The 72,089-nt window shown below is 46.1% G+C and overlaps 3 protein-coding genes and 1 long non-coding RNA gene across 5 annotated transcripts; 3 read left to right on the top strand and 1 right to left on the bottom strand.

Moving 5' to 3' along the window:
- Nucleotides 1-21,497: 21,497 nt before the first annotated feature.
- LOC117736704 (beta-1,3-galactosyl-O-glycosyl-glycoprotein beta-1,6-N-acetylglucosaminyltransferase 4-like) lies at nt 21,498-23,835 on the bottom strand. The gene is made up of 2 exons (XM_034542212.1): nt 23,745-23,835; nt 21,498-23,407 (listed from the first exon to the last, which is right to left on the bottom strand). Exon 2 carries the CDS (start codon nt 23,404-23,406, stop codon nt 22,111-22,113), a length of 1,296 nt encoding a protein of 431 aa, XP_034398103.1. The 5' UTR covers nt 23,407; nt 23,745-23,835; the 3' UTR covers nt 21,498-22,110.
- Nucleotides 23,836-38,456: 14,621 nt separating this feature from the next.
- LOC117736344 (3-hydroxy-3-methylglutaryl-coenzyme A reductase-like) lies at nt 38,457-51,045 on the top strand. The gene is made up of 20 exons (XM_034541627.1): nt 38,457-38,628; nt 39,588-39,767; nt 40,691-40,802; nt 40,922-41,009; nt 41,105-41,189; nt 41,273-41,378; nt 42,058-42,164; nt 42,252-42,371; nt 42,453-42,613; nt 43,286-43,539; nt 43,620-43,786; nt 44,806-45,000; nt 45,681-45,839; nt 46,893-47,050; nt 47,155-47,260; nt 47,351-47,521; nt 48,652-48,792; nt 48,880-49,038; nt 49,202-49,356; nt 49,660-51,045. The coding sequence occupies exons 2-20, from the start codon at nt 39,603-39,605 to the stop codon at nt 49,712-49,714; spliced, it is 2,664 nt and encodes an 887-aa protein (XP_034397518.1). The 5' UTR covers nt 38,457-38,628; nt 39,588-39,602; the 3' UTR covers nt 49,715-51,045.
- A 1,909-nt stretch (nt 51,046-52,954) lies between these two features.
- fxn (frataxin) lies at nt 52,955-56,843 on the top strand. The gene is made up of 6 exons (XM_034542712.1): nt 52,955-53,160; nt 53,286-53,351; nt 53,602-53,693; nt 53,782-53,902; nt 55,749-55,846; nt 56,532-56,843. Exons 1-6 carry the CDS (start codon nt 53,050-53,052, stop codon nt 56,668-56,670), a joined length of 627 nt encoding a protein of 208 aa, XP_034398603.1. The 5' UTR covers nt 52,955-53,049; the 3' UTR covers nt 56,671-56,843.
- An 819-nt stretch (nt 56,844-57,662) lies between these two features.
- LOC117737012 lies at nt 57,663-62,506 on the top strand. 2 transcript variants are annotated; one of them, XR_004610009.1, is made up of 3 exons: nt 57,663-57,773; nt 58,980-59,150; nt 62,255-62,506. It is a non-coding gene; the product is annotated as an uncharacterized LOC117737012 (long non-coding RNA). The 2 variants fall into 2 exon arrangements; XR_004610008.1 differs by having other exon boundaries at nt 62,248-62,506.
- The last annotated feature ends 9,583 nt before the right edge of the window (nt 62,507-72,089 follow it).

Raw genomic sequence — 72,089 nt, 5'->3', positions numbered from 1 at the left:
GTGTGGAACAGACACGAAGTGTGGAACCGAGTGTGGAACAGACACACGAAGTGTGGAACAGACACACGAAGTGTGGAACAGACACACGAAGTGTGGAACAGACACACGAAGTGTGGAACAGAGACACGAAGTGTGGAACAGACACGAAGTGTGGAACAGACACGAAGTGTGGAACAGACACGAAGTGTGGAACCGAGACACGAAGTGTGGAACCGAGACACGAAGTGTGGAACAGACACAAAGTGTGGAACAGACACGAAGTGTGGAACCGAGTGTGGAACAGACACACGAAGTGTGGAACAGACACGAAGTGTGGAACAGACACGAAGTGTGGAACAGACACGAAGTGTGGAACCGAGACACGAAGTGTGGAACACAGACACGAAGTGTGGAACAGACACGAAGTGTGGAACAGAGACACGAAGTGTGGAACCGAGACACGAAGTGTGGAACCGAGACACGAAGTGTGGAACAGAGACACGAAGTGTGGAACAGAGACACACTTTGTGTCTCTGTTCCACACTTTGTGTCTCTGTTCCACACTTCGTGTCTCTGTTCCACACTCCACGAAGTGTGGAACCGACACGAAGTGTGGAACAGACACGAAGTGTGGAACCGAGACACGAAGTGTGGAACAGAGACACGAAGTGTGGAAGAGACACAAAGTGTGGAACCGAGACACAAAGTGTGGAACCGAGACACGAAGTGTGGAACCGAGACACGAAGTGTGGAACAGACACAAAGTGTGGAACCGAGACACGAAGTGTGGAACCGAGACACGAAGTGTGGAACCGAGACACGAAGTGTGGAACAGACACACGAAGTGTGGAACCGAGACACGAAGTGTGGAACCGAAACACGAAGTGTGGAACCGAGACGAAGTGTGGAACAGACACACGAAGTGTCGAACAGACACGAAGTGTGGAACCGACACGAAGTGTGGAACAGAGACACGAAGTGTGGAACAGAGACACGAAGTGTGGAACAGACACGAAGTGTGGAACCGAGACACGAAGTGTGGAACCGAGACACGAAGTCTGGAACAGACACACGAAGTCTGGAACAGACACGAAGTGTGGAACAGACACGAAGTGTGGAACAGACACAAAGTGTGGAACCGAGTGTGGAACAGACACACGAAGTGTGGAACAGACACACGAAGTGTGGAACAGAGACACGAAGTGTGGAACAGACACGAAGTGTGGAACAGACCCGAAGTGTGGAACCGAGACACGAAGTGTGGAACAGACACACGAAGTGTGGAACAGACACACGAAGTGTGGAACAGACACACGAAGTGTGGAACAGACACGAAGTGTGGAACAGAGACACGAAGTGTGGAACCGAGACACGAAGTGTGGAACAGACACACGAAGTGTGGAACAGACACACGAAGTGTGGAACCGAGACATGAAGTGTGGAACCGAGACATGAAGTGTGGAACCGAGACATGAAGTGTGGAACCGAGACACTAAGTGTGGAACAGACACGAAGTGTGGAACAGAGACACGAAGTGTGGAACCGAGACACGAAGTGTGGAACAGACACGAAGTGTGGAACAGACACGAAGTGTGGAACCGAAACACGAAGTGTGGAACCGAAACACGAAGTGTGGAACCGAGACACGAAGTGTGGAACCGAGACACGAAGTGTGGAACAGACACGAAGTGTGGAACAGACACGAAGTGTGGAACAGAGACACGAAGTGTGGAACCGAGACACTAAGTGTGGAACCGAGACACTAAGTGTAGAACAGAGACACTAAGTGTGGAACAGACACGAAGTGTGGAACAGAGACACGAAGTGTGGAACAGAGACACGAAGTGTGGAACCGAGACACGAAGTGTGGAACAGTCACGAAGTGTGGAACAGAGACACGAAGTGTGGAACCGAGACACGAAGTGTGGAACCGAGACACGAAGTGTGGAACAGACACGAAGTGTGGAACAGACACGAAGTGTGGAACCGAGACACGAAGTGTGGAACAGACACGAAGTGTGGAACCGAAACACGAAGTGTGGAACCGAAACACGAAGTGTGGAACCGAGACACGAAGTGTGGAACCGAGACACGAAGTGTGGAACAGACACGAAGTGTGGAACAGACACGAAGTGTGGAACAGAGACACGAAGTGTGGAACCGAGACACGAAGTGTGGAACCGAGACACGAAGTGTGGAACAGTCACGAAGTGTGGAACAGAGACACGAAGTGTGGAACCGAGACACGAAGTGTGGAACCGAGACACGAAGTGTGGAACAGACACGAAGTGTGGAACAGACACGAAGTGTGGAACCGAGTGTGGAACAGACACACGAAGTGTGGAACAGACACACGAAGTGTGGAACAGAGACACGAAGTGTGGAACAGAGACACGAAGTGTGGAACCGAGACACGAAGTGTGGAACACAGACACGAAGTGTGGAACAGACACGAAGTGTGGAACACAGACACGAAGTGTGGAACAGAGACACGAAGTGTGGAACCGAGACACGAAGTGTGGAACCGAGACACGAAGTGTGGAACCGAGACACGAAGTGTGGAACCGAGACACGAAGTGTGGAACAGAGACACGAAGTGTGGAACAGACACTAAGTGTGGAACAGACACGAAGTGTGGAACAGACACACGAAGTGTGGAACAGACACACGAAGTGTGGAACCGAGACACGAAGTGTGGAACAGACACGAAGTGTGGAACAGACACGAAGTGTGGAACCGAAACACGAAGTGTGGAACCGAAACACGAAGTGTGGAACCGAGACACGAAGTGTGGAACCGAGACACGAAGTGTGGAACAGACACGAAGTGTGGAACAGAGACACGAAGTGTGGAACCGAGACACGAAGTGTGGAACAGTCACGAAGTGTGGAACAGAGACACGAAGTGTGGAACCGAGACACGAAGTGTGGAACCGAGACACGAAGTGTGGAACAGACACGAAGTGTGGAACAGACACACGAAGTGTGGAACCGAGTGTGGAACAGACACACGAAGTGTGGAACAGACACACGAAGTGTGGAACAGACACACGAAGTGTGGAACAGAGACACGAAGTGTGGAACAGACACGAAGTGTGGAACAGACACGAAGTGTGGAACAGACACGAAGTGTGGAACCGAGACACGAAGTGTGGAACCGAGACACGAAGTGTGGAACAGACACAAAGTGTGGAACAGACACGAAGTGTGGAACCGAGTGTGGAACAGAGACACGAAGTGTGGAACAGACACGAAGTGTGGAACAGACACGAAGTGTGGAACCGAGACACGAAGTGTGGAACACAGACACGAAGTGTGGAACAGACACGAAGTGTGGAACACAGACACGAAGTGTGGAACAGAGACACGAAGTGTGGAACCGAGACACGAAGTGTGGAACCGAGACACGAAGTGTGGAACAGAGACACGAAGTGTGGAACAGAGACACACTTTGTGTCTCTGTTCCACACTTCGTGTCTCTGTTCCACACTCCACGAAGTGTGGAACCGACACGAAGTGTGGAACAGACACGAAGTGTGGAACCGAGACACGAAGTGTGGAACAGAGACACGAAGTGTGGAAGAGACACAAAGTGTGGAACCGAGACACAAAGTGTGGAACCGAGACACGAAGTGTGGAACCGAGACACGAAGTGTGGAACAGACACAAAGTGTGGAACCGAGACACGAAGTGTGGAACCGAGACACGAAGTGTGGAACCGAGACACGAAGTGTGGAACAGACACACGAAGTGTGGAACCGAGACACGAAGTGTGGAACCGAAACACGAAGTGTGGAACCGAGACGAAGTGTGGAACAGACACACGAAGTGTCGAACAGACACGAAGTGTGGAACCGACACGAAGTGTGGAACAGAGACACGAAGTGTGGAACAGAGACACGAAGTGTGGAACAGACACGAAGTGTGGAACCGAGACACGAAGTGTGGAACCGAGACACGAAGTCTGGAACAGACACACGAAGTCTGGAACAGACACGAAGTGTGGAACAGACACGAAGTGTGGAACAGACACAAAGTGTGGAACAGACACGAAGTGTGGAACCGAGTGTGGAACAGACACACGAAGTGTGGAACAGACACACGAAGTGTCGAACAGACACGAAGTGTGGAACCGACACGAAGTGTGGAACAGAGACACGAAGTGTGGAACAGAGACACGAAGTGTGGAACAGAGACACGAAGTGTGGAACAGACACGAAGTGTGGAACCGAGACACGAAGTGTGGAACCGAGACACGAAGTGTGGAACCGAGACACGAAGTCTGGAACAGACACACGAAGTCTGGAACAGACACGAAGTGTGGAACAGACACAAAGTGTGGAACAGACACGAAGTGTGGAACCGAGTGTGGAACAGACACACGAAGTGTGGAACAGACACACGAAGTGTGGAACAGAGACACGAAGTGTGGAACAGACACGAAGTGTGGAACAGACCCGAAGTGTGGAACCGAGACACGAAGTGTGGAACAGACACACGAAGTGTGGAACAGACACACGAAGTGTGGAACAGACACGAAGTGTGGAACAGAGACACGAAGTGTGGAACCGAGACACGAAGTGTGGAACAGACACACGAAGTGTGGAACAGACACACGAAGTGTGGAACCGAGACAAGAAGTGTGGAACCGAGACATGAAGTGTGGAACCGAGACATGAAGTGTGGAACCGAGACACTAAGTGTGGAACAGACACGAAGTGTGGAACAGAGACACGAAGTGTGGAACCGAGACACGAAGTGTGGAACAGACACGAAGTGTGGAACAGACACGAAGTGTGGAACCGAAACACGAAGTGTGGAACCGAAACACGAAGTGTGGAACCGAGACACGAAGTGTGGAACCGAGACACGAAGTGTGGAACAGACACGAAGTGTGGAACCGAGACACGAAGTGTGGAACCGAGACACGAAGTGTGGAACCGAGACACGAAGTCTGGAACAGACACACGAAGTCTGGAACAGACACACGAAGTCTGGAACAGACACGAAGTGTGGAACAGACACAAAGTGTGGAACAGACACGAAGTGTGGAACCGAGTGTGGAACAGACACACGAAGTGTGGAACAGACACACGAAGTGTGGAACAGAGACACGAAGTGTGGAACAGACACGAAGTGTGGAACAGACCCGAAGTGTGGAACCGAGACACGAAGTGTGGAACAGACACACGAAGTGTGGAACAGACACACGAAGTGTGGAACAGACACACGAAGTGTGGAACAGACACGAAGTGTGGAACAGAGACACGAAGTGTGGAACCGAGACACGAAGTGTGGAACAGACACACGAAGTGTGGAACAGACACACGAAGTGTGGAACCGAGACATGAAGTGTGGAACCGAGACATGAAGTGTGGAACCGAGACATGAAGTGTGGAACCGAGACACTAAGTGTGGAACAGACACGAAGTGTGGAACAGAGACACGAAGTGTGGAACCGAGACACGAAGTGTGGAACAGACACTAAGTGTGGAACCGACACGAAGTGTGGAACAGAGACACGAAGTGTGGAACAGAGACACGAAGTGTGGAACAGAGACACGAAGTGTGGAACAGACACGAAGTGTGGAACCGAGACACGAAGTGTGGAACCGAGACACGAAGTGTGGAACCGAGACACGAAGTCTGGAACAGACACACGAAGTCTGGAACAGACACGAAGTGTGGAACAGACACAAAGTGTGGAACAGACACGAAGTGTGGAACCGAGTGTGGAACAGACACACGAAGTGTGGAACAGACACACGAAGTGTGGAACAGAGACACGAAGTGTGGAACAGACACGAAGTGTGGAACAGACCCGAAGTGTGGAACCGAGACACGAAGTGTGGAACAGACACACGAAGTGTGGAACAGACACACGAAGTGTGGAACCGAGACATGAAGTGTGGAACCGAGACATGAAGTGTGGAACCGAGACATGAAGTGTGGAACCGAGACACTAAGTGTGGAACAGACACGAAGTGTGGAACAGAGACACGAAGTGTGGAACCGAGACACGAAGTGTGGAACAGACACGAAGTGTGGAACAGACACGAAGTGTGGAACCGAAACACGAAGTGTGGAACCGAAACACGAAGTGTGGAACCGAGACACGAAGTGTGGAACCGAGACACGAAGTGTGGAACAGACACGAAGTGTGGAACCGAGACACGAAGTGTGGAACCGAGACACGAAGTGTGGAACCGAGACACGAAGTCTGGAACAGACACACGAAGTCTGGAACAGACACGAAGTGTGGAACAGACACAAAGTGTGGAACAGACACGAAGTGTGGAACCGAGTGTGGAACAGACACACGAAGTGTGGAACAGACACACGAAGTGTGGAACAGAGACACGAAGTGTGGAACAGACACGAAGTGTGGAACAGACCCGAAGTGTGGAACCGAGACACGAAGTGTGGAACAGACACACGAAGTGTGGAACAGACACACGAAGTGTGGAACAGACACACGAAGTGTGGAACAGACACGAAGTGTGGAACAGAGACACGAAGTGTGGAACCGAGACACGAAGTGTGGAACAGACACACGAAGTGTGGAACAGACACACGAAGTGTGGAACCGAGACATGAAGTGTGGAACCGAGACATGAAGTGTGGAACCGAGACATGAAGTGTGGAACCGAGACACTAAGTGTGGAACAGACACGAAGTGTGGAACAGAGACACGAAGTGTGGAACCGAGACACGAAGTGTGGAACAGACACGAAGTGTGGAACAGACACGAAGTGTGGAACCGAAACACGAAGTGTGGAACCGAAACACGAAGTGTGGAACCGAGACACGAAGTGTGGAACCGAGACACGAAGTGTGGAACAGACACGAAGTGTGGAACAGACACGAAGTGTGGAACAGAGACACGAAGTGTGGAACCGAGACACTAAGTGTGGAACCGAGACACTAAGTGTAGAACCGAGACACTAAGTGTGGAACAGACACGAAGTGTGGAACAGAGACACGAAGTGTGGAACAGAGACACGAAGTGTGGAACCGAGACACGAAGTGTGGAACAGTCACGAAGTGTGGAACAGAGACACGAAGTGTGGAACAGAGACACGAAGTGTGGAACCGAGACACGAAGTGTGGAACAGACACGAAGTGTGGAACAGACACGAAGTGTGGAACCGAGACACGAAGTGTGGAACAGACACGAAGTGTGGAACCGAAACACGAAGTGTGGAACCGAAACACGAAGTGTGGAACCGAGACACGAAGTGTGGAACCGAGACACGAAGTGTGGAACAGACACGAAGTGTGGAACAGACACGAAGTGTGGAACAGAGACACGAAGTGTGGAACCGAGACACGAAGTGTGGAACAGTCACGAAGTGTGGAACAGAGACACGAAGTGTGGAACCGAGACACGAAGTGTGGAACCGAGACACGAAGTGTGGAACAGACACGAAGTGTGGAACAGACACGAAGTGTGGAACCGAGTGTGGAACAGACACACGAAGTGTGGAACAGACACACGAAGTGTGGAACAGAGACACGAAGTGTGGAACAGAGACACGAAGTGTGGAACCGAGACACGAAGTGTGGAACACAGACACGAAGTGTGGAACAGACACGAAGTGTGGAACACAGACACGAAGTGTGGAACCGAGACACGAAGTGTGGAACCGAGACACGAAGTGTGGAACCGAGACACGAAGTGTGGAACCGAGACACGAAGTGTGGAACAGAGACACGAAGTGTGGAACAGACACGAAGTGTGGAACAGACACGAAGTGTGGAACAGACACACGAAGTGTGGAACAGACACACGAAGTGTGGAACAGACACACGAAGTGTGGAACCGAGACACGAAGTGTGGAACAGACACGAAGTGTGGAACAGACACGAAGTGTGGAACCGAAACACGAAGTGTGGAACCGAAACACGAAGTGTGGAACCGAGACACGAAGTGTGGAACCGAGACACGAAGTGTGGAACAGACACGAAGTGTGGAACAGAGACACGAAGTGTGGAACCGAGACACGAAGTGTGGAACAGTCACGAAGTGTGGAACAGAGACACGAAGTGTGGAACCGAGACACGAAGTGTGGAACCGAGACACGAAGTGTGGAACAGACACGAAGTGTGGAACAGACACGAAGTGTGGAACCGAGTGTGGAACAGACACACGAAGTGTGGAACAGACACACGAAGTGTGGAACAGAGACACGAAGTGTGGAACAGACACACGAAGTGTGGAACAGACACACGAAGTGTGGAACAGAGACACGAAGTGTGGAACAGACACGAAGTGTGGAACAGACACGAAGTGTGGAACCGAGACACGAAGTGTGGAACCGAGACACGAAGTGTGGAACAGACACAAAGTGTGGAACAGACACGAAGTGTGGAACCGAGTGTGGAACAGACACGAAGTGTGGAACAGAGACACGAAGTGTGGAACCGAGACACGAAGTGTGGAACAGACACGAAGTGTGGAACAGACACGAAGTGTGGAACAGAGACACGAAGTGTGGAACCGAGACACGAAGTGTGGAACAGACACAAAGTGTGGAACAGACACGAAGTGTGGAACCGAGTGTGGAACAGACACACGAAGTGTGGAACAGACACGAAGTGTGGAACAGACACGAAGTGTGGAACAGACACGAAGTGTGGAACCGAGACACGAAGTGTGGAACCGAGACACGAAGTGTGGAACCGAGACACGAAGTGTGGAACAGACACAAAGTGTGGAACAGACACGAAGTGTGGAACCGAGTGTGGAACAGAGACACGAAGTGTGGAACAGACACGAAGTGTGGAACAGACACGAAGTGTGGAACCGAGACACGAAGTGTGGAACACAGACACGAAGTGTGGAACAGACACGAAGTGTGGAACACAGACACGAAGTGTGGAACAGAGACACGAAGTGTGGAACCGAGACACGAAGTGTGGAACCGAGACACGAAGTGTGGAACAGAGACACGAAGTGTGGAACAGACACGAAGTGTGGAACAGAGACACGAAGTGTGGAACAGACACGAAGTGTGGAACAGAGACACGAAGTGTGGAACAGACACGAAGTGTGGAACAGAGACACGAAGTGTGGAACAGAGACACGAAGTGTGGAACAGAGACACGAAGTGTGGAACAGACACGAAGTGTGGAACAGACACGAAGTGTGGAACAGACACACGAAGTGTGGAACAGAGACACGAAGTGTGGAACAGACACGAAGTGTGGAACAGACACGAAGTGTGGAACAGAGACACGAAGTGTGGAACAGACACGAAGTGTGGAACAGACACGAAGTGTGGAACAGACACGAAGTGTGGAACAGACACAAAGTGTGGAACAGACACGAAGTGTGGAACCGAGTGTGGAACAGACACACGAAGTGTGGAACAGACACGAAGTGTGGAACAGACACGAAGTGTGGAACAGACACGAAGTGTGGAACCGAGACACGAAGTGTGGAACCGAGACACGAAGTGTGGAACCGAGACACGAAGTGTGGAACAGACACAAAGTGTGGAACAGACACGAAGTGTGGAACCGAGTGTGGAACAGAGACACGAAGTGTGGAACAGACACGAAGTGTGGAACAGACACGAAGTGTGGAACCGAGACACGAAGTGTGGAACACAGACACGAAGTGTGGAACAGACACGAAGTGTGGAACACAGACACGAAGTGTGGAACCGAGACACGAAGTGTGGAACCGAGACACGAAGTGTGGAACCGAGACACGAAGTGTGGAACAGAGACACGAAGTGTGGAACAGACACGAAGTGTGGAACAGAGACACGAAGTGTGGAACAGACACGAAGTGTGGAACAGAGACACGAAGTGTGGAACAGACACGAAGTGTGGAACAGAGACACGAAGTGTGGAACAGAGACACGAAGTGTGGAACAGAGACACGAAGTGTGGAACAGACACGAAGTGTGGAACAGACACGAAGTGTGGAACAGACACACGAAGTGTGGAACAGAGACACGAAGTGTGGAACAGACCCGAAGTGTGGAACCGAGACACGAAGTGTGGAACAGACACACGAAGTGTGGAACAGACACACGAAGTGTGGAACAGACACGAAGTGTGGAACCGAGTGTGGAACAGACACACGAAGTGTGGAACAGAGACACGAAGTGTGGAACAGACCCGAAGTGTGGAACAGAGACACGAAGTGTGGAACCGAGACACGAAGTGTGGAACCGAGACACGAAGTGTGGAACAGACACGAAGTGTGGAACAGACACGAAGTGTGGAACCGAGTGTGGAACAGACACACGAAGTGTGGAACAGAGACACGAAGTGTGGAACAGACACGAAGTGTGGAACAGACACGAAGTGTGGAACCGAGACACGAAGTGTGGAACACAGACACGAAGTGTGGAACAGACACGAAGTGTGGAACACAGACACGAAGTGTGGAACAGAGACACGAAGTGTGGAACAGACACGAAGTGTGGAACAGAGACACGAAGTGTGGAACAGACACGAAGTGTGGAACAGAGACACGAAGTGTGGAACCGAGACACGAAGTGTGGAACAGACACGAAGTGTGGAACAGACACGAAGTGTGGAACAGAGACACGAAGTGTGGAACCGAGACACGAAGTGTGGAACAGTCACGAAGTGTGGAACAGAGACACGAAGTGTGGAACCGAGACACGAAGTGTGGAACCGAGACACGAAGTGTGGAACAGACACGAAGTGTGGAACAGACACGAAGTGTGGAACCGAGTGTGGAACAGACACACGAAGTGTGGAACAGAGACACGAAGTGTGGAACAGACACGAAGTGTGGAACAGACACGAAGTGTGGAACCGAGACACGAAGTGTGGAACACAGACACGAAGTGTGGAACAGACACGAAGTGTGGAACACAGACACGAAGTGTGGAACAGAGACACGAAGTGTGGAACCGAGACACGAAGTGTGGAACCGAGACACGAAGTGTGGAACCGAGACACGAAGTGTGGAACAGAGACACGAAGTGTGGAACAGACACGAAGTGTGGAACCGAAACACGAAGTGTGGAACCGAGACACGAAGTGTGGAACCGAGACACGAAGTGTGGAACAGACACGAAGTGTGGAACAGACACGAAGTGTGGAACAGAGACACGAAGTGTGGAACCGAGACACGAAGTGTGGAACAGTCACGAAGTGTGGAACAGAGACACGAAGTGTGGAACCGAGACACGAAGTGTGGAACCGAGACACGAAGTGTGGAACAGACACGAAGTGTGGAACAGACACGAAGTGTGGAACCGAGTGTGGAACAGACACACGAAGTGTGGAACAGACACACGAAGTGTGGAACAGAGACACGAAGTGTGGAACAGACACGAAGTGTGGAACAGACACGAAGTGTGGAACCGAGACACGAAGTGTGGAACCGAGACACGAAGTGTGGAACAGACACAAAGTGTGGAACAGACACGAAGTGTGGAACCGAGTGTGGAACAGACACACGAAGTGTGGAACAGACACGAAGTGTGGAACAGAGACACGAAGTGTGGAACCGAGACACGAAGTGTGGAACAGACACGAAGTGTGGAACAGACACGAAGTGTGGAACAGACACGAAGTGTGGAACAGACACAAAGTGTGGAACAGACACGAAGTGTGGAACCGAGTGTGGAACAGACACACGAAGTGTGGAACAGACACGAAGTGTGGAACAGACACGAAGTGTGGAACAGACACGAAGTGTGGAACCGAGACACGAAGTGTGGAACACAGACACGAAGTGTGGAACAGACACGAAGTGTGGAACAGAGACACGAAGTGTGGAACCGAGACACGAAGTGTGGAACCGAGACACGAAGTGTGGAACAGAGACACGAAGTGTGGAACAGACACGAAGTGTGGAACAGAGACACGAAGTGTGGAACAGAGACACGAAGTGTGGAACAGAGACACGAAGTGTGGAACAGACACGAAGTGTGGAACAGAGACACGAAGTGTGGAACAGACACGAAGTGTGGAACAGACACGAAGTGTGGAACAGAGACACGAAGTGTGGAACAGACACGAAGTGTGGAACAGACACACGAAGTGTGGAACAGACACACGAAGTGTGGAACAGAGACACGAAGTGTGGAACAGACACGAAGTGTGGAACAGACACGAAGTGTGGAACAGACACGAAGTGTGGAACAGAGACACGAAGTGTGGAACAGACACGAAGTGTGGAACAGAGACACGAAGTGTGGAACAGACACGAAGTGTGGAACCGACAGAGGAGGCGGCCCGCGTGAGGGCTGCGGGATGTCCTGAACATTGTGTCCCCGCTCCAAAGAAACTACACGACTGCGCGCTCGTGCGTCGTCTCCGGCTAGCTCGCGACGTCCGGCGTTTGGTCTCCGTTTATTCCTGCAGATGCCGTGGTCGGCCCCTGTTTTCTCCTGTCAACCAGTTTCAAAGTGTTCAGAAAACAAACTGGGCGCGCACAGAACCGAGCCGCGGGGTCCACGCGAACTCACCTTTGCTCTCCCACGGGAAGCGTTGCCGTTTGCTGTAAAACTCCTGCTCACCGTAAACAAGGCTCCTCTCTCGTGTTGTCACGGCACGGTCTCAATGCGCATGCTCGGCCCGGGCCGCCAATCCCGTGCATCTGCTTTATATAACGACCCGATAATCCAGTATAACCCCATAATCCCCACCCGACACTCCCTTTACACCATCTGCAGGTTGTGCAAAGCTTTTAGGGCTATATTGTGAGTTCATGTAAACAGAATGAATAAAGTTGCCAAATATGACTTAACATATATGAATACTTTTTTAATGTGTATAAAATTATGCTTGCAGCCATCAATAGACGTGGAGTAATTAATTTCGTGTAGGGATTAATTAAGTAAAATTAAGCAAATAAAGCGAATACCTAATACAAAGGAGGTCAAATACATTTATGTGCATTTACATTATAATTTGATTTCTGTGGATTTTCAAACAAGTTCTCTTTTACCAAACAAGTACAAAGACATCTTTAGAACGTGATATCTGAAGTTAAGTACTGATGATGAGGCAGATGTTCTCCTGTGTACCGTGCAAACGTGTGGGAATAATATTGGTGAAAGTAGAGCAAACTTGTGCCCTTTGACATCAATCTGTCACGAAGCGTCCTATTTCGTAAGCTTGTGACATGCTTTGTACATGAAATCTAAACGTGCGAAAGGGGAATTAAAAACAGTACGATGCTGTGATGTCGTTTACTTCTCTTTTTGTTATCCCTGTTCAACAACATTGTGCCTTACACCACAATGTAAAACCACTATTACTAGTGTCCTGCATTGATTATTTGACTCAAGTCTTACTACACAAGTATTACTATACTATATATATATATATATATATATATATATATATATATGTATATATACATATATATATATACAACTTTATTGAAGAAATTGTTAATGCACTTATTGTAAGTCAGCTAAATCACATGTCATGTAATGTGCAAATTGAGGGGCATCTTATAAATATGTGATAATTTGCAAACATTTCCAGAACAGAAATCTGAATGTTGCATGAAGCCAGGTTCCAAATGCATGTTTCTTCTAGTTGACGTATCATAGTCAACGGGTTTTTTCAGAGGGAATTATGGATATTTCTCTTTTGTGTGTCACACCAGAAAATACGGTCAACGTACATTTGGCAGAGTTTTCCGTAATAAAAAGTTGCATAAATCAGTGATTCCCTGTGTGCAACTGATATGCTTCTTTGGTCCCAGCAGGTGGCGCTGTCCACTCAAACTTTCCCACTGCTTGTGGTTCCACAACCCACAGGCAGCAGAACACCACCCGCTGGCCCACTGTGCCAGTTTTGCACAATTACAAGTACACACAATGAATGTAAATTCATAAATGGACACAGCGGACAAACACACACACACACACACACACACACACAAGATGTACAAGGCAACATGCATTGTACTGATGCTTTGTACAAAGGAAACTATCAGAACTTTTTTCTTTTTCATTTACTGTTAACCTGTCTATTTATAACGCAAGGCCATAATTGTTTAAAAAAAAGGAACAATAATCAAAAAGAAGAAGGGGTCCTTCAATCATCCCCAGACAATGAAGAGGGAACATGAGACCTCCCATGAGAACCTACAGCTCTGGTTGGGAACCTGAACAAGAGGAGGTGAGATGATCCTTCACTTGTTTAGCCTACTGGTGTTCAGTGGAGCCTTCATTTACTGACAACCTTGCAAACCTCTGCATAGGTCAATGTTAACAAGGGTTCATAACTTTATGAAGACTCACCTCTGATTGTCAAACAAATTCACTGCCTGCCACCATTAATGAAATGTACTGTATTCAGTGTCACCACACACCTTTACTTTAGTGGTGCACCTTTTACCTTTTGAAAAAGGATCCGTTTGATGCCACTGACCATTTGTCTTGACTGATGTGTCCCGATTGGCGTGTTGATAGTCAAACGTATACCATATTCATTTAAATCTTGCTTTAAATTATTTAAATTCCTGAGCACATTTAGAAATAAAAATAAAATAACTATAGTTTTGTAGATTACAAGAAATACCATTACCTCCACGGCCCACTAGAGGGCGCTCTGAGGCCAACCAGTGGGCCCCCGGCCCAGTGTTGGAGAACAGATGATTTACAGAACATGACGACCCCAATTCTGAATCCTGCCTTTGCAGTTTTTCAGATGACTCTGCAAGTGTTGGGTGGATCAGGAAGTGGAGTACAGACACCTGCTGGACCACGATGGGGGGTGGTACTCCTCAATGTGGTCCAGTCTAACGAAAGGAAGGTGGATTCTTAGGAGAACCAGGGCTAGTATGTGTAACACCTACTATGTGTAAAGCCTAAACGTGATGTGCTGTCTGCATAAGTGTTGTAAACTCAAGACTACAATCATGTTCATCCAAATTCTCCTCCTTTGCTCAGAATCAGCCAATCACAGGCCTCCAATGGTGATGTATACTGAAACATGCAAGAGCGTGTATTTCTCATTCTAAGGGATATTATTACCATCCATCCATCCATCCATTATCAGCTCTTATCCGGGGTCGGGTCGCGGTGGCAGCAGGTTCAGCAGGCCGACCCAGGCTTCCCTCTCACCCGCAGCACTTTCCAGCTCATTCTGGGGGATCCCGAGGCGTTCCGAGGCCAGCCGGGAGATATAATCCCTCCAGCGTGTCCTCGGTCTTCCCCGGGGCCTCCTACCAGTTGGACGTGCCCGAAAAACCTCTAATGGGAGGCGTCCAGGAGGCATCCTGACTAGATGCCCGAACCACCTCAGCTGACTCCTTTCGACTAGTTCAGACAGACAGCTGATAGGAAGACGTCCTGTATGTGGACTAGTTCAGACAGACAGCTGATAGGAACACGTCCTGTATGTGGACTAGTTCAGACAGACAGCTGATAGGAACACGTCCTGTATGTGGACTAGTTCAGACAGACAGCTGATAGGAACACGTCCTGTATGTGGACTAGTTCAGACAGACAGCTGATAGGAAGACGTCCTGTATGTGGACTAGTTCAGACAGACAGCTGATAGGAACACGTCCTGTATGTGGACTAGTTCAGACAGACAGCTGATAGGAAGACGTCCTGTATGTGGACTAGTTCAGACAGACAGCTGATAGGAACACGTCCTGTATGTGGACTAGTTCAGACAGACAGCTGATAGGAACACGTCCTGTATGTGGACTAGTTCAGACAGACAGCTGATAGGAACACGTCCTGTATGTGGACTAGTTCAGACAGACAGCTGATAGGAACACGTCCTGTATGTGGACTAGTTCAGACAGACAGCTGATAGGAACACGTCCTGTATGTGGACTAGTTCAGACAGACAGCTGATAGGAAGACGTCCTGTATGTGGACTAGTTCAGACAGACAGCTGATAGGAAGACGTCCTGTATGTGGACTAGTTCAGACAGACAGCTGATAGGAACACGTCCTGTATGTGGACTAGTTCAGACAGACAGCTGATAGGAACACGTCCTGTATGTGGACTAGTTCAGACAGACAGCTGATAGGAACACGTCCTGTATGTGGACTAGTTCAGACAGACAGCTGATAGGAACACGTCCTGTATGTGGACTAGTTCAGACAGACAGCTGATAGGAACACGTCCTGTATGTGGACTAGTTCAGACAGACAGCTGATAGGAAGACGTCCTGTATGTGGACTAGTTCAGACAGACAGCTGATAGGAACACGTCCTGTATGTGGACTAGTTCAGACAGACAGCTGGACTGACGTTGCTTCTTGGATCAGGTAACAATGCGCTTATCAGAGTTCATGGACACCATTGTTGGACCTCAAGCTGCTGCCTGCTCAGGTCCATAACAACCCGTGTGTTTACCCAGGAGTCATGTTTCATTTAGTTGACATATTCGATTCAAATGGTTTTTACAGAGGGAATTGTGGATAATGTCTTTGTATCGCTCCATAAATCAGAAAATGCTGTCAACAATTTTCTACATGTTTTTAGGAATAAAAGGTTTTACATACAAACAAACACATCCTCAGTTAAAACCTTCAGAATATAGATAATAAAACTGGAAAGTTTGGTGTTTGTAACTAAGTGCTGCTGAAAAAAACTGTCACCATGATACTACTGAAATTAAGACAATTAGTTTTTCCATATGATACGTTTGTTCTTCTTCTAGGAAAGCGTGTAAGTCTCTTACTGCTCAGCAGCCGGGCGAGGAGTGAGAAAAGTCATCACACACAGCACTCTGTGTTATTCCAGGCAGCTACCTCATGTAGAGAGGTGTTGGTTGGAACCGGCGGCTGTCTGCACACACAAGGCCTCCATTATGCTCGGAGAACTTTCTTTTTTTTCTTCATCGGCCATCAGCTATAAAGCTGGCTTTTCATGCTAATGAAACACAGAGTCCATATCTGTTGGGACGATTGAGCAACGAGCCACAGGAGGAAAGCAAAGGTCGGGCCAGCGTGAGCGGTGACAACATGAAAATCATTTCACATGAGCGAAGGACAACCCTCGGTGTTTAAAAATACCAATACGAATAAAAAACATGAACCGTTGTCGGAATCACACACTCGCCTCGTATCTCGCAATTCGCATTCCTATTGGTTTGCTGGGCTGGCGTGCTCGGGCAGACATTGGCATTGAGTTTGGAGCGGTGTGGCCAAAGAGAGAGAAGTCAGCTCGAGGCAGAAAGAGAGAATCAGAAAATTGAAGTGTTGCTGCATAAAGCTGCAAGTATTTGCTTGGCACAAATGCAGCCAAGAGAGAGAGTGAGTCCAAAGACTCGCACCACACACACCATATCTCCGATAGTCATAAAGCCATACATGAGACATTTAGCAATTTCCTCAATCGGTCGGTTGGTTTCTGAGTTCTCAGTCATCTGCCTTATCTTAAATGAACACGTCTAACCTCTGACTATACGTTCGCAGTTCAAAAGGGCGGATTTATTTACCAGGGAGGGCCCTCTGCAAACACACACACACACACACACCGCTGGATTCTTGACCCCGCAGTCAGGGTCCTGCTTTACTCCACAGGAACAAAGACGGGTTGTTCCCCCCGAGGTGCTCCATGGTCCGTCCAGGTACGAGGCTTCATCGCCACAGGAACTGGGCGGGACTGGAGACAGTCTGTATTTGGATACGCGCCGAGAGGCCCTGAGTGGGTCCGACCACCCTGTAGGTCGGACTCGGTGCACTTCGAGACTCTTTTAAAAAACAGCATGCTCTTTTTCATCGCCTCTCACTGTTTGGAGGCCTAAAGTTCACGATGTGAGTCACTGTGGTCCAGCCGTCCGTAGTCGTACTCGTTGATGTTGTCAACAAGTGTTCACTTAACAGCTTTGAAGCTAATTTTACATTGTGGCCAAACCGTGGAATTACAATTTCCACTGTTTTGAGATACGACCGGGCCCAAACATACCTTTTCCCATTGAGTAAGAGACATCTGTACCTTTGATTTATTTATGTTTTCTTTAGGGAGATTCCCAGAATTAACACTTAAACAACCCTTATTTATATACCGCAAGGTCCTAAAAATTGTTAACTGCGTTAATGGCTGAATCCAGAGCTATTTTACTTCTTGTGTTTATGGAAATGATACCGAGAACGAGGCGGGGTTAAAATAAACTAAAAAAGTGCGTTTGCTCGTTGTGGATGAGGAAGATTTTATTCTCGGATGTCAAACTTATTCATGCACTGAGTAACTTTTATAGGAATGAATGTGGGCGCCACCTCCCAACGCTGCAGCCAGCTGTCTTATACCTCCATGCTGCTGCTCCCCGACACGTCCAGATGTTGAGCCAGCGAGTAATCCGGAATGGGCCTTGATCCACAATCTTTTACAACACCTTGAAGTTTAGTTGCTAAGTGACTTTTTTTTAATAACATTCCTGAGAACCAATCAGTGATCAGTGCAATCAGAATTCAAAGTGACAGGCGAGCCAGAGAGATCTTCTCAGGCGTTAGCTTGGACAGCGGAGTTAAGAGAGGTGGAAGAGCTCCACGTGGGAGCAGCTGAGGGCGTTTCTGAGGTCTGAGACAATCGCCACCCAGGGCTTAGAGGTGACGATCAGTAGTTATGGTTCTTTTTATTTAGCAGACGAAGAAAAATGGCAGATTGGACGGACTTAAAAGGAACGCAGATACGGTATCCTGTTGGGTTTCCTTTTTGTCCACCATAAACAGCCCCCACTGGCCATCCGGCCAAAGTCCACTGGTGGTTCCATCTTTGCATCACAAACAATCTTGGGAACAGTGTAATGTAATTACTTCTGAGTGGGGGAGGGAAGACTATGTATCGATGTCTTGTGTTTCTGAAGCCAAATAAATTGCTACTAAACAAATCCCAAATTGAGTCAGAACGTCCAGTGGGCACGATGTGCACGAGCCAAAAACTTTTTTTCTTAAATTCAGACTTGGAGGATGACACAGCACCTCTTTTGGGAAAGAGGTCTTAATGAGCCAGGGGGAAAAGAAGGTTGGACCCCCTCCAAAATACCAGACCAGAGAAAGAATGACGCTTTTTGTTCATTGTGGACCCGCAGATCGACAGACATGTCGGAGGGGGGGGGGTTTCGTATTCACATTTCACCTGTCCTCTGCAACCCCTCTGCGCAGCTTAGGAGGGCCATGAATTGGGTTTCTTGTGAGGAGTGGGGCAATATAGACGAGGGGAAGCAGACAGCGAGCCACTCTGTCCACTCACATGATACCTACATTCGACTTGGAATGAGCCCGGTGCAGCTACTGCGAACACAGCGATGACAATGAAGCATTAAGCAGACACTGCGGCAAATCCACAGGCTGGTTCTTCCTTTTTTTTTGTGGTGACGCTTGCATTACAGAAAAGAAGAATTATATTCTAAAAAGTGTCCATTGTGAGTGAGTCGATCAAACCATAAGATCCATTAGCGGCTGTGCTTTTGGTAGTTTCACACAATCTTACTTAGCAGATGGACTCAACCGACCAGGGTTCTGAAGACTCACGTTTCAGAAGTTCTTCCTTTTCAGGCTGGCTTCGTGGAGACGGAGCCGGTCGTGGTCAAACGTTGTGTGATAGTGAAACCCTGCGGAGCTCATGTTAGCGCAGTACGTTAATGCAACAAAAACTAGCGTTAGCTCTCCTATGTTATGCTAGCCACTGGAGGTATACTGAATGGATACGCATGCTGCTGTTGCTTTTTAATGATTGTAACAGGGAATAAAAACCTGCTCTTCTGAGTGCAGTTAGTGGCAGTGTGGGCTCCGCGGCGGGTCTGACAGCTTGACGGAGTAGCAGCAGGGGGCGGGGCTTAGCGAAGAGTCAACGTAAATGATGGCTTTCCCTCCATGTTCAGTGGGAAAGCCGTTTACTGGAAGCACTCCAGTACCTCCGTAATGCAAATTGATATTTTCATAAAGGCATTCAATGCTTTCTTTCTTTCAAACTTTACGACCAACAGCTGTTGTTGGTTGTTGGTTTTTATGGATGTGACATCATGCTGACATGACGAGGTTTCTTCACAAGACAAAGCTCCCCCAGAGCTCAGGAAACATTGCACAACAGGCTCCTCAAGCTGAGTCGTACTTCTCATGACTAGTGAACTTATCTTTGTGGGGGGGGGGACCCTTTAACGGTCTTCGCTACCAGTGACCATATACAGGCATACAAGGAGCGTGGAGGGAAAAACGAGATCTACTGAAGTGTAAAATGTGAAATGTAGTTTCTCTGACAGCTCCTGAGAAAAAGAAGACAAACTAAATGACGAGCTTGGATCATGAGCGCTGAAGTTCAAAGTGCGTGTGCATTTCCATCATAATCAAGTGAGCCGAGGAGTTGGCTATTTGACACCTTTCAAATCCTCCTGCGAAAGACGGCAGGGGGACCTTTGAGTTAAAGACCTGTTGTCCTCGGTGCCGCATCACCAACGACGACATCTCGAAGGATCCACTCACCTGCAAAACCCCACCTGCCCCCACCCTGGAATCATATCCTGTATCTCTGTATTTGTAGTGAAGAGTAACAAGGGGGTTGGGGGAGGAGTACTGCCAGACTGAGGAATGGGAGTCGGTGCTTTCGGCGCCCTGAGTCGTGGTGGCTCGCGCTCATTTAATTTACTTTACATCGAACGTCCAGTTTAGTCATCAGTATTTTGGGAGCCGAGTGCCGGAGCCGGCCAAGTTAAAGCGCCACTCTCTCCGGTTAGATGCACTTAGGACGGGGTGCAGCTAGAACCACGGCATCAGTTCAGTTTTCACTCAGCACACTGAGCCGCGTGCATCTTTATGCCGAAACGACGACAAACACATTTCCTACCTAATAAAACCTTAAACATTTGTGGATAAAAAGCCATTGACATGCAAGCGGTGGACACAAAAACATTGTTGTTTGCTGCCGTATTAATGTCCCATATGAAGCACCTTTAAAGACCTGTTAGTGGGACCATCACGTCCGCCAGTAGACCACAAGTGAAGGCCCAACAGCTCGTGAGAAGCACCATACTTTTATTCAAGAACACACAAACCGTCAGCAATCACAAGCTTTTCAATATCCATCGGAACTTTTTTTTTTAAACATCAGTTGCTATCTTTATGACAAAAAACTAAAAACAACAACAACAACTCGGTGGAGCATTTCATTTTGCAGAATGCATGAGCACAGCATGAGTCGTTGGTATTTGCTGCTCACTAGAAGAGCAGTCAGTATTGATGTGACCTCAAGTAGCAGCTGGCTTCTTGGATGGCGCTTCCCTTTCTTTTGCTGACCATTTGAAGCCTTTAGCAGTATGGCATTGTAAATAGAATTCATTAAAAGTCCAGCAATCAACATGTAGAAACTTAATCCAAATGTACCATTTGAGTCAAAGTTAAATGAGTGGCATTATTGAGGAGGTGCCTCTCCGTATAGCGTCAGTGATTCAATCTAAAGTAATTAGAAGTATCAGTATTTCACAATGAAATACGTAGTACAGGCCAATGAAATGAAGAATACCAGCCCAGTCCTCGTGTAAAAGGGTTTATATTAAACATTTTCTGCAAACCAGGGGATGCGTTGAATATCAACGTTTCTGGACCAAAAACATGTTTCACGAATAGCTCATACATCGGCCTCGTATGATTGACGGTGTGTAACGATTGGTCGGATTTATCATAAAGCTATGAAGTCATCTGCCATTTTTCTGAAGTGATAAAAATCTACAAAGCGCTCCGACCTTCAGCCGGAGCTATGACCGCCAGCAGGGGGAGATCGGTGCGCCAGAGTCGAGTGTTATGGCGATTTATGCTGCCTTGAATCTATCGATTATTTTATTACAAACGGGTCAGAGCACTACGGGGGGCATATTGTGATACTCTATTACTATAACGTCAAGTAATAACAATATAACTAGTGTAAGGGAATAGCAACAGCCCTTAGCGGACCTTGTTCCGTAAAGCCAGCGTTTACCTTTTGGTTTCACACGGGACACGAGCCGTGGTCTCCTGGGTGAAAGTCTCGTGTTTGCCCGCGTCATCAAACCCCGAACTCTCAACAAACGGTTTTCCTGGCGACGGGCCGAGTAGGTCGTGAGGCTGAAGAAATGGAAACACTCGCCTGCATCTCAACGATTGAAGTTCCTTCATGTCCTTTTGCAGCTGTGACAAGCAACCTAACACATACTGGAACCACGCTCTCCTCCCTCTTCCCTCTCAGTTTCGTGGTTGCACATACTTTCTTTTTTCCATCAGCTTCTCCTCCAAACACTGGATCAGGACCGGGTCCACTTTGGGGTCAAATTTGTTGGCGAACCAGTGGCCGTAGTTGAGGAGCCAGCGGAGCTCGGCCGCGCCGTAGATGCAGACGCTCCGCATGTGTGCGCCCGTGCAGGCCGGGTAAAGGTTCCCCTCTAAGTAGTTCCACTTGACGAGTCGCGTCTTGCTCTTCAGATCGGTGACGTCGGCCTCCGACCTGGGAATGTGTCCGGGCACCCCGGGGACCCTGACCAGGGTGGCCCAGAAGTGTTCGTCTGGCGAGTATGTGTCGGCGGACCACGCCAGAAAGTCCTTCGCCACCCGGCTGCTGCTGATGTGATCGACGAAATTGCGCGACAGGACGAAATACGCGCTCCCGATGAACATCTCGAGGCCGTGCGGCGGGGCGTCTTTGAGCGCCGCGGTCTTGACGGGGATGCGCCGGTACTCGTAAGGCACGTTCTTCAGCTCGTGCCGGAAGCCAAAGCGTTGCATTTTGAGCTTGCTGGGCCGGCTTGACTCCAGCATGTTGCTGCCGTTCAGCCGCTTCAGCTCTGCGACCAGTTCGTGGTTGGACTTGAGAGGGAAGTCCTGGCCACACAGGTTGAAGACATACCTCCACTTGACCTCCGACCTCAGCAGGTCGGAGAGGCAGTTCAGGTCGGCGTTAAGCCTGCTGATGTGCGCGTACTCCACTGACTCCAATTTCGATGCGATGAACACATTGGGAGCACAGCGGGCCAGGTTCTGAACAGCCTTTATGAACGCCGGAGAGGACTTCTGATCGTAGTGGATGCAGTAGACGTTGTGCGGCGCGTAGATGGCATGGAGGATGCGCTCCACCATGGGCGCGTTCTTGTGCACCACCAGGGAATAAGCCAACGGGAAGCCCCGCTCCGCCTCCGACACCGGGACCCCATTGTAACCCCTCGCTCTGATGAAGGTCTGGCAGTCCGAGGTCAAGGTCACCGTGCTGTCGTCGTCCACGTCGACGACGACCTTCCGCTTGATGGCGAGAGTCTTGCCTATCTCCACGGGGTCGAGCTCGTAGACGGCGGTGCAGTTGATGTCGTACCCGTGCTTCAGGGTTCCGGAGAGGCCAGCCGTGATCCCGAAGGGCTCGATGTAGACGCCGTCCCTCACCGTCACTTTGACGTGGACCAGCTTGAGCAGACAGACCGCCAGCAGAGACAGAGAAAACAGGAAGCACCTGTGTCTCAATCTATGTGCGTAGTGGGGACATCTTATTTTCATTCTGGAAACAAAAGAGGATACAACATTAAAATTAATAATAGTGGAAATAAGCATCCAGGCGATTATTTATTAGTATTATTGTGTTACTGTGATACACGTTGGGTTATCTTTACACTTTCTTTGTTTGACATAGTAAATCATTTAGGATTATTATTACTTGAATTCACTCTGTAGAAAGTTACCTGGCTCTCTAAAGTTGTCTTTTGAGCAGCTCTCGTGCCATGCAAACTTCCGACAAATACAACAAAACAACAACACCCCGGTAAGTGCGACGGTAAATAAACAAACACGGACACATTACCGTGAAGCAGCAGCAGCGGGCGGTGTTTGAAACCCACCTGACAGTTTCCTCCGGGAGGAATCACATGATGAGGCGGATCTCCCCTGAAACAAGCTGCGCGCATCCGGTAACGGCGCCTCCAACGCGGCCACTGATTAACCGGCGCGAGGGACTCGTCGCACGCGCAGAGAAAGAGCCTCCTCCTCCTCCTCCTCCTCCTCCTCCTCCTCCTCCTCCTCCTCCTCCTCCTCCTCCTCCAGTCTGCTATGGCCGAGGCTCCCTCCCTCGCGAAGCAGGAGGTGCCGGGGGTGAGGGGAGGGGCGTGTCAAATATTGGTTCAACTTTTCTCACTCAATATGGTCTCTGCTGAGTCAACCCCCCCCCCCCCCCCCCCCCACACACACACACACACACACACACAGAAGTAACCACTTAAGATGTGCACGTGGCAGCTGTTTACCTCGATGATAGAGATTATTGTTGTTGATGTCATTTCTAAAACAAACCTTCCTGCACAAGGTGAGTCTGAACCTTCCACTGTCCGTCACTCCCAAGAGAGCAAAGGTGTCTCTGTGAGCTGCAGGGAGATTAGAATATGAATTCTCTGCTTCTCCAGCAGTGGCCCTCATTACAATACCGCCATTGTGTTTTATCTTATTCTCTCGATCATTTGCGGCTTTTAGAGCAGCTTTTTCTGATCCAGATGGTTGCTAGGGACAACTCATTAGTTGTCGGACTACCAACATCCAACGACTGTTAGTTGTCCCTAGCAACCATGCAGGGACATCCCGACCATTCTCACCCTTTGTACTCACCCTTCAGCTCTAAGCTTTAACCAGACACCTTTATGAACAGGGTTATCTTTATTGTTTTGGTTTCACTGAACATTTAAAAAACCAATGAGCAAGGCTCAGAGTTTATGGCTGTGGTGTGAAACTACAACCTCCCTTCACGTTGTCAAATAGAGTGGAACATAAAAACTACAAACCAGCGTCATATGGGAAAGGAACACTTGATGGATATGGTTACTCTGCAGGAGTCACATTGCACACATGAGTGCAGTAAACTGATAAACACAAGTGAGTAATCAAAACAAACAGTTGTGGACAGAATAATTACAATAGTTGAGCGTTCCAGTCCTCAGACTCTAAATAGTCTCTCTTCAAGAGCTCCTCCCAGTGACGGTCCATGATGGCGTTTGGCAGCAGCTCGTCGTCGTCCACCAGGCGGATTATCTTGATTCTCATCAGACGTCTCAGGCTGGCTGCCTCTGCAGAAGAATACATTCAAAACCGTGCTTTTTACATATGAAGTCCCTTTAAAATAGAGAAACGGTCCTAATAATCCAGTGATTCTGTTCTGTCCTGGGCCGCTGCTCTCTACGTAGATATAAATGGGTTTCTTCTTAAGCTAAGAAAAACATAACGATTTTTTGTTGTGATTACACACCGATTAGCATAGTTATGAATATTATATTTAATAGCTAGGGGGGGGGGTTATTGGAGTTTTGAAACAGGGCTCAGAGAAACTCCAGGTGGAAGACGTACGAGGAGGAGATTAATTATTGAAACAGAAAACAAACAAAAGAAACACGCTCCAGTGGTTTAGGAAATGTCACCGGGGGGGTCAGGCACGTCATGTAGACAGGAACAACAGACCTGGGGTCAGCTCCTCCGGTGAAGACCCAGCCGACCCGTGCTGGACATCCACCTCGGGGCTAGTCTGCAGTGCGTCTTCGACGGCGTCCGCGCTCGACAAGCAACGAGACAGAGGCTTGTCGCCGAACGTCACCTGAGGCAAACAGACGGAGGAGGTCATCGGAAATATGACACGTCCGATTGTAAGCCATGACTCATTAAAGAGAGTATCACGGTGTCCTGGGTGGGATGGGTGACCCTCCTGAACGGCCTATCGGTTGTCTTTTCTGCAGCACTCTGGTTCATGCAGCCACTCAACAGGCCTCCATGGCTCCACGCTATATTTCATTTTCTCAATGAGATGGAAGATATGGAGGAGGAAGGTGAAGAGGAGGAGGACTGTGTGTGTGTGCGGGTGCACAGCTCGACGGTGAACACTCAATAATTTACAGACTGACGCTGTGTCTTGCCCCTGCACCAAACAGCCGCCACGAGAACCGTGATCCGCATCGACAGTTCACGAAGGAAGGTCGTCTGATTCATGACACAGAAAAGGGAAGCTGTTGATACCGCGCAAGTCCTGCATGTCCTGTCCGTGCTTCCCCGAGGCATTGACTGCATTGTGAATTTAGTTTTATTCTCGCTACCTGAACGTTCTTCGGTTCACTTTGGAGGAAAATGTTCTTCCTGCTGATGAAAAGCCCAACATTTTACAGTTGTGTCTGCTTCAAAATAAATGTATTTAAATTAACAAATTAATGGGGGACTTTTACTGTGAAGAATTGATAGAAAAAGCGATTCTTTAATAAAGCACGTCTACTCATTATTAATTAATTACTATTGGCCCTTTACTTTAATGTGTGTGTCTTAAAGAATAAGGATGGTGGTATTCTGTTTTTCTTTCTGTAACCATGAAGACCACAAAGACTAACCCCAATGATGTGTTAGTCTCTCCCTCCCTTCCATCACTGACTTCTCAGCTCAAAGCCCATTGGTCCCTACTGAAGACATAAATCTTCACAAATCTGTGGTTTCATTCGTGAAAAATAAAGTTCAGTAATTTCCCAAAACAGCTGTTTAACTGTGTTTTTCTTTAACAAAAGTTAGTTTGATAGTGCATTTGTGAGGGACTATTCAAATTATTTGCAGAGGATTAATGGCCTGTGCATGTGGGAGTGTCATTAATGTGTTGTAATTATGAGCCATTAATAATTGTAACAGTGGAGGCGCAGAGGAAGAATCGGGCTCTGGCCCAGTGCTGATGGCTGGCTGGAGCCTCTGTGTGAAGTATGCATGTTGTCTCTGTGCCAGCGAGGGTTTTCAGTGGGGGGGTACAAATCTAAGTTTTGTCCTGAGGGAGGTGCTGACCTGAAATAGTTTCCTGTGGGAACATGAATGGACTCTCATGGTGTTTGTGGAACATTTTTCTTATATGTTGTGAGAAAGGTCAACAGAGTCACTGAAACATTTGTGTTCATCCTCTGGACCAGATGGAACGAGAGTATTCCTGCGGCCGTTGTTATGTTGCGAGTGCGGTGGCGAGCTGAAGTCTGACCTTGTCCCAGGCGTACGTTGAGCTGACGGGGATGTTGTTACCGAGGATGGACTCCAGCCAGCGCTCGGGAGTCCGGTGCGACTTGCCTTTGGCGTCCTTTATGGAGCCATCGCCCTGCACATGAGCCAGGTGCCAGTGACCCTGCAGGCGCAAGACCAACACACTGTTTTCTGGGAAAAGAAAATAGTTTGCTGGTGTTGCGGTAACACATACATGATGTGGCCATGTTGGGTGACAGTAGTCAGTGGTGTATTCTTATTGGTCAGAACTGGCACTCGCTTGCAGGACCACACAAATCAGTCAAATATCAAAAGCATTTTTATGGACTTCCAAACGTAAGAGATGTTGTCTATAACTACGTTAAAGGTGCTATATTCAAAATTCAGAGCATTAATATTGCAGCAAACAACCTTTTTGTCTATGTAAAGATATAGTGGAGCCACATGGAGGCAATCCCTCAATCACATATATGATCTGAATTTAAAAATGAGGAAAATGGAAGACACTCTGTTTAATTAGTTCAGGTTGTTAGGAGACCGCTCTAAAGAGAACAAGCTACTACACATGTGTTCAATGAGAAGAGCTTTGCCTAACCTTCAGCAGCAGCTGCAGGGCACCTCCAGCTGGCAGGACCCCCCTCCGTATGAGCTGGAAGAGGTGCGCGCTGTTGTCGTCAGCTTGTGTCTGTATCAGCGCATTATTTCCTTTTATCTCAAAGTTGACGTGTCCTGCTTGTGTGGCGCTGCTCTGACAGCTGCTGGTTTTCCTGTTCAGAGAGTTTTTTTGTTTCTTGGCAGCCTTCTTCTTCTGCTGGGTTAGCGGAGGAGCAGGAGGCCGGGGCTCCGAACGGCCCCGGGCGTTGTTTGGAGGTGTCGATCTTACCACGGCGGTCTGTGCAACTGGTCTGTGGCCTTCCTCCCAGCTTTGATTATACCTGTGTACTTTAGAAGTGGACGGTGTTGCCGTCTGCTGCGGCCACACTTCACTGCTGGGAGGCTGAGTGGACAGTTTGGCCTTAATGGTGACGTACACCTCCACCAAACGCATCTGCTTCTGTAGGATCTCCAAAACGGTCCTCTGACGTGAAGCGAGGGACACGACTTGACTCATCAACAAGCGCTGCCGAAGGAAGTCGGGCAGACTCCTGCACAGAGAAACAACCAGTACTGATGGGAAGTGGTGTGCTTCTAAGAGAACTTTAGACTGCATCACAGTTTAGAAAAAGACCGCATCAAAGAAACAACGAAAGAAACCAATTTCAATATTCCAAAAATGTTACATTTGCATTGATCTGGTATTGAATTACAATGAATTTGTAAATTAAGAAATTAATACATTTAATTAGTCTATTGAATAACTCTCCAGTTTAGCACCATTATATAAACCACTTTCTGGAAGTAGAAAGTGTAAATGAGTGTAAATGCACACGTGCAACTCTTTCTTCTTTTAATGTTTTAACACGCATTTTAACGGTAACTTCCACATTCGTTTTTCCACTTCCCAGACGCTAAACGGGGGTGTGATGTAATCGCTGGGGCATCTCCTCTCTGTCAATGTACGTTAGTGTCTGGCAACATTGAAAGCACACAAAACATGGCTAGTTGGGGTCTAGGCTGAACAACACACTGTGAGGCCGACTGACATTATTAAAAAAGTGCTTTCCGCTTTGTTTTAAGGTTCAATTGCTGAGGCCTTTCTTTGGGCACGCTGTCCAAACATTTTTAGTTTTTTGCTTTGTTACTTTCCTTTACTTTTAATAATAATAAAAACGTATTTCATTTGACATGTTAAGCAAAGTGAAATACTGCTCTATAAATAAGATGTAATATTAGTATCGTCTATAAAGAGTGATGATGTTTTTGAGAAATGGCAGCAGTGAGGGACGCGACATCTTTTGCTTCACGGCTCCCAAAGCGTCACCTCGATCAGGGGTGAGAGAAGTTCCTGGACTGACCGGTATCTTCGGGTCAGACCGTCCTTCTCCAGTTGCTGCTTGGTGAGCGCCTCGAACAGCACATTCTGGATCTGTGTCAGAGCAGCGTGATATCGACCTGAAAAACAGCACAAGTCCTGTACAACAAATCCAGCATCTTTCCTCGTCCTCTACTTGAAACTGAGTCATCTCATTTGCATTGGTATTACCGGCTGGATATGCTCGGATCCTTTTGGCTGTTTATGGCATCTACCTCTCTTTGTGTGCACTTCAAACATGAATATGTAAATAGTGATCATCGCGGCTGTCAGTGCGGCTGCTCTACCTGCGTCCTCCGGACCTGTCAGAGGCCACGCCGATATTTCCGTTTGTTTCCTCACCACCTCCTCCAGAACCACCGCTAAGGCCTCTGATTGACGCTGCAAGAAAAGGGTGCCATCAAATGATTGAATGTGTGCCATAAATGGCCGAGTCTTGAGTCTAAAGGCGATCAAAGTGCAAAGAGCTCTCACATCATCTGCGGTGGGGTCTTTGCTGCCCGGCTGAATGTCACCAGGCTGTCGGGCTCCGTCTCGTTCACCCGAGTCTCTGGACCGCACCTTCGCCGAGTCATTGCGGCTGAGCCAGTGGGCCTCTGAAGACATGTCACCTGAAACAAGACCTCAGCTGGAATCACCTCAGTCCTCAGGTGTGCTACGCTTACAATAAACAGTACGTCCAATGCAAGTTACACATAGATTTATACCACAAATTGAAGCAGTACGTCTCCACTTTTTGCCAAAAGTCCCATTCTGTATTTAGGTCATCCCACTTAAAATAGTTCAGTTTTACCTCGTGAATGTGTTCAGTAGTTCCTAATGGCTGATATCCCTGACGTTTTAACAGAACTTGGAGAAGTAAGAAGACTCACTCAGCACCATTTTATTTATAAGGTTAAATATTGTCCATCCATTTTCAATACCGCTTATCCTCATTAGGGTCGCGGGGCGCTGGAGCCTATCCCAGCTGACATAGGGCGAAGGCAGGGGACACCCTGGACAGGCCGCCAGTCCATCGAGGGCACATGTAGGGACATACAACCATTCACTCTCACATTCACACCTATGGGACATTTAGAGATCAATTAACCTGCAGCATGTCTTTGGACTGTGGGAGGAAGCCGGAGAGCCCGGAGAGAACCCACGCTGCCACGGGGAGAACATGCAAACTCCACACAGAAGGACCGCTCCGACCGGGAATCGAACCCGCGGCCCTCTTGCTGTGAGGCGACAGTGCTAGCCACTACACCACCGTGCGTAAATATTGTCCTACAAAGTATATTATAAGAGCATCATATATTGTTTATAACATTTTCAATAACTAAATCATATTTGAAATGCTGTTGAAAATCAATTTGTCCCCAAGAATGCACCAGGCGTATATTTATTTATCATGTTTAACATAACTTAAACATAGTCTTTCAGTGGAGTATGACCTAAAGGTGTAAAATGCATTCACTGCGTGTATATGTCTCACATGGCTGCCCGTCTGCAACAGAAGACACTGGGAGACACAGCAGCTCTCTGATGTCATCCTTCTTGGCCATATCCAGTGCGCAGAGGCCGGCCATGTTCTTGTCGGCGGGGTTTGAGCCATACTGGATGAGGAGCTTCACTACCTGCACCCCACGCACACAAGTCAGAGCATCATGTCAGGGAAGTGGATCACTAATACATTTATATATATAGATATATACATCTATATAGATATATGTATAAAAACACATTTTAAAAAGACTATGAAGTCCATGGATTCATGTAAATGCTCCTGTGTTCACTGGAGGCATCCCACAATGGCAGCTCTTTCATTACAAGTTCCAGGAAGTGATTAACGTCATTAAATGTTCCGGCTCAAAACCGCAGCTGATGTCACAACTGGCAATTCAAAGCCCAAAAAGTCCTCTTACGCATTCCAACTGATTCTGTTAAGTACATTCGTTGTCAAACTGGAGAGTTTCCCTAAAAAAAGAAAAAAGTATAGCATGACAGATACCAGTCTCACCCAATATAACACATGCATTCACAGCGCATGAACTGGTAATATAACACATTCTTCGTCTGTCCGTGTCCATTGCTGCAGTTTTAGCAGCTATGATAACTGACCATAGAGATTCATTACGGGGGTATTGGGAGTTGAGGGACGTAGCTAATTTTCCTAAATCATGCCACTGAATTCCCCAGTGTCCGCTCTGGACGCCTGGTTAGGAATGCGCCTCACAGACTGTAAATAAAAAGTGGGCGTAGTCATCGTGACATCACCCATTGGGTTGTGGACCGCCGTCGCTATCTTGGGTTGCGGTCATTGCTGTGTTGTTAATTTTGCAACCGATGAACAGAAGTTGCCACATTTGGAATGTGGAGGAGTGACGTAGAGACACAGTATGCGTCTTTGGTAGCGGCAGCGATCGGTCAATCACCTTGTAGCCCCGCCCTAAAGCATCCTCTGGTTTATGGTCTGTTTGACTCTAAATGACCATAATTTACTAAATGAACATCACGCTGTATTGAAGAAGACTTGAAACTAGAGATTGAGACCAAAAACTAATGATTACAAGGTTTACTGAGGGAATACATCAAGAGAAGTAGAGTCATTTACATAGACTTCTATACAACCAGAGGAGTCGCCCCCTGGTGGTCAGGAGAGAGAATGCAGCTTTAACACATGAAGCATAGACTTCTATACAACCAGAGGAGTCGCCCCCTGGTGGTCAGGAGAGAGAATGACGGTTTTAAGACACTTCTGCATTGGCCTTACTCAGCAGAGCTTGGTGTAATTTTTGATGAACCACCAGTGGGAACTGTGGTTTAAGAAGAGTCATGCTTTGGCATTGCATATACGGTACCGTTAGCATCTAAGCATGCAAAAATGTCCATCGAAAAGAAAAAGATAAAAGAAGCAGAGATAACGATTAGGAAAAGAAAAGGACAGTTACATTAGGATCCAAATTATTTTGTCCCCAGAGGTGAGTTTTTTTAAAGACGACAAGAGATAACACTGAGTTACCAAAGCAAGTCTTAAAGCGATGCAACACGGTTGGTGGAAAGTGTGACTGAAAACTAGACTCTACTTCTTAAAGTACAGTCAGTTAAAGTTCCATTCAGAGTTTCTCTGTCACCTGATAGTGTCCAGCGTAAACAGCGTCATGCAGGGGCGTGATGCCGTGAAAGGTCCTAGTGTGAACATTAGTTCCGGCCTTCAGCAGCTCCTCAACCACCGCTTCGTTGCCCAAAGCAGAAGCCTCGTGGAGAGCCGTCCAGCCTGGCGATCAAAAGTCGACATTTTCTGACTTTCGTGTGTGACGGTTAATCATTGTTTTTGAGAGCGACAGGTATGTCAGAACATCGAAGTGATCGGAGTGAAAATAAGCTGAAACAAACCTGCGTAGTCCTCCGAGTTGATATTGATCCCAGCTTGAATCAGGGCTTTGACTTGCGCCAGGTCTTCTCTCTTGCATGCTATGTGCAGAAGGGTCTCTCCCTTTCCATTCCGCTTGTTGAGTTGAATCTTCTTTGGGGTTTTCACACATTGCGAGACCGTTGCTGATGAATAAGATGGAAAAAAGCTAATTCAAGATTTGTGAAATTAATTAAAAGCATAGACATGTCAAATCAGAGGGAGAGGTCCTTTCATTTACAGTGGTCATACTTTACACATGTGATTGTGATGTTCTTGTTATTACCAGATGCCAAATTATTATGAGAAAAAAACATCACGTTTTCTTGTCACATCACTGAATGTACTTGTTATTCGTTCACAAAATCAACATATCTCATTCTCAACAAACTTCTTGTTATAACAAAAGTCAGCATGTATTCTAACAACAAATTCCACTTGGTGTTGAATTATAATGCTGCGTTCACACGAAAAGAGTAGATCCCATGCAAAGTCAATGCACACACGCGAATGGTTGCAAATGACGGACATTTTCGCCGGGCGGCGCGAATGATGCAAAGCGAAAAATTCGCCTTGACACTGAGTTGCGAAAGCCAATCAGCGTTGAGACGCTCCGCCCGTCATCACTGACGTCGTGCCGTTGATGAATCTAACTGGCTGCTGCTGCTCTGGTAGTGCTGGAAGCGGAAGTTATTGAGACGTAGTCTGTGAAATTCCCTGAGCTGTGTGAGCCCACTGTTGATGTTATGAGCCCAAACACGTTTGTGGGATGTCCACAACAAGTATAAAGCAGAACTAGTGGTTATTTCTTCCATGGTTATTAATTATGTTTTTTACGGAGACGAGCCACGGAGATAAGCCACGGCCCTCTAAGGCGCGAATGAAGCAAATAAACCACAACTTGTCGGGCGAGTAAACTCCCGTGAGTAAAGGTTTTTGGTGTGAACGCCGGATTAAGTATCGAGTGATGATAAAAATGTCATAATAACATGGAAACATCTTATTGCTTGAGGAAGAATGAAATTAAAGTCCTTGTTACAACAAGAAACTACCCAGATTGCCATGTTGGCAGCTACACGCTGCTGTAAATGGATGTTTCAGTGGTTTCTAACTTACAACTACCTGATTGAGTTGTAGAATCAGCACGGCCTGCTGCAGACTGGGCACCGCTGGATATCCCTGACTCAGGCAGTTTGAGTGGATTTATCTCCATCGCCGCTTCCTTTTCCGGCGCTTTGTTGCCAAACTGTGAATCTAAGTTATTGACCTCCGTGTCCTCGTCCGCCCCACTGTTTTGCTCTGCGGAAATATTGCGCAACAAGCTCAAAGAGTCGGCATCTGAAGTTGACTCGTCTCCATTCCCATCATGCTCCTGATCACAGCTGTCAGTCATCTCCGGAATGTCTCTGGAAGACAAGTATACACACACAGACGTCACAGTCAGATAATGACACCTGAGAAGGTACTTCCAGATTCCTCACTGACTATTCTGCCCAACCAGAGCAACAAAGCCACGTTAGTGGCAAGCTCACTAGACTCTGCAGTTAAAACTGCTAGTTCATCCACCACCACGACAGAACCATGACCAGCTGAGCTAACAAAGCAGCGCATAGTAACTCTCCCTCTTCGCGGACTGTGAACGCAATGTCAACATAGTATTAACTTCGCCGTTGCACATGTATTGGTGTGATTAACACGCCAAGCAGAACAAGGAAACACACTCTTTCTCTTTGGTTTGTTTAGTTTATTTATTTAGCTAGATTAATATTGTGGGTTTCACCTTTAATTTATTTGTTTTTTAAATAAACTTGTTTGTTGCATAAGGGTGAATACTGCCAACAGTATCCCTCAACTTACCATATTGATAATATATATATATATATATATATATTATATATATGTTTGCCTCAACAGTTAATGTAATGTAATTAAATCGTATAATTCATTATAAAAATAAATATGTTTGATGATTACAAGTTACTTCTTAGCCATATTAATGCCTTTTTGAGCAACTGCACCTACACAATGAAAAGTGCCTGTTATTATCAACGTATGCTGATCACGTCATTTTGGAATATTTTATTGATACTAATGATTATCTTTGATATTTGCTAATAACCAGACCTCATATCTGAGGTCATTAATAAGGATTAGCGTGGCTAACACAGGCCTTTGCCTTGGTATTCTGTTTTCACAACTTCATCATTTGCTTTTCAACTATTGTCTCCAGTGAGTGTATTGTTATATCATAATGGGGGTGAAGTAAATAAAGACAGCACCCCTCTGATTTCATAATAGAAATGTTTGTGTTGCAGCTCAAAAATGACAAACAACACGTGCCATGGCATCAATGGCATCTATTGAAGGGTTAAGCTACTGGACAGCCTCTAGAGGGAGTGGAAGTGGCGTTGCTGAGGCCCATGGTTCAGATTTAGAATCGCAGCTGTCTTGACAAGTGTTGAATCTTTTAGACTCTCCAAAAAACAAACTCTCCCAAAAAAAAAAGTATTTAAATGTACTATCAGTTTTTAAACTGATTACATATAAACTGTCCATGGACAAATAAATGTACCTTCACAGAACATAATCCAGAACTGTATTATGTTGTCACCAGCTGCAGCTACCCTGTACCATCAGACCCACCTGGTGGTCAAAAATAGGAATTGCTGTTGCACTTGTTCTTTCACCTTCCAAACAGAGACCTGTTCTGATATACAGTACAATAATTACAAATAGCAATGCTAAAAGGATTTTCATGTCAAAGCTTTTAATTTGATTCTATTTCTGTGTGCATTGCACCCAGATGAGCATATTTAAATCCCCAACACTAGCTGCTGGTTCAATGTTGAAAGGCTTTAATAACACGTTTCCAAAAAATAGTAAGTAATTTATTGTTATGCATTATTCATACAAGTTGAATAATGCAATATATATAATTCAATACTCATTTATTGATTACATATTCCTTCTAAATAATAATGTTGTTTTCCTTTTATGTTTTCCTTGAGTGCTGTTTTAATATTTGTTTGATTGTATTGCTTTATTGTGTAGATTATTTTATCATCTCAATATTTAAATATCCATTAATACATTCTCTGTGTGAGTAACTGTAACTGCAATCCTGGACTGTATGACAACAGTAAACCCCTAATTGGTGGAGTATCTGAGTTGAGTAAGGGTATGAAGTACAGTCCAAAACGTGTTTCTCATACTAAAGCTACACAGGCTACTGTAAGCCTAAATTAAAACTAGTAAAGCAATCCAAATAAATGACTGACAGCTGAAAAGCTCTGCCTTAAGGAAATGTTACGTGCATCAAGGCAAGGCAAGTTCATTTATAGAGCACAATTCGTACACAAGGCAATTCAAAGTGTTTTACAGCTACATAGAATTACAAAGACAAATAAAATCATTCCATAAAAACGCTAACGCTAAGCTAACTTAGCTGTCACAGACTGTGATAGCACTCTTTGAGGCTACCTTTTCTCAGGAGGAGTGTTCGGCAGCAGCTAACGTGACTGGCTGCTGCTTTGCCCTCCTAACCACTATGAAGGTAACGTCTGTGTAACGTTAGCCTAGCTTTAGCTGGGATATAACCAATGCTAGTTACCACCCCATGCTAGTTAACTAACTGTACCTTAATAAAGAACTACGACAGAGAACCTTTAACGTTACTAGCTTTATAACAGGTATTGTGTCGAGGTCTGTCATTACCTGGATAAATAATATTAATATTGATGTCCTCTGTCTTCTCCAGAAAGGGAGAGCCACTGTGGCGCGAAAGACACAGCGCGAAGTACGCATGCGTGCGCCGAAGCGGTCTCTGGGGGTACTCCTCCCCCAGAGTCCACCGAAGCGGTCTCTGGGGGTACTCCTCTCCCTGAGTCCGCCGAAGCGGTCTCTGGGGGTACTCCTCTCCCTGAGTCCACCGAAGCGGTCTCTGGGGGTACTCCTCTCCCTGAGTCCGCCGAAGCGGTCTCTGGGGGTACTCCTCTCCCTGAGTCCACCGAAGCGGTCTCTGGGGGTACTCCTCTCCCTGAGTCCACCGAAGCGGTCTCTGGGGGTACCCCTCCCCCAGAGTCCACCGAAGCGGTCTCTGGGGGTACTCCTCCCCCTGAGTCCACCGAAGCGGTCTCTGGGGGTACCCCTCCCCCAGAGTCCACCGAAGCGGTCTCTGGGGGTACTCCTCCCCCTGAGTCCACCGAAGCGGTCTCTGGGGGTACCCCTCCCCCAGAGTCCACCGAAGCGGTCTCTGGGGGTACTCCTCTCCCAGAGTCCGCCGAAGCGGTCTCTGGGGGTACTCCTCCCCCTGAGTCCACCGAAGCGGTCTCTGGGGGTACCCCTCCCCCAGAGTCCACCGAAGCGGTCTCTGGGGGTACTCCTCTCCCAGAGTCCACCGAAGCGGTCTCTGGGGGTACTCCTCTCCCAGAGTCCACCGAAGCGGTCTCTGGGGGTACTCCTCTCCCAGAGTCCGCCGAAGCGGTCTCTGGGGGTACTCCTCCCCCAGAGTCCGCCGAAGCGGTCTCTGGGGGTACTCCTCCCCCAGAGTCCGCCGAAGCGGTCTCTGGGGGTACTCCTCCCCCAGAGTCCGCCGAAGCGGTCTCTGGGGGTACTCCTCTCCCAGAGTCCACCGAAGCGGTCTCTGGGGGTACTCCTCCCCCAGAGTCCACCGAAGCGGTCTCTGGGGGTACTCCTCTCCCAGAGTCCGCCGAAGCGGTCTCTGGGGGTACTCCTCCCCCAGAGTCCGCCGAAGCGGTCTCTGGGGGTACTCCTCTCCCAGAGTCCACCGAAGCGGTCTCTGGGGGTACTCCTCTCCCAGAGTCCGCCGAAGCGGTCTCTGGGGGTACTCCTCCCCCAGAGTCCACCGAAGCGGTCTCTGGGGGTACTCCTCTCCCAGAGTCCTCCGAAGCGGTCCTCCGAAGCGGTCCTCCGAAGCGGTCTCTGGGGGTACTCCTCTCCCAGAGTCCTCCGAAGCGGTCTCTGGGGGTACTCCTCTCCCTGAGTCCACCGAAGCGGTCTCTGGGGGTACTCCTCTCCCTGAGTCTTTCTGAATGCCATACAGTGGGGTTGTTTCTGGTAGGGCCATCCAATCAATTTCAGCAAACATCCCAGAATGATTCAATGCAAAACAGTACCAAACACGCATAACTATCTTATTCATACACTTCAGTGTATATATATATATATATATATATATATATATATATATATATATATATATATATATATATATATATACACACACACACACAGTATACTATAGACAGAGAGACAGAATATATGATAACTTCTATTGTAGTCAAACAGCAGGAACCTCACTATGGGTTAACGATATCCCAAATTGAGCAATATGCTGTCTATTTGTTTATTGGGGTGGGGGTGGGGGATTTAATTTAAATGTCAACTTGTGCTTTATAAAGCTCATTTCTTTAGAGCTTTGTTGAGTAAAAAATGCATGTAGGTGTGGTGAAAATATATAATGTATACGGATGTGAAATGTGAAGCCAAACCTGACAAATACAACTTGATCTCCATACAACATGAAACCGCTGTATTTGTTTATTGCGGGGATCAACTTGTGCTTTTTAAAGCTCATTTCTTTTAGAGCTTTGTTGAGTAAAAAAAATGCATGTGTTGTGTAATTACATAATGTATATGGATGTGTATATGAATATATAAATAAAAACGTGAAGGCCAATCTGACAAATACAGCTCTTGATCCCAATACAAAATGAAATGAAGCAACTTTAAAATGTAAAACAGAACCCTGATAAAGTAGGCAGAGCTCCTCTATTGAATATGAGGCGAATGTATTGAACACCTCATGTTTCTTTATCATCCATACCTCGATAAAGTTTCATGTCGGCTGAACAAAAGAGAGTAAAGCCTAATTAACTGAGCTGCAACTTTACATGACAAAAGCGCAACAGAATTAATGACAACATATATATATATATATATATATATATATATATATATATATATATATATATATATATATATATAAACGTCCGAGCTACTGTAAATGAATGTCAAACTAATCCATAAGGCATCACCACATCACAGGAACCAGCCCCTCCCTCGCATGCGATAGGCTCCGCGCGCAACCTGCAGAGCGTGTGCGCAGTGGCGAGATTGGCGTCCTCGCTCTGGCCACGCCCACATTGCTGCTGTTGCCTCGGAAACGGGGCGGGGCTAGTGCTCTGGCGAAGCAGGTGATCGACGTGATTGGCTGACGTGTCGGATGATGTCGGAGCGTGCCATCGGTCCATCTGCCTTAGAGAGCGGCGGAGGAGACTCTCTCCGTGTGTCCGTCTGAGCTTCACACCGGGAGGCTGCAACCTGGTCGCCGCCGCATTTACCACCCTACTCGTGCCGGCTCAAGGTAAGTGAAGGCGTAACTCTTCATTTAAACGTTATGGTTTTAAATATATACGTCTGTTGACATTTGGCCTGCGAACGAGCCGGTACGCTGAACGTCAAAAACGGGACCGCGTAGCCGCAACCAAGCCGCTCCGCTACGGCAGACAGAAGGGCTGCGAGCCGCTGAACCGCCAGGGTGAACACACTGCAGCCTTTATGAGATAGACGCAGTTATGGGTAATATTATGTGGTTTACCTTTTAAAAGTAACAACAACACAGGGGAACACCTCTTAAATTATTATTATTATTATTATTATTATTATTATTATTATTATTATTATTATATTATTATTATTATATTAGAACATGAGCTTCTCTCTCTCTCTGTCTCTCTCTCTGTCTCAATGAAACCAGAGAAGTCTCAAACTGATGTCATCAAATATTAAGCTGCTCTATAGACAATGAATGGGGGATGGATCTCCGCTCTCTTTTTTAAATACCCACATGTGCTTTATTTTGTTGGATTTGGGAGATTGAAATGTAGGCTATCTTCTGACCTAAATCCACGATTTGAAAATGTGATTTTTCTAAATAATTAATACAAAGATATATATCTTTTTTTCAAAGTGGTTTAGATTTTTTTTGCTCCTTGCTCGGCTTTTCCTCGAATCAAACTCATCAAAATAATGTTGTGCGTCCCGGCCGGTGTGAAATAGTCTGTCACAGCCGCGTTGCACAGGTTTAAATGAGTGACAGTATCGGAAGAATGGGGATCGGCTGTGTCATTCAGCTCCTGACAAATCACAAACATTCAAACAACTTTCGGACATCCTTTGTATGGAAGAAATGAAAAGGTGTCCCGTAAAGTTGAAGTGTAAAACGTAAAATGTAAAACATTTCTCTCTTCCATCGTGGTTGTGCTCATCGATGTCCTGTAAAGGTGTGCGGCTGACATCGCTCTACTTGTGTTATTCCTGTAGCTCCCCTGTTGCACCATGCTGACCGGTCTGTTCCGCATGCACGGCCTCCTGGTGGCCTCCCACCCCTGGGAGGTGATCGTTGGCACGGTCACCCTCACCATCTGTATGATGTCCATGAACATGTTCACCGGCAACGACCAGATCTGCGGCTGGAACTTCGACTGCCCAAAGACGGAGGAGGTGAGTGGACGACATGGTGTGAGGATGTCTGTTATCTGTGACGGTGCATCCGCCCCCCGACTAGTTTCAAACAAGCCTCGGGCTGGCCTCCCACAGAGTATATGTCACACTTCAGTGACAGTATATAATAGTAGTAATACTAATACACTCTATGTATTCAGCCCTTTTCAATTGCAAAGGTTACAAATTGCTTTGTAAGGTAGAAATTATGACAAATAATTTAAAATGGTTAAAAAGTTACACAACATTGAGCAGAAAAGCAACATAAGAGGGAAAAAAATATAAAATTAATTAAGAGAATATATATATTTCTACTAACCTCACTGCTCTAAAATAGTACCCTTATATCTATTAGAAATAAAAAATCCTTGTCATGACCAACAGCTATAAATCATGCAAAACATAATGCAGATTTTGGAATGGTAGAACTTTATTATACGAAAAGGTATATCATATTTATAACTATGTTTTCATTTGTCCATAATCAACTGAAATCAACACAGGGAGTGGTTCCGCCATGTTTCTACAGAAGCCCAGAACGGACAAACCAAACAATGGCTCTAGAGAGAACCTTTCACCTTTTCACATTACCTGAAGGCCACCGTAGTTCTCAGACTCACGTGTGGCGGTAAGGCGAGCTGCAGCGTGCAAAACGTGGCGCCGTCCGACTGCCGTTGAATGGACGAACAGCATTTCCTGCGGTTTCTCACTCGGCATCTCACGTCAATCGGCCGCTCGACGCCAACAAATGCCACACCCTTTTAGACTTTGTGCCAGACTAAGCTGCCCGTCTAGTTTCAGCTACGAGAACCAATCTGAACTTCTGAAGTCTGAGCGAGAAAGGATATTTCCCAAAATACCTTCTAGTCTTCCAATGGTCTTTCTGCTAAATATCTGTGACCTTTTTTCTTCTCTTTTGACAGCAAATTCTGAGCAGTGACATCATCATCCTGACCATCACACGCTGCATTGCCATTGTCTACATCTACTTCCAGTTCCAGAACTTGAGACAGCTGGGGTCCAAATACATTTTAGGTAACATATTGATGGGCACACACAATGTGTACAAGATGCCGTGGATCTTCTGGCTGTAGCGGGGTTTCTAGCCAGCCAGCTCGATGCATTTGAAACACACCTGACTTCCTCTGTTGCAGGCATCGCTGGCCTTTTCACCATATTCTCCAGCTTCGTATTCAGCACAGTGGTCATTCACTTCCTTGATAAAGAGCTCACGGGCCTCAAGTAAGGGGGCACTTCTGCATGCACACTGTCCCTTTCTCAGCTTCTTTGTTAAGAACCAACTCCCGCTCATTGCTGTGCTCTGTCCGGCCCTCCAGCGAGGCGTTGCCGTTCTTCCTGCTGCTCATCGACCTCTCCAAAGCGTGCGCCCTCGCCAAGTTCGCCTTGAGCTCCAGCTCTCAGGTATGACGCTCACCATATTGCATACGTTTGGAATGAGATCCAGCAGTAGCCCTGACTGAGTTTTCGTGCTGTAACTTTTTCAGGATGAAGTGAGGGACAACATTGCCCGTGGCATGTCGGTCTTGGGACCCACCTTCACTCTGGACGCCCTGGTGGAGTGCTTAGTGATCGGGGTGGGAACCATGTCAGGTACTTGCTGCCATTAGGGAGTTTTCCTTGCACCTTTACACCATGACGTCACTGCTGGGTGTGTCGACAAGAGAGAACAATGACTGTTGCTCTTCTGAGCCCCGAGCAGTTTCAGGGTGTTTGTTTGTGCGCCTGTCACGTTGTACCCACCGTGACCTCGTTCTACCACTGCAATACACAAGTCAACACCTCTGTGGAAACAGCACAATCATGGCTGGAACTTGAGATGTAGTTTTGATGTAACTGATGTACAAAATGGATTGTTGTTATATTGTATGTCATCTTAGGTGAGCACCCAGCAGCCGTGCAAAGTACAAGTTTTAATGGCATAAAAAAATGACCAAACAATAGAATTATAAAAAACAAACAAATCTGGACTCCAAATGCTATACTTAGACACGTGGCTGTCGGTCCCAGCCGAGTCATTCATGGCTTCCTATTTGCGAGGAATGTTTAAATCTTTTTCTTTTTCACAGGATCTGCTCAGTGCAGTGATTTTGATGAAATGTCACCGTTTTCGAGTCGGTTACGTTTCCTGACTGATGCGTTCAATGACCGCTGGAATGTTTAAATTCTGATACTGTCTGTTTTTCAGTTTCAGTCTATAATAACTGGTGTAATTTCGAGGACCTGTCCCCCTCGTGATTTGGTAATTCTCATGTGTCTTGTGTCTCTTCAGGTGTGCGGCAGTTGGAAATCATGTGCTGCTTTGGCTGCATGTCTGTCTTGGCCAACTACTTTGTGTTCATGACTTTCTTCCCAGCGTGCGTCTCACTGGTGCTGGAGGTAAGGGTCCAGTGTTTTCATCGTATGCGTGTACATGTACGTATGCACAATGTGTGTGTTAATGTCTGTGCTTTGTTGGCTGTGCAGTTGTCCCGCGATAGTCAGGAGGGCCATCCCATCTGGCAGCTGAGCCACTTCTCCAGAGTCATGGAGGAGGAGGAGGACAACAAACCCAACCCCGTGACCCAGAGAGTCAAGATGATCATGGTAACGCATCTCTTCCTTTTCGTTCTTTCTCTGTTTTCATTTCAACACAACCGTGATTTCTGATCTCTGCTCCGCGTGCAGTCTCTGGGCCTGGTGATGGTTCACGCCCACAGCCGCTGGATCGCCGAGCCCTTTTCCATCAACACCACGCCGGGCGTCCCGCAGGTCGGCATGGAGCTCGACCACCTCTCGCCACGGAGGATCGAGCCGGAGAGAACGCTGTGGCACTTCTACCTCACCAGGTGAGGCTGGCGATATGCTACCTTCCTGCAGGGCCTTGTCATGCGTGTCCTTAGAAATGAATGCTATATTCATCACAGGTGGACTGAAGAATAAGGCTCATGCGGAAGTGCCCTAGACTCTTCCGGTTGCAAAAAGAAGTCTGGTTGTATAGAGGTCTATGAGGAACTGTCTCTACTTCTCTCTTTATTTATTCCCTCAGTAAACATTATAAACATGAGTTTATGGTCTCAATCTCTAGTTAAAAGTCTTCTTCAATACAGCGTGATGTTCATTCTCTCAAACTCAGGGCGTCAAATGTGTCTTCACTGTGACTATGTTGTCTTGTATAGAGTCTATGTTATGCATCCACAATACACAGTTATGCTCATGAGCAGAGGAGACCGTATATGAGGATGGGAAGTAAGGGGAGGTCAGAACTCCAGCGACTCTTGTAGTTCAAAGTAGAAACGTAATCAACATAACAATGATAATTGTTATGTTTAATTATCCTAATTATTTCCAGATAGGAAACTGGTCATATAAAGAGACATTTAAGTCAATAGTGTCTCTACAGTTCCTCATCGTATGAACGGAACCTCAAAGTGTGTATTTAAGAGACCGAGGTCAGTGTTGGCTTCTGAAATCACTTCTAAAACGACATTATTATGCCCCCCCACCCCTCCCCCATGCAGGATGATAACCATGGACATAGAGCAGGTGATCTGTCTGGCTTTGGCCCTGCTGCTGGCTATCAAGTACATCTTCTTTGAGCAGTCCGAGATGGAGTCCACGCTGTCACTGAAGAACCCCATCACCATGTCCGCCCCGGCCCTGACCCCCCGGCGGCCCACCGAGACCTGCTGCAGGAAGGAGCCGTGCCCTCCCCAACCCCTCGCCCCCGCCCAGAGCGTGACTGTCCCAGCGACTTTCATCAAGGCCGAGAGAGGTGCGTCTGACGACGGTGGTGACGCCGCAGCAGATGGACCGTGTAGCGCCGTGGTCTCCAACTCTGCCTTGTTTCCTCAGATGAGGTCATCCGGCCCTTGTCCGCTCCGGCCGCCGATCTCCGGCCGAAGAGCTTCTTCGTGGCAGGGGACGAAGAGGAGGGGCTCAAGTCCGAGACGGATCAGCCGAGCCTCCCCCCTAAGCCCAGAGACCTGGTCGAGTGTGTGGCCGTCCTCAACGACCCTGAGGTGAGACACCACACCACCGGCTAACCTGAACGGTTACTTCACCTCCCGAGCTCCCAAAGGTGTCGAGATGCGTCCCACCAATAAGGCGGCAGGTTTCGAGGCGGTTGTGTGATGTACCTACGGTATAATGAGCTTAGTCACTCCACTCTCGTCAAGGCTGAACCAATTAGAGCGTGACGCCACTAGAAAAGACTCTTGCTCTGATTCCGCCGGCTCCCTGGGGTCTCGCATACAAGACGTATCGGCCCACTGCTGCAAAATGTGTGGAAATGAATCACAGCGATGGCTCATGAAAATGAAACTTGCTCATATGCAGGCCTATAATTGAACAAATAACTCCACTGTAGCTTATGCCAACATATAGAATAGAAGAGCTGGCTTTGTCGGGTTTGTCTGCCTATCAATCTCCTCCACTGCGTTTCAGCACCCGGGACAGCTCCGCAATTACACACACACTCTATACACACATCAATGTGTCTGAGAAAAACTCAGAATAATGAATGTTGATGCATAATTAATAATTAATAATGTGTTTGGGATCTCTGGGCTAAAATATATTTAAAAACAACAACAAACCCATTAAAATTCAGATTTGGTTGATTTCCATGGCAACGCTCGGTAATCAACGGGTCAGCCTTATATCCATAAGCAACAATCATCGTGGGCTCCCATGCAAATACCTGTTAATATTACCGTCACGTGTGAAGATGTATCTGGGAGTTGAAGGGATTTTAATTTTGATTTCTTCTAATCTTAAAGTCAATTCCTTCACATTTGATTGGGCAGGTGGGCAGGTTTAGTGTAGCTGCAGATTGGCTCCACACATGCCTCCGCAATCACACAAAAAGGTGGAGATTGATTGATCGATGGATGGCTCTAATGATGTTATTGGTTGGCACAAGCTTACGTAACGTAATATTTTGTGTTTTACGGGATGAAAATAGTTTCAGTGGATTTCGAGGTAGAATCGCTGGCCACTGTGAGTCACAGTAAGTCACTGCATGCCTTTTCTCTTGCAGCTGGGGGCTCGTTTCCTGAGCGATGCGGAGGTGATGCAGCTGGTCAACTCCAAGCACATCCCCGCATACAAACTGGAGGCCATCATGGAGAAACCAGAGAGAGGCGTGGCCATACGCAGACAGATGATATCTGACAAACTTCCCTCCCCTACTGCGCTGTCCACCCTGCCGTACACCGGCTACGACTACTCCAAGGTAAAGACTTGTGTGACAAACGCACACACAAACACACGCACACACAAACACACAAACACACACACAAACACACGCACACACAAACACACGCACACACAAACACACAAACACACACACACAAACACACGCACACACAAACACACAAACACACACACAAACACACGCACACACAAACACACGCACACACAAACACACAAACACACACACAAACACACAAACACACACACAAACACACGCACACACAAACACACGCACACACAAACACACACACAAACACACGCACAAACGCACACACAAACACACACACAAACACATGCACAAACACACGCACACACAAACACACGCACACACAAACACACAAACACACACACAAACACACGCACACACAAACACACGCACACACAAACACACAAACACACACACAAACACACAAACACACACACAAACACACGCACACACAAACACACGCACACACAAACACACACACAAACACACACACAAACACACACACAAACACACGCACAAACGCACACACAAACACACACACAAACACATGCACAAACATACACACAAACACACAAACACACACACAAACACACACACAAACACACGCACACACAAACACACGTGCTCTGTGTGGCCCTCTGCTTCCCATTTTGACAACGTCTCTGTTTTTCCAGGTTATGGGCACCTGTTGTGAGAATGTGATTGGCTACATTCCCGTGCCAGTAGGCGTGGCCGGGCCGCTGCATCTGGATGGGAAGCAGTTCCAGGTTCCCATGGCAACCACAGAGGGCTGCTTGGTTGCCAGCACCAACCGCGGATGTCGAGCAATCGCTGTGAGTGTCCGATATATTGTTTTCCAAAGATACGGATAGTACCAAGGTGGACAAAATAATTGAAACAGTGAGGACGGCCCCTTTTATTCACATTCACATGAAACATTCATATTCAATTCAATGACTTTGACACATTACACAACTGTGTCAATCACAAGGTAGCCCCACCCTAAAGCATCCCCTGCATTATGGTCTGTTTGACTAAATGAACATCACGCTGTATTGAATAAGACTTGAAACTAGAGATTGAGACCAAAAACTAATGTTTACAATGTTTACTGAGGGAATACATCAAGAGAAGGAGAGTCATTTATATAGACTTCTATACAACCAGAGGAGACGCCCCCTGGTGGTCAGGAGAGAGAATTCAGCTTTAACACATGAAGCATAGACTTCTATACAACCAGAGGAGACGCCCCCTGGTGGTCAGGAGAGAGAATGCAGCTTTAACACATGAAGAATAGACTTCTATACAACCAGAGGAGTCGCTCCCTGGTGGTCAGGAGAGAGAATGCAGCTTTAACACATGAAGAATATACTTCTATACAACCAGAGGAGTCGCCCCCTGGTGGTCAGTAGAGAGAATGCAGCTTTAACACATGAAGAATATACTTCTATACAACCAGAGGAGTCTCCCCCTGGTGGTCAAAAGAGAGAATGCAGCTTTAACACATGAAGCATAGACTTCTATACAACCAGAGGAGTCTCCCCCTGGTGGTCAGGAGAGAGAATGCAGCTTTAACACATGAAGAATAGACTTCTAGCAAGGTAGCATGACACTGTAATATTGCCTCTTAGGGAGGAAGTCAGGATGGAGGGTTGTGTCAAGGGAGACACTGACAAACGACGGTGTGTCTTCCTGTCTTCATTCTGTGTGATAGGGACAGTGTGGCGCACTGTGTTGATCATGTATCACTTCTTCTATGTTTGTCCAGTTGTTATTAGATGCATTAATCCCCCCAAAAACGAGTTACACAAAAGAAAGTTTCTATTAATCCAGAGTGTATTCTTGCGATAACGCGCTAATGTGTACTGTATTTGACTTGCGGTCAGCTGGGAGGCGGAGCCAACTGTCGCATCCTGGCCGACAGCATGACTCGAGGACCCGTAGTGAGACTGCCCTCTGCCTGCCAGGCTGCCGAGGTCAAGGGCTGGCTGGAGAGCACAGATGGTTTTCAGGCCGTCAAAGAGGCCTTTGACAACACCAGCAGGTAAAGCACCATCACAGCACCAGGAGTCTGTGTATGGGCTCAGTGCCCGCTGTGTGTCTACACGTTGTTCTTGAGTGAAAAGAGCCTGTGGTTGCTGTTGGCAGGTTTGCACGGCTCCAGAAGCTACTGGTTGGTCTGGCTGGGAGAAACCTCTACATCCGCTTCCATTCCAAGACTGGCGATGCCATGGGGATGAATATGATCTCTAAGGTAATGGTTAACACTGGCTAAGTGTATTGTTTCCTGCCCATACAGCGTCCTCAGCGACCTTGTTTAAAGGATCATTCGGTCTGCCTGCAGGGTACGGAGCAGGCACTGAGCAGACTGCAGCAGCAATTCCCAGAGCTGCAGGTGGTGGCGGTCAGTGGGAACTTCTGTACCGACAAGAAACCGGCCGCCATCAACTGGATCGAAGGCCGGGGCAAGTCTGCCGTCTGTGAGGCCACCATCCCCGCTAAAGTGGTCAGAGAGGTAGGAGGAGCCGGGAGCCTACTGCTGTTAGTGTACAAACGGTGTGAGGTCGCTACTGCCATTAACCAATTCAAACCGTTTCCAGAATTCACAGCATGTTTTTATTCAATTCAATTCAATTCAGTTTATTTTGTATAGCCCAATATCACAAATTACAAATTATCCTCAGAGGGCTTTACAGTCTGTACACATACGACATCCCTGACCTTTGACCTCACATCGGATCAGGAAAAACTCCCCAAAAATAACCTTTGACAGGAAAAAAAATGTTATGCGTTGGTGTTTAGCCTCGCTTGCCGCACACAAATAGAGGCATTCATGAGGCGGTCTGGCAGCAATCTAACAACACTAAAAAATACATTTGTAGAACTGCAATTGCATTAAATCCTATTTTTACCAATATTTTAGGGCCATACATGGTGAGCTTCAGTCGAAAACCTCAATCAAAACTTCGAATGTCAAATTAAAAAGGACATGCAACGTCACACGTGGGCTTCATGTGAATGTGCCATTCACTCTGGGGTGAATATTATATTTCTATAGTGCTTGAGGTGTGATCTAAAACTAAACCACCATCTTATTATAGGCCGATCGCACCAAGACGCAAAACCATTGTTTTCCTATGCATGTTTTTTCGGGCACCGCTCGTCAATGTCACAATTGACTGACGGCAGCCAATCAAATCAGGCGAGAGGCGGGCTCTGCTACACTGACTTCCTGTTTTTTATTCCTGTAGATGTGGTTGGAACGGACATTAATATTAGGGATCAATGATATATCATTGATCCCTCCTCCTCTTCCACTTTCCACTTTCCCCCGTTATTTACACTTGATCGCCTCGTCAATTCCAGGAAATTATTGTATGTTATAAGAGGAGTGCAGCTCCTTTACGTAAGATCTCAGTATGTAGCCTAGTGTGTGTGGTCGACAGAGAGCGAGAGAGACGTATGCGCTGAGGGTTACCAAGTGTCTCTTATCTCTGGCATCAGGTCCAGCTGGATCTACTTCATGTTAAAAGCATGCACGTCTTTACGGTGAAGGAAGCGTGTGCGGCCCGCAGAAGCACACAGAAGGTCATAATCTGTCAACTCTGGGTTCCATGTCGTAACCCGCATGTCGTTGTGCTGCAGGTTTTAAAGACGTCAACAGCAGCTCTGGTGGAGGTGAACATCAGTAAGAACCTGGTGGGCTCGGCCATGGCGGGCAGCATCGGCGGATTCAACGCACACGCAGCCAACCTGGTGGCCGCCATCTACATAGCCTGCGGACAGGTACGCTAGTTCTATCGCACGCATGTTTGCCATGTATTCTTGTGTTTCCTGTATTAACGTGTGTATGTGTGTGTGTGTGTCCTCCAGGATCCGGCCCAGTCAGTGGGCAGCAGTAACTGCATCACCCTGATGGAGGCGTCCGGGCCAACGGGGGAAGACCTGTACATCACCTGCACCATGCCCTCCATAGAGCTGGGCACCGTAGGAGGAGGCACCAGCCTGGCCCCCCAGCAAGCCTGCCTCCAGGTACACGCACACACACACACACACACACACACACACACACACACACACACTATAATAAATACAACAACGTATAATTCCTGTTGAATGAATGCTCGTGGCTCATGTATCACAATGTATTGAGCTAACTCTGTGTGTGTGTGTGTGTGTGTGTGTGTGTGTGCAGATGCTGGGCGTGCAGGGAGCCTGTCTGGACTGTCCCGGGGACAACGCCCGGCAGCTGGCCAGAGTCGTGTGCGCCACCGTGCTGGCTGGAGAGCTCTCCCTGATGGCTGCTCTGGCTGCCGGCCACCTGGTCAAGAGTCACATGATACACAACAGGTAAGAGCAAAGGAACCTCCATTTATAGATGTTTTTATTGACAGAAACATCAATACATAAAAGATATGCCAATGGCTAAATGTGTTTTTGCCATATTGAATACAATGAGTGCTGTCAGTACTACAAAGTGTTGTAAATTAGGTATTGAAGGAGAACTAGCAATTGTCAACAAATCCTAACATTGCCTCCAAAATGCATGGGAGCTACAGCGTATAGATACTCTTTAATAAGGTAAAGAATGTATAACCAGTGTGTATTTGACACGCAGCGCGATGGGAACTGATCCAACTGTTCCGTCTGCAGATCCAAGGTGAACCTCCAGGAGACTCCAGGAACGTGCACCAGGAAGGCCTCCTGAGGGCCCGAGGGGAGCCTGGCCTTCTTCCGTGAACCCAGGTGACGGAGCAGTATGGACAATGTGAAAGGAACTAATCATTCATCAAGACAGCAGACCTCAGGCGTCTTCCATGTGCTTTCAAAGATGCTGGATATGAAAAGAGTATATTAATTTTCACGGGGCTCCAAGCAGAGCAGTTAATTACTACTGTCTTCTTTTACTTCCACATGCTGTCAGGTTTTCTTTTGGGGTGGGGGTGGAATGGACAATTTGGGTTAAAATTAAATATTTCCGCTGCCCTGTTGCCAAATGCAACATTGCCAACACAGATGCAATCGAATGCTGCCCACCACGGACTCTTCATCATTGCATGTCTTCATCGGGGGGTTGGAGAAGTGAACGAGGGTTCCTAGTTGTGAGTCCGAGGTTCAGCAACAGCGAGACGGGACAGATTTGCCACGAAAGAGTTGACGGGATGAATATATGAAAAAAAGTGCTGAGTTCATCTCCCGCACAGGGGAGGACAAAATCAGGGCTTGTGTGTCCTTCAAAAACAAGGAGGGAGGATGAATAAATAATGCTTCAGGTGCTCGTACAACTAAGGGGACCATGGGACAAAGTTTGTAGCCCGTTCATGTTGGATTATACTGTAAAATCATCATAAAGGAACAAAACCAGTGGCTCAACTGCATTTCCAGAACCCCCAAAAATGACTTTGAAGAACAGTGTTTAAGGTATGTGCGCGCGCGCGTGTGCGAGCGTGTGCGCGCACGTACTGCAATCCATCACACTGACTGCTTTCAGTCTGTGCGGTGATGCAAACAGTCCACATTTAAAAGTAAATTACGCCTGATTCAGCTGGTCCAATGGACCTTTGGGGGGGGGGGGGGCGGGGTTGTCTTTATCTTAAAACGTTTGCATCTTGTTTGGCATAAACCGTATGGAACGTGAAATCTTCCTCTGAGCATGAACTGTCTTTGTGAAATGTTAAGATGAAGCGGTATCTTCCTGTGGAATTAGCTAACTATTAACCGCTCTGTGAAAGTTCGACGGCACATTTAGCGAACATCGCTAGCTAGCATGCTAGCTGTGTAACATAGAGCATTGCACACATGGCGGTCCGTACATCTTAAAATGAGCTTGTCTCTGTGTCCTCGCTTTGAACACCGAGGGGCGACCTCCATACAAATACCGCGTGCCGAGCTACTCACGAAGAAAAGGAGTTGGTGCGCGCCGTTGATGCTTCAAAATGCAATGTGAAGTCAGTGATGGTGAGTCTTCCTTTTGTACCAGCGGATGGCAAATATTTTGGATATATATTTTGTAATAAACACAAACAGACTTTGCAACGACAGGTTGTGCTGTTTTTTGTATTCACAAATTGCACGTGAACAGGAATATATGAAATTTACGATGAACGTGACAGCGAATGCACCACACGCCGGCCTTGACGCTGAAGAGCGAAGGGGGTCATGTCAGCGGTCGATCCCTCGGCCTCCTCGGTGTCTGGAGCTCCCAGCGCGTTGCACCGCTCGTAGATTATTGATCACCACTGATTGTCCCCGGGGAAAAGCAAGGTCCTCCGTGTGGCCACATGAAGTGGTATTTATTCATCTTGTTGGGTAATGTATTATACACATTGATGCATTCAAATAAAAGATTTAAAAAAAAATCAAACTGCTTTTCTTGATCAGGGATACATTTATAATAAATAAATACAATTAGCCCATCATGCATTGGATTTGGTAATGCACTGCGTTCATTAACAGTTGTTAATTGTATTTTATGTATGCAATATGTATTAATAACTCATTTATTATTTATTGTTGCAGTTTACGATGAACACAGTGCATTACGACACATTTTGGCATTATCACATTTATTCCCAAAAATAAATAAATAAAATGCATCCTTCTGCCCAGCACTTCTCTCGTGCTTCTTCTTAAAGTTTAACAACTTCCATTATGTTCCATTTAACTTAAAAAAAATATTTAAACACATTTAAATAACAACCAAACTAATTTACTACAAATTGAAAGTAGAAGAGTGAAAAAAAGCTTTTTCTCGCATAACATGCTTAACAGTAAACGGATTACATCAGTCTTCAGAATCAGATCTTGACTCAGGTCGAAGGTAATCTATGATTGACAGCTAGTTGTGAGAGTTTCTCTTCCAATGGGATTACACAGCTCTAACCCCCCCCCCCCCCCCCCCCCCCCTCTGAGATCCTCCACTGATCTCCCGGTGCTCGGCCCTCACCCGAGAAGCTGCCGGCCAATCGGATGAGGGCCCTGCACATCTCACCAGCTGAGAGGGCGCTGATTGGCTAGGCGCCGGTTGGTGTGACGTCTGGCCTGCGGCTGTCTGTCAGACCACAGAGCCGGTGTGAACCACGAGGTTCTCCTCCATGAGCGTCAGGGACATCGTGACGTGGATGAAGAGGAGGAAGTCCTGCTTGTGGTTGTTTCAGGTGGACATGAAACTGAGACTGACATGAAGACTAGACAGGCCGCTTCTCTCTGCAGCTACTTTGTGTCTCGTCTGGTCGTTTTGCATCTCTCTGTAATACCTTGTTTTGTCTTGTGCCTTTTCTTTGGCCTTTTGTCTCTTTGTACACATTTTCTGTCGTTTTCGGTGGATTTTGTCTCTTTTCATTTCTTTTTTTGTTCATCTTTTGTCCCTTTTGGTCATTTTGTGTTTCTCTGTGGTCCTTTTTTGTAGAAGCGTCACAGGCCAACAGGGCCCAGACTGGCTCTTCATGCCTTCCATTGAATACACCTGATCGTGTTCTATTTTGGGGTAGACTTTATTCCACCGTTACATATTATTGAATAGAACAGTGGTTCTCAAATGGGGGTAAGCGTACGTGAGATTTAAAATAAATAAATGTTAAAATTAGCATCCATTCAAAAATCCTCCTTCTCTGCAATGGCTGATCAAAACAAAGCAAAGTAACAGACAGGAGAAGAGCTTGATCACAGCAGTCGCCTCGCTGCCACCAAGCACACGTTTCTCACTAACATGTAAGTGCAAAAGCACAGTTCCATATAAATAATTGAAAAAAATATATATATATATATATATATATATATATACACACACACACACACAAACACTGTGTACAAGCTGTTGTCTTATTTTACAATGACATAATTTACTAATAAAGTGATTAATTTTCTAAGCCTGCAACGGATGAAATAAATACAAATAAGAGAAGAAGAACTGAGGGAGACCAGAAGAGGTGGGTTGTACCTTCCCCTCCACCAGGTGGCAGTGTGGCGGTGTACCGATGCACACGAAGAAGAACAAGCAAAACAAGACACGGGAGAGCGCGTGAGCCTGTGGTGTATTACGTGATGTTTTCCTTCACTAAAACGCACTGTATTTATTCGCACGTGACACGTCACCTCGCGAACACGCGGCTGAGCATGGCCACTCCGCGGAGCAGCAGCAACCTGTTTCACCAGGTAACGTTAGCGTGGTGCTATGTAGCCAATGTTAGCTAGCGGCGTCACCTAACGCCAGTTGGCTAACGTTAGTGGTTGCGTAATACAGCGCACGAGCTGCATATTAACGTTATTCAATATTCCAGCTCAGGGGCCTGTCCCCCCTGCCGGGCGTGTGTCCGCTGCTTGCCGTCCGGCGACCTCCAGACAAAGTGAGTTCCGCTTCCTGCTCCCCAGACTCCGTTCAGAGGACCGTTTACCGACGTGCACGAAGGCAATGACTCGGCACGTGGAGCCTTTACAACGGTCAAACGAAGCTGTCGCACGCCATTCCCTTGATATCAATGAGTTTGAGATGAAATGCCATGAACACATTATCAAGTTGTAAAGCACGTTCTGCATGGCGCACAGCAGCAGACAATACAAGGTAGACTTGTGACTCCAGTTGTTTCCTGATGCCAGAGGTTGGAGAGCAGAGCGGATGGAGTCAGGTGGAGCAAGAACATCCACCTGACGCCACTGCGGCTGGAGAACCCTACCACTGTGCAGACAAGGTGACCCAGCCTTCATCGTCACGCTTCACCAGTCCGGAGGTAAATGTTTTTAAACTGATGCGTGGCTTTGTGTCCCCCCCCTCCACAGCGAGCTGTCTGAAGGCGCTTATGACAAGCTGGCGGAGAAGACGCTGGACGCCCTGACCGATTACTTTGAGGACCTGACGGATGAAGCGTTCACTGGAGCAGACTACGACGTTGTGTACTCCGTAAGTCTGGATATTGCCTGTTAGCTTTGGATCGTCTGACTGCAGTGCTCTTTGTCTTTAGACATGACAGAACAACAATAATCAAGACAGTTCAATAAAGTTACACTACAAAGTGCTATCAGTGAAGCTACATTCTCTCTCCTGACCACCAGGGGGCGACTCCTCTGGTTGTATAGAAGTCTATGCTTCATGTGTTAAAGCTGCATTCTCCTGACCACCAGGGGGCGACTCTGGTTGTATAGAAGTCTATATAAATGACTCTACTTCTCTTGATGTATTCCCTCAGTAAACCTGAGTTTATGGTCTCAATCTCTAGTTTCAAGTCTTCCATAAAGCAGGGGATGCTTTAGGGCGGGGCTACTGTGATTGACAGGATTCTCTAAGTCGGTCCTCCATATTCCAAATATGGTCACTTCCGTTAATTCGGATGCAAAAAAGCCAAGATGGTGACGGTGAATAGAGTGGCATCTTTTCCACTCCAGCAGCTGTGTGAGCCGCCTCACTACATGGGTAACCTCCATGCTCTCGGCCTGCTTTTAATATGTTTTTATTGTCTATGTTGTTGTGCCTTCTTAAAGTACGTTTCTTGTGTTTAAAAACTTCATGTAATTTATTGGCCCTTGTTGTTATAATTATTGCCATTGTGTCAATTCAGTTTTCTTATTACTACTGTCAAGCGCTTTGTGACTTTTGTGGTTGTAAAGTGCTATATAAATACATTTTACTTACTCAAACAGTACAACAAGCAAACAGAAGTGCACTCTAATCTACAACAGTAAGGTGTTCACACTGCAGCCTTCCAGAGTGACGGCGTCTGACACCACATGCATTAGCCTCACTGTTAAGATACTTACTCATAGCGCTCTTACTACTTGAGTCGCTGCATCTCCCGACTGGTTCAACAACACCGCGGTTGGATTTCAGCCGACGTGCACGCATTCCCTGTAGACTTTGATGACGGCACAGTAAAACCTTTGCAGGTAGTCGGAGAACGTGTTCTCATGGCTCGTGGTATCCCGGTTACTATGAATCCACCTATACGAGGGCTCATTCATTTCCTCAGGAAACTGGAGCCACTCAATTCCTAGTTTGTTTCTCTAGATGAGTTCAGAGGTCACTGTGCCCTCTACCTGGTCGCCTAAAAGATGTACGATCTGATGTGAAAGTATTTTAAATAATTTTGGACTTATTCTTTTTTATTATAGGCGTCTAACTAGTTACATCATTGTTTTATCACACATATCTGAGCATCTCATGCTTCTGGAAATGTTTTTCCATAAAAAAAGTGCTAAAAATAATAAAAAGAGAGCTACGAGCAGTTTACTGCGTGTGAGAAACACACAGCAGAATCAAGAGCGCTGCACCGTTGCTGGCTAAACAAGAGCCGGGGGCATTGCAGAGGGCCTTGGAGAGGTGCTGGAGTAAATCTCCATGGAATAAAAGGTCAACTCTTCACTTCCTCTTTTTGGTTTCAAACCTTTAAGTGCAATCCTCCATCTTTCAGACTCTAGCCCTGTCACATCTTCATTTTTTGCATCCAGTGAATGTAAGTGATCATATTTGCAATGTGAGGAGAGCGGTAGAGACGCAGTATTCAGTTCTGGTGTCGACCTGTCAATCACCTTGTAGCCCCGCCCTAAAGCATCCCCTGCTTTATGGTCTGTTTGACTCTAAATTACCATAATTTACTAAATGAACATCACGCTGTATTGAAACTAGAGATTGAGACCATAAACTAATGTTTACAATGTTTACTGAGGGAATAAATCAAGAGAAGGGAATTTAGTCAACCGAAAGCCCTCTAAAATGTATTAATATTGAGGTTTGTCCTTTGGGTCCCGTACAGAGTGGAGTGCTGACGGTGAAGGTGGGCAGAGACCACGGCACCTACGTCATCAACAAACAGACACCCAACAGACAGATCTGGCTTTCTTCTCCCACCAGGTGACACACACACACACACACACACACACACACACACACACCTACCTTCTCAAGGCGCCTGCCTCGGCACTCTGCAGCACTAGCATCTGTCTGCACAAAAACATCCCAACTCATTATCCTCCAGCTTTGTGATTAGATTAAACTTTATTAATGCCGGTGGACATTCTTGAGCCACAGTTTTATTAAAGATCCCAACAGGAGAATGTCAATAGAATTAAAAATAAAATAAAGTCACACAAAGTGAGTTTGCATAAGAGTGCATTAAAATACACATTTGAGTTCCAGTGAAATCCATTTCCCAACATTTTAGTTTGACTCGGTCCTAAAAAGTGGTCTGATATTTCTTCACATTTACTATAATGGATGAGCCCCTGGAACAGTGACATAACAATAGCATATTACTATTTATTTATTGACATATTATTTCCTCCTCATCAGACACCCGCTGGTCACCGTTATTCATATTTGTAATGCGTGACATTGGTACAGGTTTTCACACGTATATTCCCATCATGACGACCATACTTTTCACTCTACCTCTAATGTGTCACCTGTTTGGACTGTCATGCTGACACAATAGTAAATAAATACATAAATGTAGGTCATCTCAGAGGTTTCTTTTTCTTGAAAAATAAAATCTGAAACGACAACGTCTCAGCTGATTCCCTCGCGTCTCTCGTTGCAGCGGACCGAAGCGCTACAACTGGACGGGGGAGCGCTGGGTGTACGCCCACGACGGCGTGAGCCTCCATCAGATGCTCTCCAACGAGTTCTCCGTCATCTTCAATACAGACATGGACCTATCCGGCCTGCCTTACTCCTGATGTCCCACACCTGCACTCAGTCCACCGACAGCGACTCATGGAGCAACTACATTGTGTGTGTGTGTGTGTGTGTGTGTGTATATACAACAGTTATATTTAATAAGTGATCTCTACGTGTTATCTACATGTTCTATAATAATAATATGTACATATGCATGTTGATTTCATTAAATATTTTTAAAATAATATTGATTTTCTTTCCAACCCAAGACGTGACACGCGATTCTCAAACTGCCATGTATTCTTTAGCATTGCAGCATTGCATCCAGGAGGTACGAGTTATATTTGCTTTAATTAGTTTCTGGTACCTTTTTTTAATGAACCGTGGTCTTAAAGAGACAGGCGCTGAAGCGGAGCGTTTCAGTCCGTCATACAGGTCCATCCACACAGGCGGTTTGAGAACACATAGTTTTAGTGTACGTTGAAGCATGAATACATGTTGAAGTAGAAGATCCAACATACAAGGTGGAGCCTGAATATGAGCATGACATGTCTCCTTAAGTGGCCTTTAGTTAGAAGACTTATTAAATACTTTCTTTATTCAAATGTTTTGATTGAACAAAGGTTGATTTTTAGCATATAGTGTATTGTTTAGTTCTTGCCCTTGTGTGTCTGTGGAGGATAGCCTCAGTTTATTTCTCTTTTTTTCTTTTATATAACCAAAAAAAAAAATCAATTGAATCAACTACAATGGCTTTACCTCCCGAGCCACACAATCTAATTGCATAAAGACTTGAAGTGTCAGGAAAGCTTCAGTGAAGACACAACTTTACTTTATGAATGATTTAATATTCCATATCAGCTCCACTAACAGGACATGTTGGCCTGTGCTCTGCATGTTTCATATTTTATGACGTGGGCCACAGGGTGCTGCATGTCTGCTCTAGACCACGACCGTCTGAGCCTGGTTCATGCACTGACAGAGCCCTCTAGTGGTCATGTGATGTTATAACGAGAGCGACCACCAGGTTGGAGGGGCGGGGTCACCGACTGTTCATTTCCTGTTTCTTACCCGCAGCGATGCTTGTTCCTTTTAAACACGACCGTGGTCACTCCCGAACCTTAACCCAGTGTTTGTAAATGTAACCACGACAACAAAGCCGGTAAGATGTCAGAAAAGGAGTGATGAGCCCAACGTTTACGGTTCCGAGGTTTAACAAAGGGCTCCGGCCCTCATGGGCACCCGTAGGTGCATGTTGGGTAATGCTGAAGCAAAGACGGATGAAGAAAAATAAACCGGTAAAAGTAATGTTCACAATCAACAATGTTGTTGTATTTTCTCTCCCGATACAATTCTACTTGTGTATTTATTCCCTTCATTGCCTTGAACAATTTAGATTGATTCATATTTCCATGTGGATCAGAGGTCTGGGGCATATTTCTTGAATTTTGTACAAATTTAGAAGAAAGAGTAACGCAACATTTGTGAACGTGGCCCCCCCTCTGACGTATAAATATCCCAATACTGGAAAATGTCATAGTTGAACACCGCTAATATTACACACATAATGATATTGCGCTTTATTGCAAGTTGCATGCTAAGACACGCCCAGTCGCGTCACAGCAGTGTAGCAGCGTTACAATCGCAGCTCTTTTCTGTGAACTAGAACCAACATCTGGTGACTGAATATCCAACGAATGTGCTTTCCTACGCTGTGACGAGAGCGCGTGGATGAAGCAACATGAAGCGTACTCGTTTGGCGGCTGGATGGCTGGCTAGCTCGCTGATTCCACCATGATTTCATGCTACAGCTACGGAACATAAAGAGCACCACGTGAAAGGCTGGTCTTGGTCTGCGCTACTTAAAGATTTAGTCAGACTTTACTTGTTTTTAAATGAGCGTTCATTGTAGCCCATAACACTTTGAACAGTCTCATGCTAATTTAAATGATGCGTGGGTATGGCTGAGAGGGTCTGTTCAAAGTCTGCATAAACATTTGTGAAATGGAGTTAACGGACAAGGCTCCGATAGGCTAGCGATTAGCATTAGCGAGAGCTATCTGTGTGTGTTAGCATTTCGCGATTAATGACGAGCGTTGACGATTAGCGTACGCTTATTGAAAGGCATACGACCATCATAAACGGTCATTTAAAAAAAAGTAACATATGCGTCACCTGCCTCTAGATCGGCCAATGGCAACATTCTAGTGCAGTAGCGCGTTTCAACCAGTAGAGGGAAGTCATTATGCGTACGTATGACACAATACTAGTGGGATTGTTTCCCAGACTAACATGAACAAATCTGATGGAGAATGAACATTTTCCCTTTTTACTAGTTAACCCACTGAGGTCTTCTTGTTTTTACCAGTAGGCCGCTGTCGTTTCCCAGGGATCACTAACACTGTCCGGAGTGGATCCAGACCACGGTGATGTCACGGTGACAGATCGGGTCAAAGCAGCTTATGATGCAACCATGACACAATCCCACACCGCCTCGGTCACACAGCACCAGTCCACCTCCTCGATGCAGAGTCCGTGGGTAGGATCATGCCTCAGATAGTATGCCTCACTCATGTTGTGCCATCCATCCATTTATGACATGATATCCCTGTTTTCATTAATCTGGCAGGAATAATGGAACAAAGCTCTTGTCCAAAAGGATCTTTTTTTTCTCATCATCTGGTGTTTTCATCCTCACACCGGGTTTCACCCATCAGCTCGCCAACGTGTGTTTTAAAATGACAACAATGAATATTCACACGGTGGCTCATTCATTCATGGCAGTCTGTCTCAACACAAAGCCCAATCTTTGCCTCCAATGTGACCGATGCATTGTTGTGTGTGTGTGTGATTGTGTGTGTGTGTGTGTGTGATTGTGTGTGTCTGTGATTGTTTGTGTGTGTGATTGTGTGTGTGTGTGTGTGTGTGTGTGTGTGTGTGTGTGTGATTGTGTGTGTCTGTGATTGTTTGTGTGTGTGTGTGTGTGTGTGACTGTGTGTGTGTGTGATTGTGTGTGTGTGTGTGTGATTGTGTGTGTGTGTGATTGTGTGTGTCTGTGATTGTTTGTGTGTGTGTGTGACTGTGTGTGTGTGTGATTGTGTGTGTGATTGTGTGTGTCTGTGATTGTTTGTGTGTGTGTGTCTGTGATTGTTTGTGTGTGTGTGTGTGTGTGTGTGACTGTGTGTGTGTGTGATTGTGTGTTTGTGTGTGTGTGTGTGATTGTGTGTGTGTGTGTGTGTGTGCGTGTGTGTGTGTGATTGATTGTGTGTGTGTGTGTGTGTGATTGTGTGTGTGTGTGTGATTGTGTGTGTGTGTGTGTGTGATTGTGTGTGTGTGTGTGTGTGTGTGTGTCTGATTGTGTGTGTGTGTGTGTGATTGTGTGAGTGTGTGACAGCTCAGACTGATCTCAGACCAGCAGGAGCTCCACCTTCTGGTCTCGTGCCTCAGGCAAAATCACCACTGTTAACATCCAGCTGCACCTTTTGGATAACACTTTGTAACATCTGTGATGTCTATTATGAATTTATAATATGTGCAATACATAGATACATCAGACAAGGGATATCACTGCAAAACAAATCTTTGTCTAAAACCGAGCCCTTTTAGGGTGAGTACCTTGACAGGCACCAAATATTCTTAATACACTATTAGCTCACATTGCTAATGTAAATTAATATTCCACTAATATTCCCAGTTTATGTTCTGCCGTTCATATATTCTGATTAACGTAAAACGACCCTGTGTATATATGGTCACAATAAGAAAAGGCAGGAGCCGTAAAATATGTATTTACTTCTTCAAGGTTTTCTCCCTCTTTCATTCCTTCAATAGAGAAGGTTGGTGTTGCAATATGTGCGCGCATCCAAAAACCAGTTGATAGCCACGTCCTTTTGGGCATCCCTACTCTAGCTTTGCAAACTGTTGGCTAGTTGCTTCATGTGTTAAAGCTGCATTCTCTCTACTGACCACCAGGGGGCGACTCCTCTGGTTGTATAGAAGTCTATGCTTCATGTGTTAAAGCTGCATTCTCTCTCCTGACCACCAGGGGGCGACTCCTCTGGTTGTATAGAAGTCTATGCTTCATGTGTTAAAGCTGCATTCTCTCTCCTGACCACCAGGGGGCGACTCCTCTGGTTGTATTGAAGTCTATGTTTCATGTGTTAAAGCTGCATTCTCTCTCCTGACCACCAGGGGGCGTCTCCTCTGGTTGTATAGAAGTCTATGCTTCATGTGTTAAAGCTGCATTCTCTCTCCTGACCACCAGGGGGTGACTCCTCTGGTTGTATAGAAGTCTATATAAATGACTCTACTTCTCTTGATTTATTCCCTCAGTAAACATTGTAAACATGAGTTTTTGGTCTCAATCTCTAGTTTCAAGTCTTCTTCAATACAGCGTGATGTTCATTTAGTAAATGATGGTCATTCAGAGTCAAACAGACCATAAAGCAGGGGGCTATAGGGTTAATATACTTCCTACAGACTAGCTGGGTGTAAACAAGAGGTCTGGTGTCAAAGTGCCGTAAAGACCCTGAGGAGTTCTTAGAAAGCTCGACTAAGGCCGGGTCCAGAATATCCAAATGACATATGATGTTTACGTGAACCATATCACATTGCGTACATTGTTATATTTGGAGTAATAGTGAGTAATAGTGAAACATGAGTGTGCATGAAAATGTTGTTGATGTTTATTTTGGTATATAATATCCCCCAAAGCACAGAGAATATGATCATTTTCTCAGATTTAATAAAGAACTCCAGATCCCTCAACCAGAGAAGAATTGGGGGGAAGAGGTGACTTAAAGTCATGTTTTTGTGTTTATTTATTAAAGTTTGATCTGAACAACATGCACATCCAGACGATGGGAAGAAGATTTAGATTGAGGGACTCTGATAAGACTGAATGTTGTATCCCAACAATGTGTGTAACACCTGCTGCTCTATTGAAGCTATCCTTAACATTAACGTTAACTTAATTTGTTTATTATATTGAACCAATATCTTGTATTGACCCTAATTGGGGCCTGGTTTCAATCCACTATTTGGGATGAAACTCCTTTTGTGTTCCTGGTGTTCAGCATTTCATCATCCACCGAGTCTAGAGGCGAACATTGGGGTTGTTAGATTTCGCAAAATGTCGCACTTGGAAGTATCCAAACAGATTAATAAGGGATATTAGATCTCTCAAACTTCCCGACACGTCCAAACACCCCGCCAACGTATACTGGACCAATGGAAAGAATAGTCTAGTCTGGGTCGGTGTTACGCAACTTCTGCCTCTTGACAGTCGATGAACGGCCTTAAAAACAGCCTGCTGAAGATTCATTGTTCATACTCAGGGTGACCCACAGAAACCCGACTTGTTGCTGTTGTTTTTATTTATTTATTTTAAATGTATTATACGTATTGTTACATGACACTAACTGAAAGTTTTCAACACACTAAAAAAAAAGAAGCAAAGAAAGAAAATGAAATGAGGATGGATGTGGCGGATTACCCCTCTAATCACCCAGAGGCTTAGTGCCACTATTATCCTCCTGTGGTGGGATTTTCTATGTGAATTATATAACAGTAATGCTTCAACACAAATCAGTACACGGCTGTTTTGTCTCCCCCCCCCACCACCCCCCATCACTGAGCTTCCAGACGACGCGCGCCGCTCCTCACAAACACCGACTGACAGGGAGAAAGAACGGGTGGACCATCCAGCGGAGGCAGGTGTCTCCATGGCAACCGATTGACCGACTTGGTGTGACTGCGAACCCCCCCCCCCCCCGGAGCACAGCTGAGTGGCACCATGAAGTACAAGAAGTTCATGACCATCATGCAGGTGGCCCTCGGAGTGGCCCCCCTCAACAAGAGAGAGCTCATCCCGTCGCCGCGCAAACTCTGGAAACCCACTCGGTGAGTTGTAGCTTGTTTGTGTGTGTTTGTGTGTGTGGGTGTGTGCGTGTGTGTGTGTGTGTGTGTGTGTGTGTAAGCCAGAGCCGGGGTGGGGAAGAAAATCCATGTGAAATCAAAGAGAATCTCTTTATGTTAATGATGCCGAAGCTTCCCGCAGGCCTCCGACGGTTCAACCACGTCCATGTGCGGCCGACTCCCATTGCATGTCCACATGTCTCTTTAATGCTTTAACGAGGATCATTCGTTTCTACAATTTCTTGGGAAGTCTCCTCACAATATGCGAGGATTTGATTCATTACCGGCGCAAACTTATTGCTGAAAACTTCAAAACAATTAACATTGAAACAAGTTAAAGCTCTGGATGCTCCATATATGTAGTAATCGCAGGCCGTCCTGTAGTCGCCTCCTCAGTCACTTTATGATGCGACACACCTTGTCACTTTAAGGTGAATGCAGCTTTTTGTCCTTGTGGGGATTCCGTAGAAAGAGTGACGTTGCTTCTGCTCACATTTGACCGGTGGGGAGTTTGTTCATAGATTTAATTCATAAACCTGAACAGAAGCTGCTCTTTGCTTGTGTGCTCAGTTTGACAGCATGGTCCAAGGTTAGCTGACACATCTCTGATGAGTCAGATACATATTAGTGCTGGGCAAAGATGAACAAATGTAATCGATTAATCACATGTTTTTCTGTGATTAACTGCGATTAATTGCATTATGCGCAAAATTCAAGAATGAATTAAAAACGTGTATTGCACGCTTTTATTTAAAAGTAATGTTATCAGAACAATATAACAGGCACTCTGGGAGCATCAGCAAGTTAACATACAGAATATAAATCTGTTTTAAAAATAAATACAGCAATTTACTGTGCAGGGGACTTTTAGTCTGTAAAGCCTCTGAAACATAAAGCAGTGACACTGACCCGCCGCCATCTTTGTAGTCCGCTCCGTTTCATACAAATGGACGGAGCGTCTTTCGCTGTGTTCCTCGTGCTGCGTTCACAACAAACACGTTGAGAATATCCACAACACGTTGTGAACGCAGCACGAGGACGCTCCTCTATAGGACCGCTGGAGAGGCATGTGTCCATTGTTCATGTGTTCATTGTTCATGTGTTCATGTGTTCATTGTTCTTGTGTTCATTGTTCTTGTGTTCATTGTTTATGTGTCCATTGTTCATGTGTTCATTGTTCATGTGTTCACTGTTCATGTGTGTTCCTGTGTTCATTGTTCATGTGTCCATTGTTCATGTGTGTTCCTGTGTTCATTGTTCATGTGTCCATTGTTCATGTGTGTTCCTGTGTCCATTGTTCATGTGTCCATTGTTCATGTGTTCATTGTTCCTGTGTCCATTGTTCATGTGTTCATGTGTTCATGTGTCCATTGTTCATGTGTTCATTGTTCATGTGTTCACTGTTCATGTGTGTTCCTGTGTTCATTGTTCATGTGTTCACTGTTCCTGTGTGTTCATTGTTCATGTGTTCATTGTTCATGTGTTCATTGTTCATGTGTTCACTGTTCATGTGTTCACTGTTCATGTGTGTTCCTGTGTTCATTGTTCATGTGTTCATTGTTCATGTGTTCATTGTTCATGTCTGTTCCTGTGTTCATTGTTCATGTGTTCATTGTTCATGTGTGTTCATGTGTTCATTGTTCATGTGTCCATTGTTCATGTGTTCATAGTTCATGTGTCCATTGTTCATGTGTGTTCCTGTGTTCATTGTTCATTGTTCATGTGTGTTCCTGTGTTCATTGTTCATGTGTCCATTGTTCATGTGTCCATTGTTCATGTGTCCATTGTTCATGTGTTCATAGTTCATGTGTCCATTGTTCATGTGTGTTCCTGTGTTCATTGTTCATGTGTGTTCCTGTGTTCATGTGTCCATTGTTCATGTGTCCATTGTTCCTGTGTCCATTGTTCATGTGTTCATTGTTCCTGTGTCCATTGTTCATGTGTTCATGTGTTCATTGTTCATGTGTGTTCCTGTGTTCATTGTTCATGTGTTCATTGTTCATGTGTGTTCCTGTGTTCATTGTTCATGTGTCCATTGTTCATGTGTTCATTGTTCCTGTGTCCATTGTTCATGTGTTCATTGTTCATGTGTGTTCCTGTGTTCATTGTTCATGTGTTCATTGTTCATGTGTGTTCCTGTGGGTTCATTGTTCATGTGTCCATTGTTCATGTGTTCATTGTTCCTGTGTCCATTGTTCATGTGTTCATTGTTCATGTGTGTTCCTGTGTTCATGTGTCCATTGTTCATGTGTCCATTGTTCATGTGTTCATTGTTCATTGTTCCTGTGTTCATTGTTCATGTGTGTTCATTGTTCATGTGTGTTCATTGTTCATGTGTCCATTGTTCCTGTGTTCATTGTTCATTGTTCCTGTGTTCATTGTTTATGTGTCCATTGTTAATGTGTCCATTGTTAATGTGTTCATTGTTCATGTGTTCTACAGGACCGCTGCTCTCCACTCGGAGAGGCATGTGTCCATTGTTCATGTGTTCATTGTTCATGTGTCCATTGTTCATGTGTTCATTGTTCATGTGTGTCCATTGTTCATGTGTTCATTGTTCATGTGTTCATTGTTCATGTGTTCATTGTTCATGTATGTTCATTGTTCATGTGTGTCCATTGTTCATGTGTTCATTGTTTGTGTTCATTGTTCATGTGTTAATTGTTCATGTGTTCATTGTTCATGTGTGTCCATTGTTCATGTGTTCACTGTTCATGTGTATCCATTGTTCATTGTTCATGTGTTCACTGTTCATGTGTTCACTGTTCATGTGTTCACTGTCCATGTGTTCATTGTTCATGTGTGTCCATTGTTCATGTGTCCATTGTTCATGTGTTCATTGTTCATGTGTGTTCATTGTTCATGTGTGTCCATTGTTCCTGTGTCCATTGTTCATGTGTTCATTGTTCTTGTGTCCATTGTTCATGTGTCCATTGTTCATGTGTCCATTGTTCATGTGTCCATTGTTCATGTGTCCATTGTTCATGTGTTCATTGTTCATTGTTCCTGTGTTCATTGTTCATGTGTCTATTGTTCATGTGTCCATTGTTCATGTGTTCATTGTTCATGTGTTCATTGTTCCTGTGTTCATTGTTCATGTGTCTATTGTTCATGTGTCTATTGTTCATGTGTCCATTGTTCATGTGTCCATTGCTCATGTGTTCATTGTTCATTGTTCCTGTGTTCATTGTTCCTGTGTTCATTGTTCATGTGTTCATTGTTCATGTGTCCATTGTTCATGTGTTCATTGTTCATGTGTTCATTGTTTATGTGTTCATTGTTCATGTGTTCATTGTTCTTGTGTTCATGTGTTCATTGTTTGTGTTCATGTGTTCATTGTTCTTGTGTTCATTGTTTATGTGTTCATTGTTTATGTGTTCATGTGTTCATTGTTCATGTGTTCATTGTTCATGTGTTCCTGTGTTCATTGTTTATGTGTTCATGTGTTGACTGTTCATATGTTCATTGTTCTTGTGTTCATGTGTTTATGTGTTTGTGTTCCTGTGTTCATTGTTTGTGTTCACTGTTCATGTGTTCATTGTTCATGTGTTCATTGTTTATGTGTTCATTGTTCATGTGTTCATGTGTTCATTGTTTGTGTCAATTGTTCATGTGTTCATTGTTCATGTGTTCCTGTGTTCATTGTTCATGTGTTCTTTGTTTATGTATTCATGTGTTGACTGTTCATGTGTTCATTGTTTATGTGTTCATTGGTCATGTGTTCCTGTGTTCATTGTTTATGTTTTCATTGTTCATGTGTTCATTGTTTATGTGTTCATGTGTTTATTGTTCATGTGTTCATGTGTTCCTGTGTTCATTGTTCATGTGTTCATTGTTTATGTGTTCATGTGTTCATTGTTCTTGTTTTCATGTATTCATTGTTCATGTGTTCCTGTGTTCATTGTTTATGTGTTCATGTGTTCCTGTGTTCATTGTTTATGTTTTCATTGTTCATGTGTTCATGTGTTCATTGTTCTTGTGTTCATGTGATCATGTGTTAATTGTTTATGTGTTCCTGTGTTCATTGTGCATGTGTCCATTGTTCATGTTTTCATTGTTCATGTGTGTCCATTGTTCATTGTTCATGTGTTCATTGTTCATGTGTCCATTGTTCATGTGTTCATTGTTCATGTATGTTCATTGTTCATTTGTGTCCATTGTTCATGTGTCCATTGTTCATGTGTCCATTGTTCATGTGTCCATTGTTCATGTGTCCATTGTTTATGTGTTCATGTGTTCATTGTTCTTATGTTCATTGTTCATGTGTTCATTGTTCTTGTGTTCATGTGTTCATTGTTTGTGTTCATGTGTTCATTGTTTATGTGTTCATTGTTTATGTGTTCATTGTTTATGCGTTCATGTGTTCATGTGTTCATTGTTCATGTGTTCCTGTGTTCATTGTTTGTGTTCACTGTTCATGTGTTCATTGTTCATGTGTTCATTGTTTATGTGTCAATTGTTCATGTGTTCATTGTTCATGGGTTCATTGTTCATTTCTTCATGTGTTCATGTGTTCATGTGTTCATTGTTCATTGTTCCTGTGTTCCTGTGTTCATTGTTCATGTGTTCATTGTTTATGTGTTCATGTGTTCATGTGTTCATTGTTCTTGTTTTCATGTATTCATTGTTCATGTGTTCTTGTGTTCATGTGTTCATGTGTTCATTGTTTGTGTTCCTGTGTTCATTGTTCATGTGTTCATTGTTATTGTGTTCATTGTTCATGTGCTCATTGCTCATTGTAGTCAACGCACGTAGCGCCAACGCACGCACGTAGCGCCAACGAACGCCAACGCACACACGTAGCGTCAACGTAGCTCCAACGCACGCACGTAGCGCCAACGCACGCACGTAGCGCCAACGCACGCCAACGCACGCACGTAGCGCCAACGCAAATAGCGCCAACGTACGTAACGCCAACGCACGTAGCTCCAACGCACGCACGTAGCGTCAACGCACACACGTAGCGTCAACGTACGTAGCGTCAACGTACGTAGCGTCAACGCACACACGTAGCGTCAACGTAGCTCCAACGCACGCACGTAGCGCCAACGCGCGCACGTAGCGCCAACGCACGCACGTCAAACATGACACTTTACTTAATCACTGACGAATACCACCGACAGCACCAGTTTAATGTATTTACCAGAATAATACAGTTATTGTTATCATTAATTCAACTTGTCATCTGATGCCCCGACCAGTTGAGTTGTCGACGCAGCGTTTCCATATTGACTGACATGCTCAGACGTGCAGAACACACACTTAATGTAAAGCTGTAAGGCGACCTGCAGCCTGCCTGGCTCAGTCCAAATGCTTCACCCAAAACCAGAGAGGGGCTCAAAAACAGCAATGCTTTGGGACGGATACAACAATTGAGGAGGAGCAGAGAGACAAATCTTAAACAAGGTTTACGGTATGTTTTCACATAAAAAGAATATAAAATGTGTAAATTGGTTCCGAATACAAATGCCAGGTAAAAGATTCCAATATGTTTTAGTGCCTTTTAAGAGTTATAAGGATATGACGTGAATTTCAATCATCCTGAAATGTCCATATGGTCCCATGCCAAACAATCGTCGCTCTTGTCATGTTTTTCATAACACCGCTCATCCAGCCGTCTATTTCTATGCACAAATCATACGCCCACCGCTGATTGAAAGCAACTAAATTCACGGCCCTCGTCTCAGGATTGTTGAAAGGCATTGTGGGAAATGTCAAAGACGACACCAACACATCAACAAAAAAACTCCTTCAATGTATTTAACAGCGGAGTTCAAATGTTTTAAATGACCTAAGTGTGTGTGTGTGTGTGTCACTTCCTTCACTGCCATTACTGATTCAGCGTGGTAATGTCTGAATAATGAATGGTTTCAAACTGCTGAATTTATAATCATGTGTGCATGAAAAAGCACATATTAATGTGCTCATATATAGTATGCATACTGTATATATGCATACTTTCCCCTGGGGACTATGGGGATATTTCCCCCTATTTTTGACCATTTGTTATCTCCTATCTTGATATTGGGGAACCGCGAGCCCCTCGGTCCTCGTATAACCAAGTGGGGGCGCTGGGTCTGCATCCTGGCAGGACCTCAATCCCGTTCCCAGTGGGCATTCTGCTGTGCCAGGATTATGCCCCGTCACGATGAACTCTATAAGGCCAGCTGAGATGTGGACAGTGTCCTGTATTGAAGGGGGGGGAGTGCATCGCTTCTTTTTTTGCAGATGAAGTGGTTCTGCTGGCCTCCTCGGGCCGTGGCCCCCAGGCCGTGACCCCCAGGCCATGACCCCCGGTGCTCGCTGGGACAGTTTGCAGCCGAGTGTGAGTCAGCAGAGACGAAAGTTGTCACCTCCAAGTCTGAGGCAATCCAGAGGAGCTACCGAGCTTTAAACATTGGATTCACATTGTTAGTGAATGTTCGCTGTCAGAATTAATATTCTAACAGCGGATCGCGGGATCACGACCATTTCAGAGCGGCAGGTGTTTCAGCTGAATGTGGGACCGTGTTAACTGGTGACTTTTTTTAGTAGTAATGTAACCATTTATGGAAACGGTTGGCGTAGGTAGACATCCTGATGGATGGAGAACAGCGAGTCTGGAGAGAAATCCAACGTCCCGGGGGAAGTGAGGAGTGGCAGGAGAGACGAGGAATGAGAGGCAGACTAAATGCATCAAGAGACTTCTCATAGACTTCTATACAACCGGACTTCTATACAAGTCGCCCCTGCTGGCCAGGAGAGGGAATGCTAAGTTTTAAGGCACTTCTCCGTTGTCAGAACTGGAGGTTACCTTTTCTTCTTAAGAACAGAGAAGTCTCTCAATCTGTCCGTGGCTCCTGTGTGTGTGGAAAGCTCAATAAAAGCACTGACCATCAGAAGCACGCACACACACACACACACTCAGGTACACACATACACACACACAGACACACACACTCAGGTACACACATACACACACACAGACACACACACTCAGGTACACACATACACACACACACACACAGAAGTCTTGCATGCAGCAGCAGTAGCAGCGCAGCCATCCTCCTCCCTCTCTCCCTCCATCTCTCCCCTCTGTCCTCCTCCCTCCCAGCTTCTCTCTCTCTCCCTCTCTCTCTCTCTCTCTCTCTCTCTCTCTCTCTCCTCAGTCTTGCTTGGTCTCCGCTCTGTCAACAGCTCCTGCATCTTTCTCTGTCCCTCTTCTTTTCTTTTCTTTTTCTATCTGTATATCTGTACGGCGTTCTTGTCATCCATCACCATGCGGTTGGGAATGTCCTCCTTCATTACGGATATCCTGAGCACCTCCACTAACATCTGTTTCTGCTGGAACGAGGTTAAGGTAGAGTCCAACCTCCTCCTCCCCTTTTTGTACCACCTTGCTGCTGTGCTCTGGAGCAAGGCAGCAGCAGCAGCAGCAGGGGTAGCAGAAGGGCTCAGGGCCTCTGGGTGCTGCTGGGGACCCCCCCCCCCCCACACACACACACACACACACACACACACACTCTCATATTTGATTACATGATGTTCCAGCAGGCTGCTGTGGATACACTTCAGAGTTTGCTGTATGTGAGTTACAATGCTTAGCACAAGTTTGTGCGTTTCTCCGTGTTTGACCTGGTGAAGTGTGGTGGTGTGTTGAGAGGGACTGTGGAGGGGTTATACTTGCTCCATAGAGGCTACTGCAATTTGGGGTTTTCTTGTGTTGAGCCACTTTGTGCGCTGATGGTGACTGTTGTATTGAATACTAAGTTCTATCCTTTTAAAATGAGTGTACACACTTCAAAGCTATAACCCCACCTAAACAACTTGTTTTAATTGCCTCCCCTTCATCCTAGTCAGATGAGAAAATAATTTGCATTGATGTGCATCCAGTACTGAGATGTCCTAAATGTGTTTAGTCTAGCTTAGCACAAAGATTGGTAACCGGGAGAATCTGCTTCCCTTGCAGTTCCACAGTTCTATAAAAATTGAAGAAATTCACCTTGCACCAATTTCAAATCCGTCTTATAAACCCTCTGTATCTTGTTAGCTCGCAAGCTAATTATGAAATGATCATATATTACCATACTGAGTGCAAAATCAACAGTCATTTGGACCGGGCCTGACTCAGGTCCTGTGGTGGGTCTTGGTTGCTAGGAACCAAGAGCTCTATAACAGACTACACACACTGTGCCCAGTGGTTGTTGGTTAAACATATACCTCAATGACTACTGTGGTTAGGCACACACAGTTAACTTCCTCTTAGGATGATTTGTCATGTTCATCCAGCACCACCATTAGCTGTACTTTATGGTTAGTGCTAAATAGTAAATGTTAGCATCATAGAAATATAATAGGAGTAGAACGGACATTGAACTGTCTTCCGTGATCATTAGACTGCTACCAAAGAAAATGGCAATTGTTGTTAGTTGTTTTGCTGACATCCCATGTCAGTGTGGCTAGTTAGCTAGCTAGCTTGTCCTCTTCCGTGCTGGAGGGGAGTGAGGCGGAGTGACAGTTAGACCTAGCACTGCCACTGGCCAGGATGGCCTTATCTAGCTAGATAAAGCCTACAGTTGTTAAATCTCACTCATCTACTTCGGCTTCCTACGCTTCGTAGCGTCAGCACTCCGCTGCCCGTTTTAGTAGCTACTGCAAAACCTCATCTCACCGTCCGCAACTCGCCCTGAGTCTGCATAGTTTGTACGGAAGTTAGCCCGCTCGTACAAACTGTGTAGACCGCTACGCCATCGCAGCGGACAACGTTTATTTGAGTGGGACTGTCCGTTCCATTTGTATAGTGAGCTTGCTAATATGTTATAATATGTAATATTTTAATAAGGTGGCGGACAAAGCAGTCATCAGCATATTTATTCATTATAAACATGTTTGCGTGCAGATGGCATAGCATTCAGCTGTCGGCACCCCCTCACAGAGCAGCCGACATGGCTGTAGACTCTTGATAGTCTTGATACATAATCTAATCTAATAGTCTAATCACAACCCAAGGATACGTCTGCACCGACTCTGTGTTTATTAGACAAAATATCGGACCACTTGCTTATAATATCAGTCCAATTCAAGATTAAATTAGGTTGCATCATTGCACACATTGAAACATGTGTCCTTGCAGAAGGACATTTGGTCCGCTCTACTCACCACTACTTTGTGCTGCAGAAATGTCCAAATGGGAGAGTTTTTGAGGAAAGTTTAATTTGCTGTGTCAGGTGAATTTCAGAAATGAATGCTGCCTAATACCATGTGTAGGTTGTAAAATGCATATTTATGTTACCTGTGTGTGTCTACGCTGCTCAACGAGCTCTATAAGCAGCATCAGTGTGTAAGAACATATGCAGTGTGTGTGGGTGAATGTGTTATCATGGTGACAAGAAGCTAAAGACCGGACTTTATTGATATTGACAGAGATTCTGAGGGTGGGTGTTTGAGAATCAGGGATAGACAGACGAATATATTGAGAGACTTGGCTTTTTGAATGTAATTTAGCAGTGACACTGCTGCTTGAAATGTTGCTCAGATGGAGCTCTTGGTGTGTGTGTGTGTGTTAGATTGATGGATTTGTCCC

Source organism: Cyclopterus lumpus, chromosome 9 (genome assembly GCF_009769545.1).
Source record: "Cyclopterus lumpus isolate fCycLum1 chromosome 9, fCycLum1.pri, whole genome shotgun sequence".
Lineage (NCBI taxonomy): Eukaryota > Metazoa > Chordata > Actinopteri > Perciformes > Cyclopteridae > Cyclopterus > Cyclopterus lumpus.
Note: the sequence above shows the minus strand (reverse complement) of the source record. Positions and strands in the feature narration are given on the sequence as shown.

Coding starts and splice junctions, on each gene's coding strand:
- LOC117736704 (XM_034542212.1), bottom strand. CDS start 23,406: ATGAAAATAAGATGTCCCCACTACGCACATAGATTGAGACACAGGTGC.
- LOC117736344 (XM_034541627.1), top strand. CDS start 39,603: ATGCTGACCGGTCTGTTCCGCATGCACGGCCTCCTGGTGGCCTCCCAC. Junction 42,372..42,452: donor AGAGAGTCAAGATGATCATG/GTAACGCATCTC, acceptor CTCCGCGTGCAG/TCTCTGGGCCTGGTGATGGT. Junction 47,522..48,651: donor CCGCTAAAGTGGTCAGAGAG/GTAGGAGGAGCC, acceptor GTTGTGCTGCAG/GTTTTAAAGACGTCAACAGC.
- fxn (XM_034542712.1), top strand. CDS start 53,050: ATGTTTTCCTTCACTAAAACGCACTGTATTTATTCGCACGTGACACGT. Junction 53,161..53,285: donor GCAGCAACCTGTTTCACCAG/GTAACGTTAGCG, acceptor TCAATATTCCAG/CTCAGGGGCCTGTCCCCCCT. Junction 53,352..53,601: donor TCCGGCGACCTCCAGACAAA/GTGAGTTCCGCT, acceptor TCCTGATGCCAG/AGGTTGGAGAGCAGAGCGGA.